Raw genomic sequence first — 70438 nt, 5'->3', positions numbered from 1 at the left:
TATTCATTTCAACACCCTACTTCCTAACGTCTTATACCTATGAAGATATTACTCCTAAAAGTAATATGAATAATATCTTATATTCTCTCTCCCTATTCCCTAGTGTCCCTTACACCATCCACTACTACTCATTATGACATATTACCTTAAACTCCTCTCTTCTTTAAATCACAAATGTGATCCATGCACAGGTCATTCGTTTCTTGATTTTGTTGATGCCATTGCAATTCTGTTGGTGTCTTCCGCAGCATGGAATCATCATGTTCATCCATACCAAGGCATTTAGAACCCAACAATGATCCCTTGAACACCATCTTCAAATATCATAAAGGTTAAGCCATTGAGTCTAATTAGATCAGTCCATGACAAGCCAAGAATCAGAATCAGGTGACCAATCAATCTTTCTGGCCATGTTGCTCCAATAAACCCATGAAGCCCAATTGTTTTTATCATTGCCCATTTTTCTACTAAGACGAACAGCACATTAAGCGAAAATGTAAACTACAAACTATACTACACTGACTTGGGCGAGGGGAGAAGATAAAAGAGAAAAATGAAGAAGGCGCTGCGAGCATACGCGGGAGTGCTGAGGCTGGTGCGGCGTTTGCCGGCGGAAGCTCGGCCATACTACGCCAAATACGCGCGAGAAAACTTCGTTAATTATCGCGAAATCGACGCCGGCGACGCCGATCAGCTCGACGAGCTTCTCCGCCGAGCATATACCCACTCTCTTTGGGTCCTCGCCAAGGTAAACTATCTCAAATCTTCTCCCCCCTTCATTTTCCAGGCATTCCGAAGCAATCTCCGTCTCATTCTCGCCTTGTCCAGTACTCCGTCGACGCGTCCGCGGCAGCCGATCTGAAGGGGATCTGCTCTGAATGATTCATGCCCCGCCGGTGCTCGTGAAATTGCCTAATAGATTTGATTTTTTTTTGTTTTTAGGGTTCTAGACGGTTCAATATAAATAGTTCAATTGAATATCAGATAAGTAGGGGTATGATCGGATCAGGACAGGACCCGATCGGAAATTGGTCGTTATCGGAGATTGATCTGATCATGATATATGTACCCGATCCGACCACGAGGACCGTTGATGATCCGATCTGCGGTTCGAATGGATCTGCCGAATCCTGTTGGTCGCACTGCCCTCTCAATAAAACGTATTATTAATTGTAATTTGTTGGGTTCGACCTCAAATATAGTTCTGGATCGTCCAGGACGTGGACGATGGATGGGACAAGACAAAGATCATCCTGACGGCCGGAATCAGTGCAGGGACGCGGACAGGATGGTTTTTTCGTTTAAGACCTCTGGACGGGACGGTTTTTTCGTCCGAGTGGATGAAAACCATCCCATCCGGAGATCTCGGGACGAATTTCCGTCCCGATTTTTGTCCCACCTTGCGGACAGGACAATTTTTTCGTCCTGAGACAAAAAAACCATCCCGTCCATGTCCCTGCACTCTCTGATTCCGGATCGTTTGGGACGTGGACGATAGATGGGATAGGATGAAAATCGTTCCATCCAACGTCCGGAATCAGTACAGGGATGCAGAAGGGACGGTTTTTTCATCTGAGTGGACAAAAACCGTACCGTCCGGAGATCTCGGGACGAATTTCCGTCCCAATTTTTGTCCAACCTTGCGGACGGGATGATTTTTTCATCTTGGGACGAAAAAACCGTCTCGTCCCCGTCCCTGCACTATAATCTCAAATGCCATCAAGCTACTTCCAAATATTTATAATAATCTAAAATTTGTAATCCATAAAAAAACATTCAAATGTCAAAAAATGCCCCACCTGCTCCCCCACCCTCGAAAATGGTGCTGGAGGTTCGAGCAGGCGTGAGGAGGTAGTCATTTTTTTATCATGTTTAAGGATGGATGGTCTCAGTCTCGGTTTTTGGCAAAGACCTAAACCTATTATAAAGATCGTTCTGCTCTCGGCCTGGTCTACTCTTAGTCTGGCTGTGAGGGGCAAGCTTGCGAGGCGCCTTGGCGAGTCTGGATAGTTGATCATAGTCCTCTACCTATAACAATTTTTACTTTTTTAACCTTGAAACTTTCATATTGATGTTTACATCCCTCCAGCATTTGACCTTCGAAACTTATTGACTCTAGGATCCAATTAATGGACAGCGTATCCAAGACTATCATGTATAAATAAGACCTTTTGCCTGGCCTATTCTCCTGGTTTGAAGACTTACTTAGCTCTCTTATTCCCTCAAATTATATGAATAATTATAGTACTAATATGTCCGGTCATTCGGTCCTGCTCGGCTGTCGAACCAAAACCCGAAAAGAAGTTCAGAACCTCTTATAAGTAAAGTTCCGAATTGTCCCGGACGTGGATGATGGACGGGACGGGATAAATTTCATCCCGTTCAACGTCCAGAGTAAGTTCAGGGACGAAGGACGGGACAATTTTTCATCCAACAATAAAAAAACCATCCCGTCCAATCATAACGGGATGATTTTTCGTCCCGTCCAGTCTTCTCTTTGTCCCGAAATTAGTCCCGGACAAAAAAAACCCATTATATATTTTTAATATGTTAATATAGATATTTCTAAGTTTTTTAAGGGAAATATGGAAGAGAGAGAATGCAAATGGACATGTACAATTAATTCTGAGCGGCATCAGTTTGCACGCACGAAAAAATGCAGGGACCTTGATGCAAAACTTTTTCTTCAAAAAAAAACAAAAATCTTGATGCAAATTGTCATAGAGAGGCCACGTGGCGAGATCTCAACCGTCGGATATGAATCTGGCGGTTTTTCGTCCACATTCGTCCATCCATCGTTCGAGACCTCTGGACGTACAGTTTTTTCATCCCACAGGATGAAAACCGTCCTCTCCGGTGGTCCCTAGAACAAATTTTCGTCCCGAAATTCTTCCCTATCCTCGGACGGGACGACTTGTTATATCCGCAGGAGGCTTGCATCGATTCTAAAGGATGATGAAGATCGTACATGAATGTAAGTCAATGTAAAACATACCTCGATCCATCGCGTCTTCTTTAGTTGAATCGAACAAGCTTGAGGGGAGGCCTTTTGGATTAATACCGGATGACTTCCTGAAGTCTCTCTGAGTAATGGGGTGCTCAAGAGAAAAGTCAATTACCTTATGACCCAAGGACATGGCCCCTATTTATAGGTAGAGTAGATTCTTAAGCCTATCTTAATTAATCACATCATTATAATTAAGACAGACTTAGCCTCTACACAATTAATTACCACACTTATTGTTATAAATGTCTTAATCCCGTCATTAAGTAAATCACATATAAATTGGGATTTATAACTGATAGCTTAAGAATATGCTATTATATACATACATATATATAATTAAGAAATTAATCTAAAAATCTCCCACTTGGACAATATATATATATTAATAAAATATTGCATATCATCACTTTAGGAGCTCAAATTCATGCTATCATTATTAAGACATTTTAACCAATCTCATCCATCATAAACTGGCATAAAACCATGGGACTTTTGTCACAATAATTTTGACTAAACCCAAACAATGATCACATACACCAATATAATGAATGACATAGATCAAGTATGGATGTGTAGCATGGAGATCAAACTTCAGTTGATCTCCATTCAGAATCCGGAGGACTAAGTTGGAAATGTACACGTATGGAGATAAAAATCGTCCCATCCGCGTCCCTGAACTATACTTATAAGGCCAACCGATGGTCTCAACTTAGTCTGATCTGACTGAACTGAACTTCTGTCAGACCGTGACATACCCTAATCATGCTTAACAGCCAATTATACTAGAAACTGGATCAGATAAAAATGAAAATTGCTTAAGAATTATGATTATATTCATTTAATAGAAAATTCGGGCCCGATCCGACGGTTTGGGTTTTGTTTTCGACTCGGCCCATTGCACAGTAGAACGCTTTCAAATTCTAACGGTTCATGAGAATAAACCCTAGTTCTGAGTAAAGGGAGAATCCATGGCGGAGGAGAGGGAAGAGGGGAACGGAGAAGAGATTGGGGATGAGGAGAGAGAGATCAGAGATCTTGAAGATGAGGTGAGCGAGATGGCTGAGATGATCCAGAACTCGAGAAGATCGCTTGCTGCCAGGCTCGGGGAGGCATTGTCCAAGCAGCTCGCGGCCCAGCGACCTCGCGTGACCGTCGACGGCGATTTAGATTCGCAAGATTGCGTTTCCCTAACCGAGAGTGAGTGTTCTTGCTTTCATTGCGCTTCTTTGGAATTTTCGTAGAATTTCCCTTTGAATATTTCCTGTTCTTCGTTTTTTTGTGGGTTGTTTATCTCGGAATTAAAACTCTCGGAATCCTCCTCACGCTCGATTTTCTTTTGCTTTTTGTGCCTGATCAATCAGCTTTCATCGAATGATTCTTGAATTTTCTGTTTCTAAGTCATTTGTTTGAATCGTAATAGTACCCTAGTTATTCGGGAGGGAAAAAAGTTGACCCTCACTCGATTTTAATTCCTGATTTTCGAGAAATTATCTCACCTGTGGCTACCGTTATGTTACATATGATAGAAATTTCGATAAATTCTTTCACCATAACCTGCAAAATTTTCTGGGTTTTGCCCAAATGAGCGTCAATTTTGATTAATGAATAAGGTTTTTGGATTTTTCCAGGGGAGGGCGAGTCGGACAGCATGGAATCTTTTCCCGAGATTGATGAAGAAATGCGTCAGAAAATTGAAACTCTAAAGACAAAGATTCGCAGCAACATGGAGGCCATGCCTGAAATTCTGAATAGAATTAAGGGTTGCATCGAGAGGGTCAACAGATTAAATCACAGTGGCGGTGGAATCAATCCCGTTTTTAAGAAAAGAAGAAAGAACTGGACTTCTGCTTGATCGGCCTTTATCCTTTCCTGTAAAACTTGCAGTTGATCATGAATTGATGATGTTAACATTGTCTCATTGTTGTTTATATGGTTATGTAATTGATGATATATTACTTATCACGTCGTTCATTGGATTAGTTTCCGATCAATTTCCGACTAGTAAGGTGCACGAATGGTTGGGTGGGGATATTTATTTAGTAATTGAGAGTGCAAGAGAGAGAGAACAAGAAATATATCTATAAATAGAAAGAGAGAATAGGTGTGAGAGAGAGAGAGAGAGATAGAAAGATAGACAGGGTGAGAGAGCAAGAGCACAAGATAGAGAGAGGGAGACATTCAGAAAGAGAGACAGGGTGAGAGAGCAAGAGCACAAAGAGATAGAGGGAGAGAGAGCAAGAGCACAAAGAAAGAGAGAGGGAGAGAGATATAGAAAGAGAGATAGGGTGAGAGAGCAAGAGCACAAAGAAAGAGAGAGGGAGAGAGATATGGAAAGAGAGATAGGGTGAGAGAGCAAGAGCACAAAGAAAGAGAGAGGGAGAGAGATATAGAAAGAGAGGTAGGGTGAAAGAGCAAGAGCACAAAGAAAGAGAGTGGGAGAGAGATAGGGTGAGAGAGCAACAGCATAAAGAAAGAGAAAGGGGTGAGATATGGAAAGGGAGACAGGGTGAGAGAACAAGAGCACAAGAGAGAGAGAGGAAGAGAGATATAGAAAAAGAGACAGGGCGGGAGAACAAGAGCACGAGAGAGAGAGAAAGAGAGGAAGAGAGATATTGAAAAAGAGACAGGGTGAGAGAACAAGAGCACAAGAGGGACAGAGAGAGAGGAAGAGAGATATTGAAAAAGAGACAGGGTGAGAGAACAAGAGCACAAGAGAGACAGAGAGAGAGGAAGAGAGATATCGAAAAAGAGACAGGGTGAGAGATAAAGGGTGAGCGAGCAAGAGCACAAGAGAGAGAGAGAGGAGAGAGATAGAAGAAGACACTATGAGACAGATGTAGAAAGAGATTATGGGTGAGAGATCAGGAGCACAAGAGAGAGAGAGAGAGGAGAGAGATAGAAGAAGACACTATGAGAGAGATATAGAAAGAGATTACGGGTGAGACAGCAGGAGCACAAGAGAGAGAAAGAGAAGAGAGATAGAAGAAGACACTATGAGAGAGATATAGAAAGAGATTAAGGGTGAGACAGCAGGAGCACAAGAGAGAGAGAGAGAGAGCAAGAGACACTGTGAAAGAGGTATAGAAAGAGAGATACAGTGACAGACCAAGATTACAAGAGAGAGAAAGAGAGTAAAGACAAGGTGAGAGAGAGAGAAACATAATGAGAGAGAGGGAGGGAGGGAGGAAGATAATGTTGATTATGTTGACTTATGGTTGTGTAGACTAACCAAGCCACCGCCTTAGGCGATGCATTACAGCAAGGAAAGCCTCACTTAAACAAGATCTTTAGTGTAATTTATAGTTTCAAATATAAAATTTTCAAATATAACAAAGATGCTGAGGATGGATAGGGTGACTAAGAGATAGCATTGGATTTGAATCAGTTTGAACATTGTCTTGTGGAGATGTTGCCCTTCTGACCATTGTTGTTAAGAGTTAAGTGAATTTAAATCTTTTTTAAATTTGTCTTGTTAACACAATTTGTTTGCGTTCCTCAGTCAGTTGACAGCTTCTTGTTGTAAATTAGTCGTTTATATCTGTGTATTTTTTAATTAACTGAAAGAGCTCTCATTTTTGTGTTTTATTCAAGTCCAAGAATGAGGAGTCATCAAGAGGAGTTTCCCATGTCCAAAAATAGTGGTACGAGAGTTGGTGTATTTTGAAAATGATAACCGATGACATTAATGTTCCCATCTCCATATTATGATCTCATCCCCATTCTTACAACACCAAGTGTGATTAGGCATCAAGAGGAGCTTCCATTTCTAAAAAAGTGACACTACATCTGGTGTAGTTGAAACATCATCACACCTTGAGTCCCCTGTGGCTACTTGGCACACCCTCTAGGCACCTCTCTTCAAGAATGGCTCATACGCATAATGACATGCATGGCTTTGATAGTATGATGGGACCTTTGATAGTAACTACAGCTCCCATCATCATCATATATTTCTTAACATTAAGGTTTATTGTATTTTGGTAAAATTGTCTAAGTATGCTTTTGATGAATGTGCAAAGTAGATAATATCAAGTCAACCCTCACTCAATGGATTTACACTAGTTCAGACATATTTATAGATATTCGGAATTATGAATATGAAGATAACCGACTTCGTATGGTTTAAATTATGCAGGTCACACAAGCATCGAATTACTACCTTGCCACATATAAAGTTGTGTTGTTTGATTGTCTGATCAATAGGATCAAATGATTATTCAGACACCCTTTGCCAGTGAAACTTGATAACCAACATGGACTTATCTGATTAACATAGATACTGATATATGAATTAAGGGATTATTTTATAATAGCTAAAATATAGATGCTTAAAATATCTCAAAGAATAGTATTTAAGATATCTAATTTAATTTTTTGAAGCTAAAGTTATGGATGAAATGTAATTATTAGTTTTACATTTTATGGCCTATAAAGTGAATGATAGGTTTGTACTTACACAAAATGAAAGGTGAAGCAGTGACTCTTATCTTGTTTCTATCTCTCACATTAAATACATTTCAATTTTAGCTCTCTAAAAATTATCTTATTTTGCCTTCATTGTCTTAATAATGTATAGGCAAATGTATTCCTAAAATCAAATTAGCTCTTCTCTCTTTGGGTGAAAATTCACGCTTCAAAGAGCAAGCATCACATCTAGCATTCCACCAAAGCTTAACAGCCTTTTTTAAAGAAAATTTTTAGGATGAAGTTTGTTGCTAACATAATCCCATAGAAATGTGAATCAGAATCATATTTTTGGTGCAAGTTTGAAGAACTCACATGGAGAGCAAGATTGTGCCCCAAAATTTGCAGCGTTAGTGTCCTTCGTCTCTAGATCATCCTTGGGAGATTTTTCTAATTTTGAAATATTTATTTGTAAATAATATTTTTTTTAATTAATGTACCAATATGTAGGCAATAAAATTATACCATTTATACATTATTTAATAAGTCTCAAGGAAAAAAATATTATGACTCAAGATTCATAGAGTCATCAACCTTGTCTTGAAGGCCAACCTTTGAAGATTTTTGTTAATTTTTTTTATTTTTTATTTAAAATAAGAGATATTTATAAATTCATAAAAATACATATCAATACGCCAGTCCCGGGGGCCTTCCTTCAACATTCTGGGATGCATAGGAAGAGCCAGCACGTGGAGGCACTCAACGGGATAGCATGCACGAGCTGCCTGAGGGAGTTCCTGTGATGACGCACGCCATCAAGAGTCATCATCGACGTCATCCGCGCCGTCCGCCCTCGACGTCGATGATCGGTTGAAAGGCGCTCGATTATCGTTTTGTTTTTATCGCTCTCCCTCGTGTATTTTGTCTTTTCTCATTCTTGCCGCTGTGTTTTGTTGTGTTCGCGACGTGTTCTCCGTCTGCCATTTTATCGTCAAAGGGAGGGACCTTCCGTTGACCCTTCCCCCTTGTCTCTCCCCATTCCCTCATCTCCCTTTTGTTTTGTGTGTCTTTCTTTGTTTGTAATGGGGGGAGCCCATTTATAAGGGCTCCCCTAATGGACTTCCCTTTATGGCCCATGTAAGGGCCCATCTCTTTCTCCTTTTTAAGGGAAGAGAGGGCACCCTAAGAAACTCAGACCAGGAAAATTTTGAAAGTGTTTGTTCAGCGAAGTTTTGATCTCCCTCCCTCGTTCAGAGAAGGGCACATAGGTGGGAGGAGAAGAGAAAAGTTGGGAAGGACAGTGAGAGGGATTTCTTACCTGCTCGCAGGTGTTCCCTGACTCCGTATCGAAGGTGCGCAGCGTGAGAGGAATCTGTTGGAGGAGCCCAAGCTCCCTGTTACTGTTAGACGACTACGAGTGCCATAAATTGTCACCAATTTGATGACCGAGGGAGGCCGCTGAAGTGGGAATAGCGGAGAAGGAGTCTTGGGGACACGGGTGTGCAGATCCCGTCTGATTCCCACCTCATTCCCCTTCTTCTCCCCGACGGTCACCGTCCATTTCACCATTCAGTGCGGAAGGCAATTAACGGCAACAGAAGTTCTGCGGTGACTCCGGCGGTCGGCCCCGCCGTGTCCACGCCAGGCAGGGAGATTTCCACCTGCGCAACTTGCCTGACTGGTCTGGAATCGACCAAGAATTCTCTGGCGTCGCTGGGTTCTAGATGAGAACTTTTCCCCTTGATCGAGAGCCTCTCCCCCGGCCGTTCGAGAAATTCAACTTGGACGAAACTGCTTCAGAATCCCACATAAGACTTCCTTGACCGTTCTGGATGAGCATCTTTCTTGGTCGGGACTCCATTCGGCCAAGAGCTCGACAATCTGAGAAATTCATCCATGTCGAGTTCCCCCATCGATCAGGAATTCAACCTGACCAAGGAATCGCCAGAATTGGGAAGTTACTCCACCGTGACTCAGGCGACGGGAGTTCTCCATTGGTTGGGACTTACTTGATTGGGGATGTGCTCGATTGTGGCTCTCTAGGTACTCCCGTGACGGTGGCCAACCACCTGATCTCCTGCTCCGCACCACCACGGAGTCCGAGTGGTCATCCGTACCACCTCCGATAGTCATCACGCCCACGTCGTCCTCTCGTCTCCAACCTTTACTTATCTCTCCAGCGTCTTCATCGCTTGTCGAGCTGCCGTGATCTCTTTGGCGCCTCCTCATCCAACCCACTCCGACCACAGACCATCGATGACACTACACCACGGTAGACGAGGTACGCCGTACTCCCTCGTTGCTCATTTATTTATATTTTGTAGTACATTTTTGTCTTGACTCCATAGCACTCGGGCTAGGTAGGTGAGAGGTTTTAAACTATAGATAACTACAATTGTGAGTGTTGTACCGGTACGGACGAGTACGTCCATTATGTGTGAGCCCAACGGATTGAGTATGTTCAGCCGTAGATGTCTTGGTCGCTCCGACGAGGTTTGAGAGGTCACCGTCGCCGCCGCTTGGCGACTCCTGTCCAAGCTTGGAGCTCGGCGCCTCCCTCAAGTCGGAGCCTACACTTACGACACGTAGGGTATTCATCACTCCGTAGTTACATACCTGTTAGGGTAACCGTCGGACGATGACCTTGCCGTAATCCGATACATTATCTCTTATCAACACTGAACAATCATATTCGGGTCGACCAGACGATGTCCTAGAAGACGTCCGGCATCAACACGATACAAAGATCCAACACGTGGAGGCACTCAACGCAATAGCATGCACGAGCTACTTGAGGGAGTTCCTGCCAATAGAGGAAAAGAGGGTAAGGATTTTGAGTGCATACCACATGGTCGACAAGGGCATCTGCTGTCTGGTTGCCCTCCAGCAGTTGGTAACAAACACTAGTTTGGCGAGGGCGGCACCGCATGATGTCCTGCCATACACGGTGCAGCCGCCACTGAGAGCATAAACCTTCATGAAGCATGTCAACTATTACATGCGAGTCTGATTCAACGATGATATTGTGAAGGTTTGGTTCCTCACAAAGCAGTAAACCATCCTGTATTGCCATCGCGTTGGTAGCGTATTAGTTTAAATGCTATAAAAATACAAAAAATTAAAGAGATTGCTCCCTTTATGGTCACGGAGAATACTGCCTCCTCCGGTTGGCCCTGGTTCCCTTTGACCGTACCATCCACATTCATCTTGAGGGTGTCGATTGATAGTGGATGCCAATGGACAAGCTGTAGCCGAATATGGGGGTGAGGGTTAGAGTGCCCCAAGTGTGAAGGAGGTCGCATGTGAGGGCTGAGATATGAGCGAGGGGCGGTATGATGGTGGGTACGTTTTATCCATAGCTTAACGCGGAGCAGGATATCGAGGGCTCGCATGGGGGTCCCTGCAAAATGAGAAGAATTTTGCCTTTTCCAAATCTCCCATAATAAGTAAGCTATGGTGACGTGAAGGAATGGGCTCCGCTTAGAGCGTGCTGGCGAGAGAAAATTCTTACCAAAACATGCTAGCGATATCACAGTAGTAGGGGTTCATACTAGTGGGCGCCAATGGTGTGTGATTTTGCCAGGAGTCTAGGGTGGTTTCACTATGGAAGAAAAGGTGTTCCACAGTCTTAGCCTAGGGGGAAGTCAGGCAGAAATGGCAACACTAACTGAGAGAGTGTCCTATACGGGTCACCTGATCATCAGTTGGTAGGCCACGATGCATAAGTCTCCAAACGAGGAAGGAGACGCTACGCAGGTGAGGATCGCCGGATGCAAGATGCGACAACCCCATGGCTTGGGGGGGGGGGGAGATCTCTATTAAAAATGCTCCCAAGAGGACTGGCAAGAGAAAGACCCATCGAGGGTGAGCGTCCAAATAGGTTGGTCATGAGAGGTCACTATGGTAGTACTCAAAGCGTGTGGTAAAATATATGAAGGCCATGCTGCTCCCAAAGGTGGTGTGTGTTGGCCGCGAACAATTGTGCCACGGTCAATCGCAGTCGATGAGGGGATAAGTGGGGGTGACCGGCTAAAGGCTCATCATAAAGCCATGCATCATACCACACGTTAATCACGCCCTGGCCGACAGGCCAATGATTGACATCGACTATCTCTAGCCATTGTCGCTGCCAAATCTGCCATCTACTATGGCCTCGGATGTCTGACTCTCGATAGGCCCACTCGTTGTATTTTGCTGAGATGAAACTCTTCAATGGGGAGTATGTAGTATGCATACACCACACGAGCTTCTTTTGAAGTATGTCTTGGATGTCTTGAGGGTGTCTGATTCCTAGACCCCCCCCTTGTCTATTAGCCGACAAGCTTTCTCCCGAGAAGCCCAATGGTGGCGATAAGCTGCCTCGAGGTGATCGAACCATAAGAAACATGTCCACAATCGCTCCATAGAGCGGAGAACTATAAGCAATAATGAGTGGTCTGTTAGGGTATGCAACGGTATGCTCATGAGGACATGCCAAATAAGCTGGATGCCTCCACAAGGGGATAGAAAATGAACTTTCCATCCAAATAGTTTCTTTCTCAGCTTAGCCAGCAAGGCATCAAAATAAAGATGTCGAATGGGTCCGAGAAAGATTTGTCATTCGAGATAATTGAAAGGGAGGTAGCCTCGTGAGTATCGAGTATAGTGTTGGATTATCTTAGAGCACTTTGTGTTGGTAGATGGACCAACCATAAAGCTACTCGTTGAGGCATTAACGAGCTGACCAGAAACCTGCTCGTACGCAGTTAGTACACCCATAAGTTCCTCAATGGATTTTTTAGATCCATTGAGGAAAGGGATGACATCATCAGTGAATAGAGAATGCGAGAGGATCGGACACCCCATTTTTGTAAAATAGGGTTGGATGAGGCTGCAAGCGATCGCTCGTGTGAATGATCGGCTGAGGACCTCCTCCATAAAAATAAAAAGAGTGGATGAGATAGGATCACCCTGCGTAGTCATCGCGTGGCAGTAAAGAAGCATGTGGAGTTTCCGTCCACCAAGAGAGAGAAATGATTCTCTCTAATGGAGGCATCCACAAGAGCGAAGAATGCATCGGTGAACCTAAAGTAACGTAACACTTTGGTAAGGAAACTCCACTCGACTCGATCAATAGCCTTCTACATATCCATTTTGATGATGACATTTGAGCCCCGAATATGAGTGTCTAGTGTCTAGGCTAACTTATGAATGAGCATTATTGTCTTGGATCTATCGACCCTTGACAAAACCCCACTTTTCAGGCAAGATAATTCTATCAAGGCAGGTCCCTTGTCGATTGGTAATGATCTTGGATGCAATTTTATATCACACATTACAAAGACTAATCGGTCAAAAGTCTCTAAATGAAGCTGGATTGTCCACTTTTGGGATAAGAGCCAAGAAAGTGGATTTCCAACTTCTAGGTAGGACTTTACATGTAAAGATCTCCTTGATAGCAAGCACCAAGTCTGTGCCTATGATATCCCAACATGCTTTAAAGAACTCCGTAGGAAACCCATCCGGTCCTAGGCCCTTGTTCCGACAAAAGGAAAATATCACCTCCTTGATATCTGCTCATGAAGGAAGGGTCATAAGAAGGGCATTTTCCTGGTGGGTCACCTAGTGGGGGATAGAATCAAATAGATCATCGTTCTCAATAGTCGGTTGTGAAGCAAGGAGTGAACTATAGTGTGCGACACCAACGGTCGCTAGCTGGGGGGTCTTGATTATGCAACCCTAATAGGGTTGCATAATTAGAACGAGCTTTGTGTTGGATTGAGGTGTGAAAGAAACGTGTGTTTCTGTCACCCTCTTGCAACTTTTGAATTACGTGATTTTTGGAGATAGAAAATCTGACGTAGGACAACTGGGGAAAAGGTGACTGAGGGGATGGATGGATGATGACGGGTAAATGGTGATAGACGGGTTTATAGGGAGGGATAAAACAGCCACAAAAATACACGAGGTCAGATTCAGACTTTAAAATCGATGAAAAATTAGTGGTGCAGCTCCGACCCTTGTCGAGGGCGGGAGTACTGTCTTCACCCACAGCGACGGTGCCTAAGCACCGAAATCAATATCCAAATTCGCGTCGCGAAGAAATACTCGAGAAAGAGAGAGAACAAGTGGAAATCCAAAACAGATCTAATTCAGACGGCGGTAGAAATTTCTCGAGAAAACACTAGACGGAGAACACTTTCGACACCAAAGAGTTCAGGCGTACCTCGGCATCGTAGTGCGTGAAGAGGATGTGGGAAATTCCGATCATGATGAGGTTGGGCGAATCCAGGCGTTGAGCAGCTCACTGGACGAGGAAGATTCTGGTCGTTCCAGGCGTTGAACGGCCCTGGTAGTGAGTAGATGTCGTTGTCGCAGAGTCAGGCTTAAGCGAATACCCGCGCACGAAGCACGCGCAGGGTGTGTGGAGCGCACGGAGCGCGCAGAGTAGCACGCGCGGGCGCTGAGCGCATGGAGCACGTGGAACGCCGGCGCGCGCGCTGAGTGCGCAGAGGGCGTGCAGCGCACCTGGAGCGCATGTAGCGCCCGCGGCTCGAAGCGTCAGACGACAATGACGACGACCGGCGTTGGTGGCACAAGCGTGCGCGGCACAGACTAGCAGCCTGGGGCACTCTGGGCGACGGCCTGGGGATGGCCTTAGGCAGCCCTTGAAGGGCAGCCTTGGGCGGCCCTGCGTGGGCAGTCTGAGGCGGCCCTGGACGGCCTTGATGAGCGGCCATGGGCGGCCTGAGACTACCTTGGGCAGGCCTTGATGGGCAGCTCTGGGCGGCCTTGGGCAGCCCTGTGTGGGCGGCCTTGGGCAGCCCTGTGTGGGCGGCCTGAGGCAACCCTGGGCGGGCCTTGATGGGCGGCTCTAGGCGGCCTTGGGCAGCCTTGCGAGGGGCGGCCTGAGGCAACCTTGGGCGGGCCTTGATGGGCGGCTCTAGGCGGCCTGAGGTGACCCTAGGCGGACCTTGATGGGCGACCTTGGACGTTCTAGGGCAACCTAGGAGGGCGAAGGAGAGAGAGAAAGAGAGAGGGAGAGAGCGAAGGGACGAAGGAGGTGGAGGCGACGATTGGATGGATGGCCGGCGACGACGATGAAGGCGGCGGCGGCGGCGGCACTAGGGTAAGAAGAAGGATAGGGGAGGTTGGGCAGTCCTCCAAGAAGAGTTAAACAAAAACTCGATTTTTGAATTATGACTGCCTAAGTGTTTCTTGAAAACAATGGCCTATATATAGGCCTTGGAGGAAAGAGAAAATGACTAGAAATTAAAGACGTGCGTCGTGCCACGCCAAAGGGCAGTTGTGGATCTGCCTCTGGCGTCGTGTCATGACGCGCGTAGGGACGTGCGCGGGTGGAGACGTGCTTGTCGACGGTTGCGGTGTGTTGACTTTGGTGTTGACTTCAGTTGACTATGGCGGGTTGACTTCGGTTGAATTCGCCGTTGGGTTCATAGCAGGCGTGTTGACTCTGGTTGAATGTGGCGACGCGTTCGACGGTGATGTGTTGGCGTCCTCACCATCAAAATCTCTTGCCTTCACGTGGCAATCTCAAGCTGCTCCCTAAGTTGAAGCTGGCGCTCCCCCACTTTGTTTGTCCAAGCATCCTATAGATGTGTCTCTATAGCTGCCAACTCCGCTTTGAGATGTTCGACTGGTGCGTGCACGTCTGCCAAAGACATGTCTATTTCGACCATTTCAGGTGGAACTTGAGGTTCCTCAATTTGTAATTGAAGTTCTCCATAGGTGATGCAGATCGTTCCATGCTAGTAGTTGTGCATAAAATTATGAAAGGCTTCATGCTCTATCCACATAACTTGATATCAGCATGGGGGGCGAAGAACACGAGTACTCGAGTCTAGAAGTAGAATCAATGAGTGGTCCGAGTAGAAACGTAGTAAGATATCGATATTAATGGTGCATTGCGTCAGTGTAGTGCTATTGATGAAACATCGGTCAAGTTTTTCATATATAAGGGCATCTGCATGGCACTCATCGCACCACGTCCATCGCTCGCCTATAGTAGGGGGCTCCACTAGCGAAGCCTGGTGTATAAAGTCATTGAACGCTTTCATGGATCCCAGCGTGGGCAGCCGACTTCCTTTGTGTTCATTGATTGCTCGTATGCAGTTGAAATATCTTGCTATATACCAGGGGAGATCAACAAATCGTGGGTGGGTTTGGATGTGCTGGACAAGTGCCCCCATAAGTCCTCTCGCTCGAGGTATCTATGTGATGCATAGACTACTGCGATCGTGTAGGGCATTGGGAGAGCTGTATGGCGAAGGTGACATACTGGATTCCTTTGTCAAGAAGCTCCAAAGAATATTTCGTGTCCAAAGTAGCCAGAGCTTATTTGAGGAGTGATAGTAGACATGATCCATTATGAGTTTCCTCATATTGGAGTGTGTGTTATCCGAGGTAGTCATCGGCTCAATAAGCCCAACTATTCCTAATTTGTGCTTATTGAAGAGTGAGAGGAGATGAAACTGGGTTAGAGGGTTGCCTATCCCTCGACAATTCCAAATGAGACTTGGAATCATAGAACTATTGGCTCGCGTGGCGCACCCTCGATCGGGTGTTATATATGCATCGAGGGTGAGTTGTATATGAGGTATGACTGGGTGGTGGGATGTTCGTATCCGAGCCCTCAAATATGGAGGCGTCGTCATCATCCTCTCTCGTGGAAGCAAGTCCACTAGTATCCCCACATATGTCATCATTAGGAAGAGAGGCTTGACGGATAGTCAAGCATTCTTTCATAGTAAGTGGTGTATGAGAAGTGGAATGTTCGGATGAGTGGGGGAGGGGCACGATGGGTATGTTAGGGGGATGGGGAAGTGGATCTATGAGTGGGCGTGAGTGGGGATATGGGTGGTAGAAATGGTGAGAGTTGTGGGAGGTCAAGTGACAAGAGGAAGGCATTGGCTGGCTGGGAGATGGTTGATAAGGGGTACATGTGGTGATGGATGGGTGGGCGCATCGGGCAAAGGCTGGACAAGGTGGGGAAGGTGTAGGAAGGGAATGGCTGTCAATAACGGGAGGTGAAGGGGGATGGATGATGAGAAGGGAGTGATGTGGAGGGTCAAGAGGATATAGGCCGAGAGGAGCTAAGGGGAGGGGAAGTCGGAGAAACATGTGGGTTACTAATGTGACTTACCTCAACCTCAGTGTGACCTTGGGTGTCAGATTCCTCAACTACCTCTAAAGGGGCAAATGCATTCGAGATTGGTGTAGGGGACCGAACCTCTTTCCCTTTGCCCGATAAGTGGCTAGTAGATGGGGCATCTTTGGCCCTAGGGGGGGTTTTAGGGCGCTTATCAACACCCTTCTTCACCCATTGTGCATTTGTAGGTGTAGGCCTTACCAAAGTAGGTTTGGCTGACATGGGTCCCCAAGCTAAGGGAGGCGGCACACTCGACAAACCTTATGCTGCGGGCGTGGGTCATGCAATAGGAGGCGATCTTTGGTTAGAGTGATGCCCTTGGGTAATGGATGTTGCCTCTACTATGTAATCATCATAGGACAATGGGGGAAGGAACTCCATCGGAGGGGCTGAGATGGTCTGCATCGCTTTTTGGCGACATGTGTGGATAATGTGTCCCAAAAGAGTGCACTGTGTACAGAATTGTGGGAGATTCTCATACACAATGGGCTGGTGTATATCGTCCCCATTCCTAAAAAGTATCATGCGATGAATAGGGGTTATAGATTGATCTCCACACAAACCCATGCATATCCAGGGTGGTTGAATAGATGTACGTCTTTGCCAAGACGTATAAATGTACCAATAGCATTGGCTAATGACTCCAAGGCAGTGTGTGTGAAGAGATGGGGTTGTAGTTTTGGGAAGCCTATCCACACTAGGTCAAAGTGAGGGGAATGATCACGTGAGGTGCTCGTCTCCTCTCCCATCCATTAGTACGTATGCATAGTGGAGCCACTAATATTCCAGGTGGTACGACTCCAAGCCTTCCTGAAGTTAGCTTCTAGTTGGAAGCAGATATAGACACTCCTATGGTTGTATACTCCGATGACCACTTGTCTGAGGAAGTTCCCTGGTGCTAAATATATGAGTGTGATGTCATCAATAAGAGGACTCTTGGAAGCAGACCTCCCTATCAGGGTGTAAGCGAATGGTGCTGCCATTCTCGTGATCTCCTCTTTGGAAAATGCAACAAGTCGCACTCCCTCAGATTTGGCATAACCTCGCGTCGGGGTCCTGCCATCATAAAGAGGGGGAAGTATAGATTTCGGGAGGGGTTGGGTAGTAGCAGTATGTGTAGGTCCAGCGACCATCACCGCCCTTGTCATCGATGGTATCGATCTAGCTTTCTACACATCTCTCTCTATCTTGGTTCCTCTAGGTCTAGTCTGTGCAGCATGTTAAGTCATAGTCTGATTGGATTTACTCGTCTGGTCAGTCGAATCAATTGAGGTAACAACTGAGTCAATCACAGCTGATTACACCCCCCCGGTCGCGGTCGAGCTTGGCATGGCTGGATCAAGTCGTTGAGATGCTAGTTTAAGCCGGTCAGACTCAATCAAGCCATCTTGTCGCAACACGGTCAAGTCAATAAAGTCTCTCGTAGTGGCCAAAATGGCCAGGTCTACTCGGATAGAGTCGGCTGAGTCGACCAAGTCAGCCCCGTTAGATTTTGCCGAGTCAACTCAGCCTAAGTTGACTCGGCTTAAGTCAGTCGAGTCGACTTGACCAGCCTTGGCTGAGTCACCTCATGGGCCATACTGAGCTGGCTCAGGGTTGAGCCTCTTGGAGTTGTTCGGTCGGTGCTCCCCTGGTGCATCCAACAACGTGGATAGCTTGGAAAACTCAACTAGAGTAGGCGGCACTTTAGACAATGCAAACGACAATGCATTTAGTGCATTGTCAGCATTTGGAATATCGAGATCAGCGGTGGCTAATGTGGTGCATCAAACGGCAGAGAAGGGATCGATCTAGCATTGAGATTGATTCTCTTTTGTCAGATCTGACGTGGTCAGATCGTCTCTCCCGTGGTAAAAAGGCAAAGTTATCGAGTCGTCAGCATTTACTACCAAATGGCTCAATTTTTTGAACATAGGGGTGAGGTCCAAGGGTCCAGCACCCGGACTGTCAAGATTGTGACACGTGGGCATCGTGACGGTCCAGATGTGCTTGTTGATCGCGTTCCTAACAACATATTTTTATTTTTTCATTTTTTTTTGTTTTTGCTTTAGGTGAGCTGTCAGATGCGTCTATGTTGTCGGATTCGATGCCCTAGGCGCATCTGGCTGCTGACGTGGAAGAAATGAGGTCCATTGAAGCATCATGGGCCCTTGTTTCTCCGCCAACTAGGCTGCCAGAGTTGGCGACCCCATCGACGTGGCAGCCACATCATGCAAGCGGCCTTGGGCCCCTTGAGATTCAGCAGTCTGCATTGGATTGTGGGCTGCGGTTTTTTTGAGGCAAGAGAGCTTAAAAATCAATAAAAACAACTTAAATTGTTAGATTCATAAGAAGAAATATAGACGGATAGATTATTCTCTTCAAGACGAGCAATGCAAGTATTAATTTAACAAATTTATCTCTTCTGGATTGAAAGATATAAAATTCAGTTAGGAAACTTACCTCAAAGATTCAATTGCCTCAAATTCGAGCTATAGGGCTCCGTTTGTGGCTTTTTGGGTTTTATTCCTATAGCTTGAGACCTTCTGAATCCAATGGGACATTTTCAGTTTGATGAGAGGTCTGTAGCAGAAGTTACGAGCAGATCGCCAATTTCAGAGAAGTACTATTTGATACAACCAAGTTAAGAAAGTGGATTGAAGAGGTTACCACAAGAACTTGAGAAACATTAAAACCACATCAAAATACAACAAGACAGAGAAAAATAATGAAAGAAAAGAATTAGGAGATAGGTTAAAGTGAAGTATATTGAACCATCTTGATACATTTGACTGAATATTCAAAGTATTTTCTGTTTTTAATATATTTAGTGATGATTAATTATTTATTACCCCTTAAAAAATGATTCGGTTGAAATTATGTACAAAAATGATAGTATTTTGATTATCTAAGTAAGTATATATACTTTAAGTGGATCCTTGTAGACATTGGGGATAATTAGGTGAAGGCTTTGGGGGCTCAGAAAGAGAGAGCTTTGGGGTTCAAATCAAAGGAGGTCAGCATGGTCACTCCAAGGATGAATTTGGGCTTCAAGGATGCTAGAGCTTCACCAACATTTTTTTTATTTCTATCCTTGTTGTGCCCTTATTTCCAAGTATTTTTCTTGGGGGGGATTCACACAGACTTGGTTAGGGCTCAATCATCACCTCGGGCAGGATACCCATGCACATAATTATAGATTAGCCTATGTTCTATAAGAAAAACTAAGTCCACTCTACCCTATATCTCATTTCCAAGATAGGCAGGCAATATTTCACAAACTTAATTGGATTCAAGTGAATAAAATTTATGGAAACTAATTCCCGTTCCCACCCTTATGTCATTATTTGTTAAATGCAGGACACATACTCTCTCTTTCAACTATCCATATAAACATGTATAGATTATTCCTGTTACGGTTTGTAGGACTCTCTCTTCCTATTCCCACTCCATAAAATCTCCTACTTTTCCTCCCTCAACTCATATTCAGATATGTGTTCCACAAGAGCAGGAGTGGGATCAAAAGTTAAAGCAAATGTCCTGCTATGTGCAGTTGTGGAAGGGGAAAAAAGAGGCACAATACAATGGGTAGGAAAGATTTTGCACAATAATCTAGAGGTTGCTGAAATATGAGGTAAGAAAAGGTTTCCTAATTAGAGTGCATAGATGTCACTAGAGTGCCCAATAAATGATGGTGAGAGAAAGGTTAGAGAGCTATGGAGCCTGATGTAAAGGGTTATGTGTCCTATTGAGGTGAGACTCAGAGCAATTGTTAGGGGACTCAGAGCTAAAGAGGGAGAAAAGAAAGCACAAGAAAAATTAGAATCCATGTGGTAACATATCAGAACAAAAACCAACCTTTATGTTAGGGAGATCAATAAATCTGAGAAGGTTACGCTGTTGATTAAAAAAAATGAAAGGTGAGTTTTTTATTTGGTCAAAAATGGTAGAGAAGCACTAATAAATTTTCTATCTTTATTGAAACTCTTTTTAATGGACAAAATAATTTATGTGGAGTGGTAAGATGAGATCTTTACTTGGAAGTAAATATTTTTGGGATCCAAATCATTTTAGAGACCTGAACAGAAAAGGCGAAAAGACATTCTTTATTACTCAATATTGCGTCATATAAAAGGTGTTTTCAAATATGTCAAAATTAAATAAAACACATAGGCTTGGTCTATTTTTGAAGAAGGGTTTCTGCAAAGGTCATAAGTTCAAATTTAGGGCATCGAGTTCTTTATTATTAGCCAATATTATTTTAAATGGCCTTGAATGTGTAAAATAAAGCTAGATAGTGATCGGGATTAGGGGATGAAAAGAGATATCATATAATATAGTGGATAGATATAGTGATAGAGAGATGTAATAATTATAATAAAATAAGGCGGTAATTAATATTTATAGATAGATAACACAGGGAATTAAATTTGGTATGGAAAAACTATGGGGGAGAGAGAACTATGGGAGGCATGTAGACATGGACCAGAAAACTATGGGAGAGAGAAATGAAGAAGAGGGTGGAGGTATGAGAATATGAATAGAGACATAAGGATATGTAGATTTATATCAAAGTATATAAAATGGATCTCTTGATTTTGTCATGTTGGATGGTGTCAGAAAGTGGATGACGTGATTTAAGGTTTTTGGATGGTAAGAATGGATGATCTAGCGAAATTGATGTTGAGAAGAGGATTATAATTTATAAAAAATAAACTCACTTTAGATCCTTATATTCCATTTGGATCAGGGTGGTTGTTTCTAGAAGATAAGTGTTTCATCCTCTACATTGTCTCAAGTTTCGAGCAAAAAATTATACCAAGAAATTCGATGGATCTCAAACTCACTTTATTTCTTAAGGCCTACAAATGTAGGAGCAAATTCAAAATCAACAGGTAAAAATATTTTGAAAAGACTCCTTACAGATTTTAGTAAAGCTGGTTAGAGTATAGAAAGACAAAACTACCTTCCAATTTCACCGTGATTGGTTTTCTGAGTCATCAAATATGAAGCCTGTAAGTTGGCCAATTCCGAATCATTGATTTATTTCTCCCAATCAGTGTTACTTTTCATGATTCCGGGGTTTTGTATTCTGGATTATCCAAAACACCTTCTTATGATTGGAAATTATTTTATGTGTTTGTCAAGGATTCATTTTTCATGCTCTGACATGTGTCCCCACAACTGAGATCTAAAATTCCAAGTTGAGAATTTAAATTATTATATGTGCTTACAGGGCATTATGAAACACATCACCGTGTTAACTCATTTCTCCTATCAGAAAATGATGCCTCACTACAGATGCTGAAAAATGATGAAATTTAGATGTCAAATAAAGCCTTCAAATAATTTCAAAAAATATTTCTGACTTATAAATTGATGTACCATAAATCATGCTTGCAAATTAACAGTTTTTAAAGGTTTATGAATCCATATAATGAAATTAATGTGCATTTTTATGTTAAATTCCATTTTTATGCAATTATTCATTCATTGTGTAAAATGTCCTATTTTTAATGAGTTTTTGCATTACTAAAAAAAATACTATGAAACTCGTTGATAAGGTTGAAATAAAATAAAAAAATGAAAAAAAAACAATATAATTGTCCCAGCTAAAGTGCCGACCAGGCACATCAGCGCCCAAGCCAGCCACACGCAAGCGAGAGAGTGAGCACTCAAGCTCGCCCGCAGCCCGCAAAGGAGCGGTGCCTGGTAGGCAAAGCCCAACCGACCATAACGATGATTAGCCCATATAGGCCCAAAAAAATGTCCGAGCACGCGGTTCATAAGGGAGGTATTACATTTTCAATTCAATTAAGATTTGTCAGCATTTAAATAGTGTCGCATTTCTTTAAAGTTTTCAGTATGGGATGTGAATCACCTCTTGTTCCTAATCGCAGCGGGTCGGGCCATAGATGGACAAGAATGTGATCACGGCCCAACGCGCCAGCATCTAAAGAAATAAACAGTATTTTGAGACCGGAGTTCGAGCAAATCCAGCCCAAAGCCTGTATCTTTACGGGCTTTTCTTAAAGACGGAAGATATAATCTTGAACGTCGATCTTCTTTTTGAAGATTGAACGGTCAAGATCGGCCTTTAATTTTCATTCTTTTTTGTTTTCCTATTATTTCCAGGCAACAGCTCAGCAAAGTGTCGTCGTGGATGAATCAGACGCAGAAACGTGGACGATCGGAGCTGATGTGGCGCAGCTGACTATGCAGGGTCCACCAGAAATAAAAAGGGTCAATGGCTACAATTTAGTAGAAGCCATTGAATCACCAAGACATGATCTAACAACCCAGGGGCAGTTCTGACCTTCTCTTCTTCTCGCCACCATCTCCGTCGCCGGAGCCATTATTTCAGCTACGAGAAAACCTATTTTTGTCGCTTCATCGCCAAAGATGGTGGTTGGAATGTCCCATACCTGTCAAGAAGATCTTTGGACTGTTCCTGACCTATTAAATGAGCTGTCGATCACTGAAAAAATGATCTTCGTCATTGCATTTGAAATTGAACGATTGAAATAAAATTTTGGGTGAAGATCCTTGTCTTCTTCCCCTTTTCTCGTGATTCTCTCGGCAAACGTGTGTGACAAGCTCGTGACCTGAAGGGAGAAATCAGTGAGAGAGTGGCAGAAGAATAGAAAATTCAAGAAGAATGATCAAATACTTACCTCAAAGAAGACACCGCCGGATGAGGAATTCTGGTAAGTGATCACATTTTCAATATATTTAATTGAGATACAATAGAACATCAAAGAAATATTTAGGAATCATCTCCTTAATCCACCTCCTCGAATTCAAATTAACTCAATTTTGAGCAAAAGATAGAGTTGAAAAAATATATCTGTTTTTGGCATTTCTTCAAACACTTGATGTGCTTGTCTTCTAAAAAAATTTTACACAACCATTTTAAATATTTTTTAACCAATTAAAAATCTATAAAAGTATACGATAAAATCTAGGAAGTTACACTTCCTAGATAAAAATAACTAAAAAATTGATTTCCTTTCTTATAAAAATACCTCATAAATCCATTTCTTCTCCTAGGCATTCTATCAAACACCTTTCATTCACGAATCGACTCCCAAAATTTTCCTATCAATTGCTACTAAAAATTCTGCAGTAATTTCATAAAATCGCTAATCTACCTCCACTACCTATCTATAAAATCTGAGGTCTAAATAAAATCACCAAAGGAGTTTCCTCTGTAAAATCACTTATAAATTCTTTCTTTTTCTCTCCTCAAAATTACAACAAACACCTAGCGGTGTTTGTATCTCACTATTGTGGACAGTTCCTTCAACCTATATTACATCTAAACTTAATCTTCTTCTAAAAATTCATAAACAATTTCCTTTATAGTATTCAAATATCAATGATCATATACAATTCCCTATTAGTATTATCATTGTAAAAATCCCTTCTCTCTATATCCCCCAACTCATTAGTTAATTCTAGCTCTAAGAGGCAATCCCTGTGGAGACGACCTTACTCTCACTTACACATCTATGAGTAAGTTTACAAATTAAAAAATTTGTTTGATTGAAGTGAAAATAATAACAACAACAAATTAACACCCCATTTTTGCTCTGTCAGAAATTAATCTATATACCTGATATCAAAATTTCAAATAAATACCCAAAAATCAATTAAATCATAATATCCTTATAAAACTAATTCAAATTATTTTAAGGAAAATCAAGATGTCAAACAAAATTTAATAGAGGATGATGAAAATCCAGAAGGAAGAAGGCTTAAGTGTTATTAGTGCAATAGATATTGTTATATTGAAGCATACTTCTATGGTACATATAGTAACCAAGGAAATTGTGTGGAAGCTCAAGAATTATTGATTTAGAATAATTTCATTTTCTTCTAAGTTTTAATTAATGCAGTTTATTGATTCAGTCTGCACTAACCATTTGGTCCTCAATAGTTGAATGTTTTTTGAATTTGATGAGTCACCAAGAGGTGATGTTAAGTTGGGTGATGGAAGAAGTTCGAGATTGAAGGGAAAGGTCTGATTGAAGTTCAGAATCCAAAAAAAAGTAACACACTTGAATTTTAGGATAACATATTTAAAATATTGGTAAGCGGATGTTTCTTTTGACAATGAGAGACTTTATTCATCAAGGACTGATTTCAGAAATGCTGAATGATACATGGCTATGTCATGAACTCAAAGATCTTGACTGTGCAGCTAATGTTGGTATCGTTTGCAGACATGATCTCCAAGAGTGGTTTATCTGCAAAAGTAGCTACAAAATGGAAGAAAAGATGTTATGACACACCCACATTCAGATGGATCAGTCTGTTTGAGTCTAAGATGCATAATTTTGAGTAGCCATGGTAAGTGACTGCTCAATTAGATGATTCTAGAGGCTGTGGGCTGTGAGATACACTTCAAAACTCAAAGCCTTTGAGCTGTAGTGTTGGCCATTCTGAAGAAGATAAACACAAGAAAGAGTGGACACGTGCAACAGAATGGGATATCAACTTTACTGAGAAAAATGGCATGTGGGAGGTTGTGGAACTACCATCTTCAATAAAGATAATCTGTGATGTAGGGCACAATAAGTAGCAAAACGTTGTGCACAAAATTAGGGATTTGTGTACTTTGAGGCATTTTCACTTATTGCAAGACTCGAAACAAAAATAATTTTGATAGACATTGCATCTCAAAAGCCATGGAAGGTAAAACAGTTTAATTTAAAATCTTATTTATTGATTTTTTTTTGAAGGAATAAGTTTACGTTCTGCAATCTTGAATATTTGAGGTTAAATACAAGTTGAATAAATCTTTATGTGGCTTGAAAGAAGAAACAATATTATGATATAAAAAAGATCATTAGTTTTGGTAGAACATGACTTTTAAAAAACTGAAACAAACACACATTTTCAGCCAATAAAATGTGGTATTATGACTATGATCATTTATGTTGATGATGTGATTTAAATAGGATCTTCTTATTCTCTCATTGCAGAATTCAAGAGCTTGATGATTTAAATTTGAGATGACAGACCTTGGTTTGCTTCATCCTTTTTGTGGTATTTGAGTATTTTAAAATGGAAAATATTTTTTATTTCTAAATAAAGGTGTGGAACATAAATTTTGAATACAATTAATACGATATTATGCGAGCTATGAATAAATCCTATGAAAAAAAATCAAAAGTTTGCTTTGAATGATGGTATAACTTTTGGGATCTAGGTGTTAATTGATCATTATAAAATATAAATTTAAGCACTAAAAGCTAAAATTAAGTCATAGTTTATGTATTAAACTATATATGATATCATCACGTTGTGTGGAATTGGCTCCACTCTTACTTTGCTCCGTGGAAGTTTTTCTTTGATCCATTCACATACCCAACCTTAACAAATATTCATGTGATTGATGAAACAATATATATCATCTTCAACTTCTTCAATCATATTTTTGATATTTAGTAGATCTTCTCGCCATCCATTCTCACAAGAAGGGAGAGAAATTTCATAAGGGGTGAAAATAGGAGAGGCTCCTATATCTGTCTATCATACACATCTAATATTGATGCCCCTCCATTTATACTTAATTTAGAAGTTTTCAAAAAAGACCTTGTAATTTTAGTATATCGCCTGACATTTATAGATATTATGAGTGTGACTCTCTAGGCTTATGAATTTTAGTCTCTTTTATGACTTTAATAACTTATATTATTTGATTGGTATGGCTTATAAAGTATCTATACCTTATATTATTTATTGACATACCTTATAAATTAACTCTACTTTTATATAGATTAGTTAATAAAATACTGATTTAACTCAATCGATAGATTAAGTTTTCACCATGTGGGGAGTGAAGCTACTCCTAATGCCCTAGAACATATAAATTAGCAAGTAAACTCTTTCATGGAAAACCTATCATCATCATACACTGTCTGCCCATAATCTTTCATCCGTGCAAGATTCCCAAATGACCCAAGGTATGGTTAACCATCAAACCCTAATCCATCATTCCAAGTAGTACTATGAGTAATAAAGATGATTACAGAACATTTTCTCTAATATGCCCACTATAATGATGTGACTATATTATTTAATCCATCTTCTTCCTGATAACACCCTAAATTTAATTTTTAATTCAAGTAATTAGCAAAAAACTATCCATTTAAAGAGTTTAAAATAGGGTTGTTATTACATATTTACATGTTAATGACTTTTCCAAGTGAATTCTAATTTTACCCTAATTTTTTGTTAATTTATGAATTTTACGGAACTTATTTAAGCTTGTAATAACTCTATTTAAATGGAAATGGAAGGTTTAAAAATTAAATGTAATGTTATTTAATATGGGGATGAATTACTGAATTTTCTAGATTTTTCTAGCATTTTATTGAATTTTTTGGGAATTTATTCGTGGAAGAAATTAATTTTTAATAGAAAAAGAATAAGTAAAATAGGAGTTTAAAGTAATTTCTTAGGTCCGAGGGACTCTTTTAAATTATGGTTGCAAATAAACCCTTAAAACAGCTCTTGGTTGTGCATTGCAGGCGTAAAGATCCAATTAAAAATAATCTTAGTTTTATTGAATTAATATTGATTTTTCTATGTTTTTTAGGGAAATATGGAGGAGAGAGAAGCGGAGGGGCATATGTCCAATTACTTTTGGGTGGCATCAGTTTGCGCGTGGGAATAAAAGCAGGGGCTTTTGTGAAAAAAGTCACGAAACTGAGTAAGCAGAGACACGTGGCGAAATCTGGCTGTCGGAAGGGACTCCAACGGCTTAAATGTGATTGGTCGAGGCTTCTCTTAAGGGCGATAAGTGCACTGCCCGTGCTGCGCATACAAAGTCGCACGCACGGGAGATGATGTGGCAATGCCTGGTTGGTTGCCGTTGGTAAAAACACACATGTAAGTGCAAATTGATTTATTTTTTATTTTCTCTTATTTCCAGCCTGGGGTACATGACTTGACGAGAGAGATTGCATATATTGATCCAGCCAATCAAAACTCGACACGACATTGCATATAAATCAAAATTCAATTAAAAATGATATATTGATCCAACGGCTAGGATTGGTCAATATTCATTATTAATTACTCTTAATACTGAAGTTAGATTGAGCTCAAAATTTATGGGTTTGCTCGTCTCAGCCCCCTCTTTCTATCTGTACATGGATCATTCAGATCAAGCCTATATCGATGGGAAAAAATAATTAACTAATTATTGAGGGGTAAAATGGTAATTTTAGCATTTAACCTAAGTACAAAAACAGAATTTTGAGTCGAGGAGGTCATTCTGGAAGAGGCTCTTTCACAGCTTCAAGACAGAGAGGAGCTACTGCATGGATCAACCCTATTTGGTACTTTTTTACTTCATTGTATTTGAACTTGAATTTTAGTGTATTTGGGAGTATTTGTTAGTGAAACTTGTGGTTGTTCTTCTTGATCTTAGTTTGAATCACTTGGTTTGAGCAGGCTGTACAAGCCCTTACTAGGATTAACGAGAGTGATTATCGAATTGAGTTAGTTGTTCCATTTTCACACTAAAAAAATAACAAAAGAAAAAGAGATTAATATCTCTGTATGTATGGATTAAGTTTTTTTTAAAAAGTAGTGAGTTATTTTGGATAGCAGTTCCACCAAAATAAAATAAATTATCGTTAAATATTCTCTTGACCCCTCTACTTGATTCCTTTGATCGTTTTAACTGGATTAAAGAAGTCAATTTGGGGATCCTTATTTCTTCTATCCTTTCCATCTCCTCTACCCTCCTTTCTAAATTCTTCATCTAATTAGGGTGATTTTATCTTCATTGAAGGTTAAATTAACCCTAATTAGGGTAAAATTATTCAAGTAAACCATTGATTGAATTACCTTAGTAGCTTCCCTGGATGATACCTATACTTATCATTGTACATATTAAGTTAGGGTTTTATAAATTTTATTGTGTAAGCTAAAAATAACAACGATAAGGGATTTTAATTGGATAATTTGGCTTATCACTTCCTAAAATCACTCTCCTCTTATATTGAGGGTATATGATCTCTTCTTTATTGTTCAGTCCCGTAGTTATATTTCTATATCCAAGCTAAGACTAGTTTGAATTTTGTGATTAAGGACTCATCTACCATAGTCAAAATTATGTTTTCCATCCCCAAGATATTTTTGGTGTCTCAGATCTAATGGCCACTTACAAAACTCTGGCATGAATCAATCTGTTCAATGCTTCGGTACATAACCATATAATATTCAATATTCATATTGTTCAATTCAATGATCTCTTTTCCTAAAGCTCACCCAACAGGCTTCCAAAGCATCTCTACACTAATGGCCATGGGATCAACCATACTTATCATATAGTTATGACCATATAATATTATTATTTCAACATAGTTTGATTTTAGTCTGTATTATCCTTAGAATAGGAATATTTAGACCACATGTTTATATACTAGTGATCATTTTATTATGATCTCATCATAATTCACTATATTAGTTCACATTGTCAAGGACATCAATATAAACATCACACAATATTAATAATGAATAAAGATTAATTTTTAAAAACTATAATATGATGTGGAAGTGTGATTTACTTGACATCCACATAATAACCATCATTACAGTGTTAAATGAGCGATTATATAAAAGCACAGTGTGAAGCGTACTGTATTTGATAAATACGAGACTATATATTATATCATGGTTATATAATAATGAGTATGGTTCCAATATTTCTAGTGTATCCTTATACTCATTATTTTGGAGAAGTCAAAAGAATTATGAGATATCTATGTGTAACCAAACAACAACGTTGTTATATGATAGGTCATCTACTCTTCAATTATCGACAGAAATTGGATAGGAGACAGGGATGAACAAAATTAAACAAATGGATATGTTTCTATCGTTAGATTGATTTATGTTTTACGGGGCTCAAAGAAGAAGGATAATATTTCCTTATCTTCTTCATAAGCTGAGCATGTGTCAATAGCAGATGGAAGTCCATAGAGATTATTCATAACATGGTAAATATGCTTAGAATTTCATTATTTTATATGAATTTAATTATGAAAAATTTAATTTATCATGTTATTAATTATATTGTTGAAATATTTTGAGTACCATATAAGCATCACTTAATGGACATTTATACTAAACCTCCTTGACTTATTTCTGATGAATAGTTTCAAGTCCCATATTTTCATAAGTATATAAGAATCAAATGGTATAATAATCAATGGGCTGGATAATTCCGTGTGATTTTTTGAGCTATTATACCAATAGTGTAATTTCGTTTCCTGGCTTCAAAGGAGCAGTTAGAAGGGTGTGGGCCGCACCCTAGATACCTTCGCAATTCCCTTTTAACTTTTCTTTAAAATAGGAACATGAAATTCAAATGAAGGATATTGAGAAATTCAATTTATTAAATGAGAAAAAAGGAAGGAATGTCAATCAGAGAATTAAATAAAAAATTGGTCATTTTAGATCACACGCTATGTATAAATATTATATTCATCTCCCTCTTCTGCTCATACTAGATGTGCTCTAGCGGTGTCTAACCGACACACAATACTATCTAGGATCCTGGTTGTTTCAACCTAGTTGAATTTTTATAATTGTTCATCCTTTTTTTGCAAAGAAAAAACATTCAAGTTTGTGAAGCGTCATTGGGGCTCAAAATAAGAGCATGAAAACTTTAAGAACCTAAACCTAAAGTTTCATAATCATTCACATCTATTTCCTTCATTTTACTTCACTTTCTGTCTATCTGCCCATTTTGTACCACTTTTTCTCCCTAAAAGCCATTTTTTCCTCTCTCCAAGCCTTGCATACTATCTTTAATTTCTACACCTACAATTTCATAAAAAGTTCATCCATTTGACCTTCCTACTTCTCATCCCATTCTCTTTATTCAAATTTTGTTAAAAACTGTCCAGTTTGATTTTTGAGCAAAGACATCTTGGCCATCATCCGCCAGAAAGGTAATTTATGTATTTTTAGCATTTAAAACTTAACGAAAAATATAAAAAAACAATTGCGGAAACGGAACGGAACCCAATCCCGTCAGACAGAACCCTTCCCGAGAGCGGAATAAAACCCACTACCCATCCCGTTCTGCCGACACCCTGTCCGTTCCGTCCAAACCCCGGCAATTGAATAGACGGCTGAACGGGAGGCCCGTTTGTCCCAAACGTGAGGGTCTTTACTCTTTACTCAAAAGGAAAGACAATAAAGCAAAATAAAAAAATCTGAGGTCCTCTTTATAACGAACCGCCTGATATAAAGAAAGAGAGAGATATCAGAGAGATATCCATCTTCCAAGAAAAAACGTTTGCATTGACCTCCCTCCTCTTTCTATCGTCTCCGACTCGTCGGCGAGATTCATCGTTTCTTCGGAGAAATCTGCATTTTCGGACATGGCGGTCGTCAGTGGTCAATCATCTCCAAGCTCGTTGCAGATTCGTCGGGGATTTTACCGTAGTAAGCCTTCTTCTACCAAGTTCTTGATACGATTGCCGGCGTTTCGCGTCAGGAAGCGGCAAGTGCGGCTTGTTGTCGCCTGTTCTCCCGGTTCTGAGGGCGGTGATGATACGGTTTCTCGGTCGGAAGCTGTCGAGTCCTCCGCCGATCCCTTCTCTGGGTGGTCTGGCGAGGATTCCGATGAAGGTTCGTCGCCGAAAGGGAAATTCGAAGGTACATGGCATGTCCTTTCCGTGATTGAAATCCGTACTTTGTGGCGTCTTGTCCGAGTTTTGAAAATCCATGAATGACTTGTCCTAATTATCATTCGTCCAATTGCGTTTGTCTAAATTTTATCAAAGCTTCTAAAAGGTTTCCATATTTAATTTGAAGTTTAATGTATTTTTATTCATCTGATAAATTTGGTGATTTTGGGATTCAGTGGTAACCACCTCATTTGGTCCTTCCTGTTTACCAGTTGAGACATTTTTTGCCTGATACAGTGGCGAAACTCATATTCTATTTGTCGTAGTTTCCCACGATCTCACGACTAGATTTTTTTTGGAAATCTAATGAATTTTTCATCTTAGTCGACTCTCAGGATTTGTGGGAGTGGGGCTTGCTGGACTGCTGTTCACCGTGGGTATTTCCTTTGCTGCCCTTTCCTTTGGGCGCAAAAATGCAGGTAGGCACCTTACTTTTTGGCTCAGAATGAATCGATTTTGAACTCATAGTTGATTATCTCTTTTCTTTATTTAGTTTACTAATATAAACAAGGTATGAACATTCAATTTTTATTCGAGATATTCTATGGTTATTTTTGGTGTTTCAGGTGTACCAAAAGAATTAAACCCTCCGACTGTTCAAGAGGAGAAATTATTAGACACTGACGAGCAGAACCCAAGCACTGATTTGACTGAAACAGAGGGCTCTGAAGCTGACGATATCAAAGGAAGTATCAAAGGAAGCACACATGATTTAGAAGACAAGGGCACAGAAGACTCACAGGCCTCTCCTACGGTTACTGAAGAGCCCTCTGATCTCGAGCTGGTTGCAGAGCCTGCAAGCGCAGAAAATTCCACTTCTAGAGATGATGATGTAGACGATCAGAGCAGCATCCTGACTTCTAATTTTTCAGATTCCTCTGCTGAACTTACTGATCACGTTGAAAGCGGCACAGATTTGGGGAGAATGGGCACTGATTTTCAAGGAGGCATAGTTTCAGAGGACTTGGGTAATTCCAAAGATCCTCAGGTTTCTGATTCATCTGGTGGTACAGCTTCCGAAGAATCTTCAAACTTTGAGATTCCTGTGGATATAAGGGTGAATTTGTCGGTATCAGACGATAAATCCTCAAAAAATAAGGACCTGGTTCCTATAGAAACCGATTCTTCTACCATTATATCTCAATCAGAGCTCGACACAACCACGCCCAATGAATTAGTTTCTGACAAACATCTGGACAAATTAGATGGTCAACTTACCAGTGATGTCATTGAGACAAGAACAGCTGAACCACTGACAAGTCTTCCTCCGAAGTATTTTTCCTCTGCTGGTATTCCGGCTCCATCTCGAGCTTCATCTACCCTGGTTTCACCCGGAAAGATTATTGTACCGGCGGCAGTGGATCAAGTTCAGGGGCAAGCTTTGGCAGCCCTACAAGTTTTGAAGGTAGTTTTGTTGAATTCAACGTCAAATAGCTTTAGTTGATCTTCGTTTCCAAATCTCGCAACTATCTGATTTAACCTCGTCTTCCAAATTTCCATTTGTTCGTAAGATCCCTTGAAGGAAGTTGGCTACTGTAAATTGAGTCCTCTAATTTCATAATAATGATGATTTTATTTCACATCTACTTCTAAGAAAATAGTGGAAGTTGCATTCGCTTCATTTCTCAATTTGCTCGAATGTTTCAGGTTATTGAACCCAACGTGGAACCTGGTGACATATGCAGCCGCAGGGAGTACGCCCGCTGGTTGGTCGTGGCCAGTAGTGTTCTCTCAAGGTTAGTATAATTATTTATTCGTTTTCCATAATTTTTTGCTCTTTTTTTCAGAAAAAAACGTTTGAAATTATTATTTTTTGGACAGGAACACAGCTTCGAAGGTTTATCCAGCCATGTACATAGAGAACATCACTGAGCTTGCGTTCGACGACGTCACCCCAGAAGATCCTGATTTCCCATTCATTCAAGGTAAAAGAGAGATAAAAATGATCATATATTTCCATAATTCACGACTATAATAGGATCTCTAAATGTAACTATTACAGGATTGGCCGAGGCGGGACTGATCTCCAGCAAACTCTCCAGCTCTGATTCATCTCTGTTCTCTCCCGCAAGGTAAGCCTACCACTTCAGCAGCTCCCACGAGTCAAATTGGTTGACCTTTTTCGAAGCTTTTCTTCTGCAGCCCTGTTTCTCGTCAGGATCTTGTAAGCTGGAAGATGGCTCTAGAGAAGAGGCAGCTCCCTGAAGTTGACCGAAAGGTGAAACATTCCTACTAATTCTGATGCCTGGTTTGTTTTCTCACAATCTTATGCTTCTTTTTTATCAGATCTTACTTCAGTTCACGGGATACATTGATGTTGATCGGATCAGCCCAGATGCGTGGGCGGCAATCGTGGCCGATCTTTCTTCTAGAGAGCATGGGATCATACCGCTTTCCTTCGGTAAGCTTCGGCTTTAGTGTCTTCTTGGGCTGGACTCTGTATTTTGCTGCTGTAAATAGTTTATTCTTGGGCTACCTCTGTAAGGGAGGGACATGTCGTCGTCATCCCTTCATTGGTCCTCAGTTGGATGGCAATGGCGAAATCATCAGTGTCAGGGTCTCTCGTCCTTGCCGGGATGACAATGCCGAATTTGCCCCATCATCACCTCTGTAAGTTGGGCATGTCTGGATGATGATGATGACATGAAGGGTAGCATCATTGTCACACAACCAGCAATTTGAAAATCATCCTTGACATCAACCGATGATAATGACCCATCTGAGTCTCTGGCAATGTTCATCATCCAAAACTCGTCAACATTGTCCTTATAGTCTCTGCGGCTTGATGACATTGAAATGATGGTGTTACAGTCGTTCATTTTAAACAAACCTCAATGTAGATGACAGTTGACGATGACAGGCAGTTGACCGCAACTGTGAACAGCGTTGTCACTGTCAATGAGGGTTGATGATCTTGCTGGAGACAGTTGATGTGTGCCGAACCTCTAGTCCTCTCATCATGAGCCCTTGGTGACCTCGCTCAGATGACGAGAGGTGCTGAATAAAAGATCTGGGTGTTTCGAATGATGATGATGACGATGATACGGGCAGTTTTTGGATGTGACAATGATGGGTTCTGGATGAGGATGACGAATTTCGTTGATGCAGGTTATACGAGGCTGTTCCAGCCAGAGAAGCCGGTGACGAAGGCGCAGGCTGCCATTGCGCTGACCACGGGGGAAGCAGCAGAGGTGGTGGGCGAAGAGCTTGCCCGGATCGAGGCCGAGTCAATGGCGGATGCGGCGGTGGCGGCGCATTCCGCCCTCGTGGCAGAGGTGGAGCAGGATCTGAATGCGAGCTTTGAGAGGGAGCTCGCCCTGGAGAAGCAGAAGGCAGACGCGGTAGAGAAGCTGGCGCAGGAGACGAAGCAGGAGCTGGAGAGACTGAGGCTGGAGCGTGAAGAGGAGAACAACAAGCTGATCAGAGGCCGCGCTGCCGTGGAATCAGAGATGGAGGTGCTCTCCAAGCTGAGGAACGAGCTGGAGCAGCAGTTGCAGAGTGTGCTGAGCAACAAGACGGAGACGGCCTTCGAGCGGGAGCGCATACTGACGCTCCGCAGAGAGACCGAGAAGGAGACTGAGGCCATTGCACAGCTGCAGTACGAGCTTGAGGTGGAGAGAAAAGCTCTCTCCATGGCCAGGTTCTTGCCTTCTCTCTCTTCCTTCTGGTTTTCCCATCGGAACCATCATTGTCGTCATCACGGTCAACTCATCCACTTGATGTTGACTGTTCAAACGAGACAAGCAACCATCAAACACTGGTTGCTGTTGTCGATGGATGATGTTGAAAATGTCGATGATCAATCGTCATTCTCGTTGATATTTCATGACCTCCATCTGTCCCGTTCGTCCCAAACCAGTTGTCGGCCTCGCCAAGTCATAAACTGACACCGCCGCCCCGTATCCGTTCAGTCCATATCCCTGTTCCGTCCGTCTCAAACCAGTCGTTTGCCTCGTCGAGTCGTAAACGAACTCCGTCTGCCCCGTCATCCCTTCCGTCCATATCCCCGTTCAGTCCGTCCCAAACCAACTGCCTGTCTCGTCGAGATGTAATCGAACTAGGGATCGGCAATCGTCATCCGCCACGTCACGCGTCACTGTGATGGTCACATGACGGATGACGTGACGGTGACGAATCAGAGGGCCCGGGATGGTGACGGTTACGGATCGCCTGTGACGGTGACGGGGTGGTCCGGACAAGTGACGTGACGAATAATCTGTCACGGATGACGTCCCTGACGGAATTTTCATAAGTCTCTCTCTCTCTCTTTCGTTCTCTCTTTTGTTCTCTCTCGCTCTCTCTCTTTCGTTCTCTCTTTTGTTCTCTCTCTCTCTCTCTCTCTCTCTCTCTTTCGTTCTCTCTTTTGTTCTCTCTCTCTCTCTCTCTTTCGTTCTCTCTTTTGTTCTCTCTCGCTCTCTCTCTTTCGTTCTCTCTTTTGTTCTCTCTCTCTCTCTCTCTTTCGTTCTCTCTTTTGTTCTCTCTCGCTCTCTCTCTTTCGTTCTCTCTTTTGTTCTCTCTCTCTCTCTCTCTTTCGTTCTCTCTTTTGTTCTCTCTCTCATTCTCTCCCTCTCTCGTTCTCTCTCTCTCTCTCTCTTTCGTTCTCTCTCTCTCTCTCTCTCTCTCTCTTTCGCTCTCTCTTTTGTTCTCTCTCTCTCTCTCTTTCGTTCTCTCCCTCTCTCGTTCTCTCTTTCTCTCTCTCTCTTTCTTTCTCTCCCTCTCTCGTTCTCACTTTCTCTCTCGCTCTCTCTCTTTCGTTCTCTCTCTCTCTCTCTCGCTCTCTCTTTCGTTCTCTCTCTCTCTCTCTCTCTCTCTCTCTTTCGTTCTCTCTCTCTCTCTCTCTTTCTCTCTTTCGTTCTCTCCCTCTCTCGTTCTCTCTTTCTCTCTCGCTCTCTCTCTTTCGTTCTCTCTTTTGTTCTCTCCCTCTCTCGTTCTCTCTTTCTCTCTCGCTCTCTCTCTCTTTCGTTCTCTCTTTTGTTCTCTCTCTCTCCCTCTCTCTCTCTCTCTCTCTCTCTCTCTCTCTCTCTCTCTCTCTCTCGCTCTCTCTTTTGTTCTCTCTCTCTCCCTCTCTCTCTCTCTCGCTCTCTCTCTTTCTCTCTCTCTCTCTCTTTCGTTCTCTCTTTTGTTCTCTCTCTCTCCCTCTCTCTCTCTCTCTCTCTCTCTCTCTCTCTCTCTCTCTCTCTCTCTCTTTCGTTCTCTCTTTTGTTCTCTCTCTCTCTCCCTCTCTCTCTCTCTCTCGCTCTCTCTCTCTCTCTCTCTCTCTCTCGCTCTCTCTCTCTCTCTCTCTCTCTCTCTCTCTCTCTCTCTCTCTCTCTCGCTCTCTCTCTTTCTCTCTCTCTCTCTCACGCTCTCTCTCTCAGTCCCTCTCAATCCCCTCTCTCTATCTCTATTACGGGAATTTTCCGTCACTGTGACGGTGATGTGACGAAACGAGAAGGGGAGGACGAGTGACGTGACGGTGACGTGACGAACATTTCGTTAAGTCACCGTTCGTCACAACCCGTCACCGTCCCGTCACGTCCCGGACGTGCCGTTCCCTATTTTTATTAAGCGAAGTCCGTCCGTCCCGTCATCCATCTGCCATCCTAAACCGGTCTTCTGACCAATCGAGACGTACACGAACTCCGTCCCGTTCGTATAAACCTAATCGTCTGCCTAGTCGGGACGTACACGAACTCCGTTCGTACCGTTGTCCGTTACGCATACGTCATCCTCTCCTTCCGTCCGTAACCGTTTTCCGTCGTCCGTCTACGGAGCTTAACGGTGATTGGTCGTCGCAGGAGTTGGGCGGAGGAGGAAGCGAAGAGAGCGAGCGAGCAGGCGAAGGCTCTAGAAGAAGCTCGGGAACGATGGGAGCGCCACGGCCTGAAGATCGTCGTCGAAGGCGACCTCCGCGACGAAGAGCTCGCGGGAAGCGCGTGGCGCGGCGCGGGAAGCCGATCGCCGCTGCAGGAGACGATCGAGCGAGGCGAAAGCGTGCTGGAGAAGATCACGGCGATGTCCGCCGGAATCAAGGGCAGATCGAAGGCCGCGCTCGATCGAACGGTCCAGATCGTCTCCTCCGCCATCGCCTCCCTGAAGCGGACGATCGCTGACTTCTCCGCCGTCTTCGCCGCCAGAGCCGGCGACGCCGCGGCGGAGCTCCGCCGCAGCGCCGCCGGTTTCTTCTCCGGCGCGGCGGAGGGCGCCAAGCGAGCGGTCGAGGAAGGCGTCGCGAAGATGTCTCACAAATTCAAAACCTCTTGAAGTCGCATGCCGCTTTTAATAAATTAACTCTCTTAACAATGATTACGAGCGTTAATTGGGTTATTTAACTGACCTGTTCTTATAGGATCGAGAGAAGAGGGGGAGGAGGGGAGTAGGGCGAGATGGCCATGGCGGCGAAGCTGGTGTCGCCGGAGACGCACTCGGCGTCGGGGAAGGGAGCGGAGAAGATGAGTCTTCCGTCTTTGCAATCGAAGATGAAGTGCGATCCCGAGGGATACGAGGCGGAGCTCAATCTCTTGTACCGCCATTTCGATTCTTCTCTGCATCTTTTCCGTCAACAATCCGAGCTAAGCGCGTCTGCGGATCCCGTCGTCGCAAAGGATCTCGCCGATATGTCCATGTTCCTCGCTCACGTCGCGCCGTGCTACCCTGAGCGGCTCGCGGACTTCCCGGGAAAGCTCGCTGAACTTCTATCCGAGAACGGCCGCTCGCTGCTTCCGTCCTTGCGTAGCCATCTCACGCAAGCCCTAATTCTCCTCGTCAATCGGAAGGTTTTGCGTTTTTTTCTCGTTTTTTTTTTTGTTCAAGTTTGTATTAATGAGGGATTTCTGTGGTTTTTACGCAGATTGTTGGGCTTGAGGAGACGTTGAAGCTGTTTATGGAGCTTCAGACCTTCGGCGATAGGAATTTGAGGAAGTTGGCGTTCTCTCACGTTGTTCAGAGCGTTAGGCGGATAAACCAGAAGCACAAAGATGAAGCTAAGAACCGAAAGCTGCAGAGTATACTTTTCTCGATGTTGCAGGTTTGTTGCCATGCGCGCCTTCTCTTTCCCGTTGAAGTTGAACGGTGTTAATTGTTGGATTTGAATTTCTGTCGCAGGAAGAAGATGAAGCGAAAGCTCGGAGGGCTTTGGTGGTTCTTTGCGACCTCCATCGTCGGAAGGTTTGGTTTGATGACAGGACGGCCAATGCCATTTGCACCGGTTGTTTTCATTCTTCCTCAAAGTGAGGGTTTTTTGCTCGTCCTGATGAATACCTGGGATTTTCTAATTCTACCCGATTCATAGTTTCATTTTATTTTAAAAAAATTTTCTTCTGATTACAGGGTTTTGATCTCGACCCTCTCATTTTTGCTCGGGTTCGAGCAAGTGCAAGAAGGAGATGACAGTGACGGGTCCAGCAGTGAGGATGATGCTTCAACACCGCAGCCTATTGTTACTCTTCGCAGAGAGGATGTGTACAAGGTATATCTCCTTTTTTTTAGCCTTAGACTTCCGAATACTAAGTCTTTTTTCTCATTTCTAATACGAGATACGAGTGTTAAGTTAATGCATTCAGATTACAATGTCAAACACTATTTTTTAATTGTCAAAGTTGATGCGTTTGAAACTGTTAACTGGTACTAAGATAAAATTTTATCGTGCTTCTATCATTATTCTTTTTATTACCACTCACATTGTGAGGTCATTACGTGGGAAGATGATCTTCTGTGAAGCCTGCCCTCATTTCTGTCTATCCGTAATCTTTTCTACAGCAGTTTGTTTTTTGTATTTTCGAAGGCCATGGTAATCCTTTTTCTATGGATATGTAGGCAAATCAGAAGGGAACATCGGCCAGCAAGAAGAAGAAAAAGGCAAAGCTTCAGCGTGTTATTCGCAGCATGAAGCGCCAACAAAAAAAGGCTTCCGGAACGGGTGATTTAGGCTCATATACACCTCTTACTCATCTCAAAGATGCGCAGGTATGTTAACTTTTAAAGTATTCATAATCACCTACGTATTAACTTTTAACCTTTTTGAGCTATTCTTCAAATCTGATTTACGGCGTCTCTTAGGGGTTTGCTGAGAAACTATTTTCTCGCCTTCAGAAATGCAACGAACGGTTTGAGGTATTATGTGGTTTTTCATAATCCAATATCTTTATTGGAGAAATTTCTCCCTGATGTCTTATTATTTTGGCATATGATTCGTAAAGAGGGCTTTTTCTGGCTCATGAGGTTTCATTCTTTTAATTCAGGTGAGAATGATGATGCTCAAGATAATCGCACGGACTGTTGGGCTCCATAGATTAATATTGCTGAATTTATATCCTTTTCTTATGCGATATGCCCAGGTATTTCTTACTATTCACTCGTATTTCTCTCAAAGATGAATTACTGGATCTCTAGAATCGCTTACGAATATCATATTTTTGAATTATCATGTGGTTGTTTGACAGCCCCATCAACGCGATGTGACAAGTTTGCTTGCTGCCGGGCTTCAGGCATGCCATGACATGGTCTGTTCATGTCAATTTTACAGTTTATATTCTGTTCGTCTCATTTTTTGACATAGATATATATATAATATTCTTCTTCAGGTGCCACCGGACGCTGTTGAACCGTTATTTAGGCAAGTTGTAAACCAGTTTGTGCATGATCGTTCCCGCCCAGAGGTGCTTTCTGTGAGCTTCCCTATTTCAAAAAAAATGATTTTCTGTTGACAAAGCTTTTCTTCATTTACTTGTAGGCCATTGCTGTTGGATTAAATGTCGTCCGTGAGATGTGTATCCGTATTCCTTTGGTAAACAACTTCTTTGTTATTTTTTTCAGTTCCTGGTTTAGTTTTTTTCCATGATTTATAGAAGATTAGCGCACCTTTTTTCTTTGAATAGATATTATAAGTGGTAAGGAGCTCCTAATCGAGGATCATAAATTGTTATTTAATTTGTTTCGTCAAAAATTTATATGTTTATTTCTGTTGTAATTTTTCTTTCTCTGACTAGATATTCAGTCTTCAGAAGTGTTGGAGACTGATCTTTGTAGTCATGCCCATACAAATACCATATATGCTCTAAAAGTAAGGCCTCTACAAATACCATATAGCCGCAAGAGGCTTCGAATGGACCCCTTTCTACAATGTTGTTTAACCTAATCCTTTTGACGCACTATTTTTACAGAGATGAAAGGAACGTTAGGTACGGATCCATTGATTTAAATTCGGATTATATTTCTGTGTCCTGTCGGTAATGGCCTGTGTAAAAATGAGACGATATCATCAATCCCATTAATATGTTTTTTCTTGATGATATCATAGTTAATGACAGAAGATTTGCTCCAAGATCTCGTATTATACAAAAAATCTCACGAGAAAGCGGTCTCAACGGCAGCTCGTTCCTTGATCACCTTATTTAGGGAGGTTAGTCTTGATTCTGACATTCTGCTCACTTAATTTCAATTTCCTTCTCCGCTTCAAACATATCAATTTTGATTTCTGTGTGGTTTTATTCCAGTTATGCCCTTCCTTCCTCGTTAAGAAGGATCGTGGACGGCCCACTGACCCAAAAGCGAAGCCCAAAGAATTCGGCGAAGTTACCGTTGTCAGCAATGTCCCCGGGGCAGAACTTCTTGAGAATGACGAAGAATTCAATTCCGATGATAACTCCAACCCCTCTGACGTGGACAAATCGGCGGGGGAAGAAGCCAGCGATTCAGAGGAAGATGATCTAGAATCCGATCTTGAGGGAGTAGATGATGGCGCATCAGATGCTGAGAATGATATTCTGAGCGATGGTTGTGACCCATTAATAAGCGATCAAGGCGATGGCACGGATGATGAGGATGAGGATGAGGATGAGGATGAGGATGATGATAATGATGATGAAGGGGATGATACCAATGCTTTAAATTCGGGAAAAGCAAAGGGACAGAAGCGCAAATTTACGGATATCGATGCTGTGGATCAGAGTCTTCGCTCTCTAAAAAGGTTGGCAAGTTCAAAGGCGTCGGTCGAATCATCGGATCTTAACGATGGAATTCTTTCCAACGAGGACTTCTCTCGGATTAAGGAATTGAATGTGAGTAATCATCACTGCCCAGCATGCAAAAAAAATCTAATTTGGATCCCAAAATGTGTGTTCTAATTTTTTTAATTTTTTTTCTCCAAATTATCAGGAGAAGCGACAGGCGAGGTTAGCTTTGACCCAGCAAGGTCTCTTGAGGGACGGCCAAGATTCCAAAACATCCACTTTCAAGATCCCATCCTCTGAGTCGCTTAGCATGAAGCGTGTTGACCCAGCTAAGCTCGAGGTGAAGGGAGATGCCAAGAACCCTAAATTTATTTATAAATATGTAGAAATGGTTTGATGTTAGATTAATCTGATATTGGCCTAACCAACTTGCAGATCAACATAAGAAGGCGGATGAGCAAAGAGGAGAGGTTGGCGATGGTGAAAGCCGGAAGGGAGGATAGGGGCAAATACCAGGCCCGCGCTGCTGTGAAACAGAAGAAGGTACAATACCCTTTTTTCTATTTCTTTCATTTAAGTGCCCAGTAAAAGCAGTAATTTCTAACTTTTAAACATAGTTGTTTAATCGGCTTTTTTTTTTTTCCCATCCACTATATAATGGAACATTCGTCTCTTTCTCCTATAAGCCTTATGTAACTTACACTATATAATGGGACATTCGAGTTTAATCTTTTCGTCTTTCCCGTTGGATCCCATCGTTTCTGAAATCTTGGCGTCTACACTAACTGATATTTCCAGCTGTTATTTATGAGAAAAAATATTCTTCCTTCTTTTTTTATCAGAGGGGAATGCCTTCTTCTATTTCATTTTTTTTAAGTGCCCAATACAAGCTGTAATTTATGACCGATAATTTCCTGCTGTTATTAATGAGAATTAATACTCTTCTTTCTTTCTTTGTTTGACGGGAACATCGATATTTTCCTGCTTTAATTGGTGAAGAATATTGCCTTTTTTCTTTTTTTGTTAGACTGTATACTTCTTTATTTCATTTTTTAATTGGTTCTATAAAAGCTGTAATTTCAAACTGATAATCTCATGCTGTTATTAATGAGAAGTAATACTTTTCTTTCTTTTTTTTACGGTAATATTTTCTTCTATTTCGTTTTTTATCTACCTAATAAAATGCAACTAATGCAGTGATTTTAAATCGATATTTTCCTGCTGTAATTGATCAAGAATATTAGCTTTTCTTTCTCTTTTCTTAGACGGGAATGCCTTCTCCTATTTCATTTTTTATTTACCCAATAAAAGCTGAAATTTCTTACCGATAATTTCCTGCTGTAATTTCTTACCGGTGTATAAAGGGGATATCTTTTTCGATTTTGGTTTAATGATCAGCAACGCAGGCAATTTTATTATTATTATTATTTTTTCTTAGACGGGAGGCCTCAGTAACAGGCAGAAAGAGCACAAGAAGGCGATGCCATTGGCGGCGAAGAAAGCCAAGGTGGCCAGATCTCGCGACGAGAAGAAGAAACTCCAACGCCGGTCCGGTAAACAATTCAGAGGGAAGAAGGCGTGGAAATAAATATCTTCCACATTTCAATTTCCCTTTTTAATTTATCTCCCAAATTTTGTCCTTGTATTTCTTCAATTCGAAAGCGCTAAAACAATAATTCCCGTTCCTACGATCATGCCGCGTGCACGAGATGACTCTTGCTTGCTCGAGAAGGTTCTAGAAATCGATCGATTCTGTTTGACCAGTGGTTGCCGGTCCTCGTATATTACTCCAAGAGTGAGTCTTAATCTGCCTCAGATTTTTTACTTCTTGTTCGTAGTTGCAATCGATCGGAGTTTCGCGTTGATCGCGCTCCTCAGAATCTGGATCTGCCCTGGCTCGCGGTCGATCTCGCGATTGAATGTCGTCTTCCTCACAGATCTGTAATTATGTAAGTAGAATCATCGCGCGATCTCTGGTTTTGGATAGGACGTGCTCGCGGTGATACTTGTCGATGCTGCTCCGAGTTCAATCTCCAGCGAAGATCTTCGTTCTCCATGCCAAAGTCCGATGGATCTTCGATCGCAGCCATGACTGACTTCCAAATCGTTCCTAAATGTCTCTCGCCTGCTGCGTCCCGCTCGTGGAGTGCGTTTATTGCTTGGCTTGCACGCGCTGGATCTGCAATCGATGCCTGCACACAGCGGACGACGACAGCGAGACCTGGGCGAGGGCTTCCGCCGTGGAGTTCGAGCCGATCCCCCGCCTCTGCCGCATGATCCTGGCCGTGTACGAGGACGACATCGAGCATCCTCTCTGGGCTCCTCCGCGCGGCTACGGCATCGATCCTCGGACCTTGATCTTGAGGAAGACCTACGAGCAAACCGGAGGCCGGGCTCCTCCCTACCTTATCTACGTCGACCACGTCAATTCCGACATCGTCCTTGCCATCAGAGGATTGAATCTAGCCAAGGAGAGCGACTACGCCGTGCTACTTGATAATCGCCTCGGGGAGCAGAAATTCGACGGGGGTTATGTTCACAACGGATTGCTCAAGTCTGCGGCTTGGATTTTGGATGCGGAGTGCCAAGTTTTGAAGGTGTTGTTGGGTGAGCATCCTGATTACACTTTGACGGTGGCGGGTCACTCGTTGGGGGCCGGTGTCGCGGCCATGCTTGCTATGCTGTTGGTGCAGAACAGGCAGAGATTGAACGATGTGGAGAGGAAGAGGGTGAGGTGCTACGCGATGGCCCCCGCCAGATGCATGTCGCTCAATCTCGCTGTCAGATATGCAGATGTGATCAATTCAGTCGTCCTCCAGGTTTGCTCAGTGCATGATTATTGAATCTCTGCATCTTTATTTGTTCTATCTGGTCGTTTCACATCAATATGAAAGCGTCAAAACTTATCTGGTCCGCTTCAAAATCTCTCCTCTTTGAGACGAATCCAGTGTTAGAACTGGGATGAGTTCTAGCGTTTGATTTTCTCATTTTGTTGGTAAAATTCTTTCATTCAGTTCTGAATCATGATGACCATCTTTGTTGAGATTTTTTTCATTTTTTCTCCCTTTTGGACTGTGATCTGACTTCTTATACATCTTTTCTAAAGTTCCATCAGATGTCTTACTGTCTGCAGTAAAAGTTCTGATCTTCTCTCCGATTCCCAGGATGACTTCCTCCCAAGGACTGCCACTCCACTGGAAAACGTTTTCAAGTCTCTCTTCTGGTAAGAAACATGCTACTTCAGTCATTCATTCCCCTCGTTCTTAACACTTTATTCCACCATGGTCCATTCCAACTTCGGTTATCAAGTGTCATCGTTAAGAAAAAACAAGAAATTCCTTTTCTCCGCCAGGAATGAAAATTGAAAACTGTAATTCTTTTCTATCTGGGTCGCGTTTTGACAGTCTCCCTTGCGTACAATTCCTAAGATGCTTGATGGACGCTTGCGTACCGGAAGTGAACATGTTCATGGACCCGAGACGGCTCTACGCTCCGGGCCGTCTCTACCACATTGTCAACCGCAAACCCTTTCAGTATGTCCGCCCAACTCTCACACACGCCACCAGCAACCTCCTTAACTAAACCCCGACCGCAGATGCGGTAGAATCACACCAGAGGTCCGGACCGCTGTCCCTGTGGACGGCAGATTTGAGCACGTCGTCCTCTCCTGCAATGCCACATCAGACCATGCTATCATCTGGATCGAGAGGGAGTCCCAGAGGGCCCTTGACGTAAGTCAACCCTAAACCCTTAACCCTAAACCATCTCTCAACCCATTTCCTTGAAGAGAGACATGACATGAACATGATTGCATCAGCATATGTGGGAGGGGGTCCCGGAGACGCAGCGGATGGAGCGGAGGGAGGTAGTGACAAGGGGGCATGTGGAGGAGCATCGGACGGCACTCCGCCGCGCTGTCATGCTCGCCGTGCCCCATGCCGTCTCTCCCACTGCTTACGGCACCTTCGAAGAACTTCCTGCCACCACCGCTGCCGGCAGCGATGAAAGCTGGAAAGAGCTCATCCAGCGTCTCTTCGATGTCGACCCCGGCGGCCATACAACACGGTAATTATACTCCATTTTCACTATACATGTCGCTTATTGCTTTCAAAGGAGTTACATTTATCTTAGAATGAATACATGTTTCCTAGAACTCGGCCACCCCCTCACCTGCAAACAAATGTACAAAGAATTAGTGTTAGAAAACAAGAAGGGAAGTTTAGTTGGGCCGAGTACCGTGCATGCGCTTGACGAAGCGCTGGAACTCGGCAAAGTTGCGGGGCTCCATGAGCGCCGGGCCAAGCCTGAGATAGGTGAACGCCGCCAAGTGCCGCCCGTCAGGGTCGTCGCCCGGCTTGGCGTTCTCCAGAATCTTATTATAACCCTCCCGGTCGTGGCACGGCAGGGCGTTCTCGCTGGCCACCCGGATCTCGGCGTCCCACGCTGCATTCAGCACCTGCCAGACGAGCCCCTCCGGATCGGCCAGCGCCTCGGGGAAGTCCTCGTGCTGGTCAATTGTTCGCAGCTCGACGCAGGTGAAGTTAAGCGCCGTGTCCTGCTTCTTCAGGGTAGCAGCAATCGACGCGTACCCGTCTCTGTTGCAGGGGTTGTAGAACCCTGCCGTCAGTTCAGCCGCATGGCTGGCCGTCTTGTACCACCAATGGATTCCTGATACCTGAAACAAATGTATGCCCATTGGAGCTCAATTTCCATTTTTCAATTATAAAAGAAGCAGATTCAGTATTATATAGAACAGGTTCGATCAACTGATCCATCAATTGATCCCTTTGAATACCTTTGCAGCGATGCAAGTGCCTTCGAAAGCCAGCTTAGCTAGAGAAAGCACACGGTCGGCATGGTCAGTTAGAACGCTGGAGTACCAGCTTAGGAAGAATCTCCCGTAGTAGCTGTCGTAGTCCCCTCCGTCTCGAAAAAAACCGGTCACATGAGGTTGAGAATTGTAAGAACCGGCGTTTTCTGGGCCTTTTGCCCAGAAGACATGGCCTCTGGCTTCTGCCGCCTTCCTCAGACTCTTCATCATGTACCTGTCGTAGCACTGGAATTCAAGTAGGAAAAAAAAAGCCCAATGCTGTTAAAGGGTAATTAGAGAAAAAGACACACTTGCAAATCACTGAAAGGAAACACGCACTTGGAATTCTCCGATTCCGGGGTATCGCCAACCATGCCTCGCAGGATAGGATGGGTAACGTAGCTCTCCACAGGGGCCTAACCCCACCTGAATTTCTGAAATCACCCCGTCTTCGAAGAATTCGTCAAACTGGACCCGGAAGCCTCTCATGAAATCGAAATACACCTGCAAAGTCAATAATGATCCTCTGAAACTGATCCTCAAATCCCTTCGCAAAAAAAAGTATGATTCTTTCAGCCCGTTGAAATACAAACCTCGACTGCTGTTCGTCCTTTTAATACCCTCTCCTTATCGATTCCCCAGGAGAGACACTCTGTATTACGTCTCCCTTCTCTGTCGGTGAAAAAAATGTCCGGATTACTTTGGCCAATTTCACATATCCACTGAGGAAGAGGAATATGCACATCATCCCCAACATTGCCCCCGCATTCGTGAAATGACATCACAACCTGGCAAGGAATACCGCAAAGCTTGAATGAAATCTACCGACCAGATTCAGCCAAGTATTTGAGCTCACCTGAATCTTAAGCTTGAGATCACGAACAATTTGGAAAAGCTTTTTGTAACCCTGCCAGTTATATTTCTGAGGAGCGTGCGCTTCAACGATCCCCCACCAGCAATCAACCATAACTCCATCGACATTGGCCGACTTCAAAACTCTCAGTTGTTTCGTCAAGACGTCCGGTTCCACGAGTTCGCATTTCATGTCGACAACCCCCAACTATACCCACATCAAGAAAACCCTTCAAATCCTTTCTTTTTCCTGCGCAAACAGGAAAAGAAAAAAACACTCACCGGAAGCATCACGTAGACGGGAACGTAAGGCGTGCCCGCAAAATCCCGTTCTCGGATCCTGGAAGGCGCATCCAACGGCTGCGAGATCATCAGGCGTAGATCATCAACGAGAATTTGATCGCAACACACCTCTTTGTCGTCAACGACGCCATCGATACAGCCGGCAGGGAGGGCGAAATCCTCCATCAACCTCTCTCCTTCTTCCCCCACCGAAGCTCGGACGACGGATGACGCTCCCTTCATCTGGCAAGAAGCGTACACCGTCGATCTTTGCCCGGGAGCGAACGACAGCCGTTGGATCGCTTGCCGCGGAGACGACATCGGCGCCGCCGCCGCCGCCGGCGGCCTTCCCAAGAGCTGCGCAGAGAAGAACCCCATCAAGCGAAGAAGACGAAGAACCCGAGAAGGAGACAGGCAAAAAAAGAGGAGGAGAAGAAGAGCTGTCAGCCGTCCATTCCGTGTACCCCCGATAAATCCAACGGCTGGCGGCAGATCATGCGGCGAATAAAAGGCCGTCTATCTATATTTTGTACCTGTGAATTTCCCCTGGCGGGGAAGGTGGTGCCGTCGGGGAGAACAGTCCAGCCCGCTTCTCGCCCAAGCGCGGCGATAACCTCGTTGATATCCGCTCTGACGCGCAAGTTATAATTTCCATGGCGGCGGAGACCGGCCAAAATCCTCGCCGTGATCGCCCTTCGGTGCCTCTCCCGAAGCTTCGTCCTCTCCTTCTCCTCCTTTGGCCGAGACCTCCTCGCCGCCGTCCGATCCCGATCGGACCCGCAGATCTGATCCTCCTCGTCCTCCTCCTTCACGTCCATGTCCGCGTCCTCCTCGTCGTCGTCGCTCGTCTCCCCCAATTTCTCCATCTCCGTCGCCATTTCGCCTTCCTCTGCTCAGAAGGAAGGCCCGCGCGTCATCCGTCATCCATCTGGAGTCCTCCGGACGGCGGCGGTTGGCGGAGCTCCGGCGAGGCCACCGGCGATGTGTGGTCGTGCGAGAGGACGTTGGAGGGGTGGGAGGTTAGGGTTTCGCTCGTGTGCCGCCGCGTGCTGGGCTTTTTGTCTAGCACGATCGGCGATTTCCTGCGGGAGTGGGTGGGCCCATCCGACGGCTGGCGATTTGACACGTCGTCGCCTGTTCTCACCGCGCGTGCGCGACTCGGCCGATTCCAAATAAAGCGGGACTCGGTTGGGCCCCCAGTAATGTGGTGTGATTAGGTGCCGTAGACCTAATTCACTTAGAGATTTCGCTCACTGGAAACTACGGAACGGAACATCTGGGACGTGACGGGACGGATGATGATGATAACGGATGAAACCGTGACTTATAGTTCATCACTGCACTCACAACAAAATCTGGGCTTCTTCTTCTTCTTCTCTGATCTCACATCCCTATCGGTCTCCCTTTCTCTCATCTCTCTCTCAGTGTGTCTCTATCTCCCTCTTCTTTTCTCTCTCTCATCTCTTTTGGTCTCTCTCCCTCTCGCCTCTCTCTCTCAGTCTCTCTAGTGCCCTCTTTTTCTTCTCTCTCTTCTCTCTCTCCTCACTCTTTCATTCATCATTAAAAATCCATCATACCAACAACTGTGGCGGCCATCCCTTCATGTCACCCGTCTGAGACCCTCCATCATGTCACCCGTCACCAATATCTCATCACATCATCTGTCATTGCCACAAGGCTCTAAAATATCATCCATCACTATCACGCCGTCGTCGCCATGAAGGATGATGTTCGACGCTCCCTACTGCAAACTCTTGCTATATAGCATAAATCCCTTGCCAAGAATCATTTGATTTGATTACTCCTGTAATCAGCTGGTATTGTATTTGTCTGTGCTAGTCACATATTTATGTACACAAGAAAGGTGATTACAAGTTTAATGCTTGTAAAACTACTGTATAACATAAATTCATGTAATGCTTGCATTTGGGGTTCTAATTGTTACTCTATTAATGAATCGACAACCTGGCTTGAGTTCATTTTAATTGAATTTTAGTCAATGTATTTTTATAAAAAAATTGATGTGTGAAAAAATTTAAGAGATAGTTGGCATCATTTACTGTGCGTAGTCTGTTGAGTTTTTGTGTAAAAATTGAGAGGATAAGATTGTGAATGCATTAAGAGAATGTGAATGCTTGGTTACTGAATGAATTGGCCAACTGCCCACCAAAGACTTTTAACTCTTCAGCAACCACATCCTTGAGGGAGATTAGTCCTTCAGACCAGCAAATGCAAAATTGTCGACGTCCTCTCTTAATCTTTAAAATTGTACCTTTCCTTAAGTTTCAAATTTTTTATCCCTCGTAGTGTTAATATTTTCCACGAACATATTCTTCTACCCCAAGGCAACATTAAATTATTTATCAGATCTCAGGTGTATAAAAAATTTATGCCTATAACCCAGGTGATATCCCCATAGAATATTTGTCTAGAATACCTGAAAACTCTTTGAACCTCCCCTTTCTAACATTTATTGGTCGACATTCTTGGTTTCAGGCCTGTATTCCCCTCAACTTAAACCATAAACTAAGACCAACCCAAGCCCAGGCCCTTGCTCAATTTCGAAACCTAAACATGTCCTTTGGTCTTTTTGATATGATTTTTTCTTGAATTAATAATCTAATCATTATATTTATCTATGCTTTGTTTCTTGAAAGAACTGAATCTCTGCCAATTCAAACTATATTTATCTAACATGAATAATATTGACTGATCAATTTTCAAAATAGTAAATCTTAACTTATGACAAGAATAATCCGAAACAAAGTTGTCAAATAACTATATCAGAGTGTGTTGAGTTTATTGCAGTCTCATGGCAATAATCTCAAGTGAGCCAAGCGTGATGAATTTAACTTAATGCATCATGGTTGATCAAATTAAGATTCAAAGAGGGTTTAATCAATCAGAGAGAGTGGAAAATACATTCTTTATCATGAAGAAATTTTTAAAAATGAAGCCATTTGTGAAGTACGCATATCTTAAACCAATAGACTTATTCAAGCCCCAGTTAATTAATTTTAGTTATATTTATTTAAATTTTTTATACCAATTCAATCATGTCTCTCAGGATTCAAGAAAACTGTCCATTTTCTTTTTAATGAAACAGATTATGATACACATTAATGATATGATTCAAATACCAAATAAAGAATATTATTTATTTATATATAATTTCAATGTTTATAAGTATTCAGTTCAAACTCAATTCAATTATATATTTTTGGTTTTTAAAAGGAGTCCATCACAACTTAAATTGACATATTCAACCTTTAATATAATTCTAAAATCTAAAAACAGGAAAACGGCATGAGGGAGGAGAGGAGAGAGAGAGGTAGAGAGAGATAGAGAAGGGGGAAGATAAGAGAGAAATATACAAATAGGAGAGAAAGAGGAAGAACAGGGAGGGAGAAAAAGATAGAGAGAACATCAAGGAGAGGAGGGAAATATGAAAATGGAAGAATTAGAGGAGAGACAAGCAAAGAGGGAGAGGGAGAAGGAGAGAGGGGGGAGAATAAGAGAAAGGGATAAGGGTGGGGAGGGAGATATAGAGGAGAGATAAACTGGGGAATAGTGGGGAGGTGGAAAAAACATAGGGAAACAGGTGGAGTGAAGGTTCACTAATTATTCCGTATATTTTTATTATTTTATGTCACTCTTATCCACAGTTAACATAATTCATGAGTATTTATGTAATTTCACAAATTAATTAGTTTTCAGCCGTAGTGATCTACTTGATGAAAGTCATGTGACTTTTTTAGGGTAAAAATTAAACAGCTTTACTAATCATGCATCTGATGACATGTATCTTGAAGATGCATCCTAAGTATTCCTATGAATATGATGAAGAAGGTTGATCCCATAACCATCTATGTGTAGACACAAAGGACATATAGCTGGTTCTTTTTAAGGAAAAAGTTCACTAAATTGATCCATATGAATTAATCATCACTTATCTAGATAGTCTTATACCTAACCATCAATCAGGTCAGTTCATGTCAGGGTTGTGTAGGTTGCTCTTAGAGATGAGATACCAAGGACATCTTTAGATAATTAGTTGTACTTAAAATACGATCTACACATACCTAATCGCAATACCATTTTAAATGTCTTTTCTTGGTTATAGGATACTATCTACTTGATCATAAGTGGTTTTTCTAGAGCAAGGATTGAATCTACAAGTAGAAAGTATTGAATAAATGAACTTTAAGAAAAATTTTATTTTTAAGAAAATAATTTTCTTAACTAATCTAATTTATTCAAAATTATAAATAAATTTGGATTTAATATAGAGAGATATTGGACATCAAATTTTGACTATGATTGATGGTCAAGATACACTCACATGCTTGTCCCATTAACGAGTTACATATGTATAATTCAGATGCCCTAGATGAAGACACATGTGATATGAGATGTCACATAGTGCTCCTTGTGATAGCTGAGACCAAACATAAAACCCCTCAAATTAAACTTTGAGCCGTAGCACGAGAGTGACGAACTCAGGTGTGGTCCTCCTTCATTATAGTCTTAGGATCCAAATTCCTTTAAGTTAGGTTGGTGGAGTCAACTCCATGCTCACTTATCAGGAGGCGGGACTAAGTACTAGTGTATGACAGAAGGTCGGGGTAGAGGAACCATGTAGTGTGGTGGGAGTATACTCCAGAATTACATGCAAATCTATTTCCGTCAAGTAATGAAGGTATTTCTTAGACCAAACTCAGTGGTTGGTAGGGGTATACTCCAGGCCGCATGAGCATTGGGGACCAAACTACGATCGGATATTGCAATTGGTTGCAAGTCCCATGAGATGGGTGCTCAATGATATGTATTACGATTGGTGGGGGTATAGTCCAGGTCATAGTATATGTTTTGAGATTTTGATCCCCACTAAGAGAATGTCGGTTTCTCCACTTCCGTACAAGTGAGGCTTGTATGGTTCGATAAATTTTAGTGGGAGACCTTATTGATGAATAGAACATCTGCTAAAACTTTATAGGTCTGTCATACCTAATCTTCTATAAACGCTCGTTGTCAAGTAGCCCATTAGATTGCATGTTTGATGCAACTCATTGACAAGTCGATAATTTATGATGTGCTCATGGACTTGATGAGAGTCTTCAAGTCTAAAAGATTAGTTTATGTCCTTACGAACGATGCTGATGTCGGTGATGGGATACAAGTGAAAGGTTGAAGTGAAGAGTTCACTATGACGTGGTTCAATGTTAACGCACCATCAATGAGTTTTTAGCTATTGAGGTAGCAAAAAGACAAAGAACCTAAGATCATGTAACACTATATGATAGTTATTTGGATGTGCAATCCAAGAGTTTATTCAAGGCTCACGTGGTCAAGGGATCTTCTGCATGTGAGGATATGTTGAAGATGATTGAAATGACAAGAGAGTGATATCTACTGGGAGAATGGTTCTCCGTTCAGTTTATTGTTAATCTTGTTATTCAATTTGTTCATGACTCAACTTAATTTGCTTAAGAATGTCAAAGGTAAACCTTTAGAAGGTAACATCCTAAGACACCTTATTTGGTACGACCAATGGGAAGGTGTTTCGTGACCTTGAGAAGGAAAAAGGAACAAAGCAAGTTAAGGTGTCCCAATCACACAAGGATATAAGTAGCAACAAATATTTATACTATGGTCTGAAAGGTCACTAGAAGAGGAACTATGCATAGTAACTCGTTAAGATTGCTCAGAGCAAGCTGAAACATATTGATGTTTTAATTGCTTAACATGTGGAAGAAAGTTGAGGAAAAGGAAACATGAAGTTGAGGCTAGGAAGTATTGTAAAGGTTACGATGATCACAATTTGGATAGTGAACCTCAATTTTAACTTTGGAGATATGGTATCTTTGGAAGATAATCATGTTCCTATCATGAAGAAGAACATCACATCTATTATGAACATATTTACATATTCCTTAACTATTGAGAACAATAATTGTTCCATTTATTTGAGAACTAATTTGATTGTTTTCGCATCTAGAAAGGGAATAATTTTAGTGGATGATTCTTACCATTATCTCAAAGTGATATTGCTCCTATCAAGAGCAAGAACTATGTGAAGAAAGCTCATCTTTATGAGCATACCTAGTATTTGCAAAAAGGTAGAGAATCTTAGATGCATGGGATGCATAGTTAGCGCATTTGATTTTGCATCATATGCTAGATGCTAGTCGTACCTTTTGGTTAGAATAGCCATGCCTCCAAACTTATGAAGTGGAGAACATATCAATGATTTATTGTAGTTGATACATGGGGATGTATGTTTGTACATACCTGAAAGAGTATGAAAACTTTTCGATGCGATCGAAGATAATAATACTTGAATCTGGAGTTCACATAGTTCATGCATGAAATGTTACCTATCTCAACTTAGTCATCCACTTATGAGATGAATGGTTCATCAAAGATATAGATTCACACTGTGTTGGACATAGTGGAGTCCATGAAGAGCGAGAAGGGGAAGAAGGGGAATAAGGAGAAGAGGATGAAGATGAGGAAGAAGATGAAGAATAAGAAAAAGAAGAAGAGAACTAGCGTAAGAAGAAGAAGAAAAAGAAGAGAGAATTACAGGGAGTAAAAGAAGAAGAAAGGGAAGAATGGGAAGAAGGGGAATAGGGTGAAGAACGGAAAGAAGAAGAAGATGAAGAGGATAAAGAACAAGGAAGAGGAGAAGAAGCAGAAGATAACGAAGAAGAAGAGAACAAGAAGATACCTAACCACTGGTCATGCTGTTTGCCGATGCCACCGTCACCACCATGCTGCCACTCACCGTCCGCTGTCCGCTGTCCGCTGTCCCCGATGCAGCACCGTCCACCATCCGCCAAGGAGCCAACAGATTAAAAAACCCTCAACTGAAAATTAGGTAATTAGGTTATAGATGTTGGATATCAAAATTTAACATTGAAAACCGATATCCTCATTCTCCCCCTGAGACGGAGGCAGATGATGACATCAAGACGGATATCTATGTTGGATATTGTTACTGTAGCAACCGATATCCGATATTGATATCCAATATCCAAATATCAAAAAAATGGATACCAAAAATTTTCTTTCCAGTATCCGGTACAACTTCCAGCTACCGATATCAAGACGGGCGATCCCTAGTAGGCAATATAAAATCCATCGATTTATTTTGTTAAATTATCAAAAAAATTAAAAAAATAGGTTGCATCACATCACTGGTATAAAATTAAATATGCATTGATGTGGCACCTCACAAAATGGGACTCAAAGTCAACATATTAAATGTGATAATCGTTGGCACCTAGTTGAATGTGGAAAAATATGTGGTCACATGTCATTTGGGAGAGTAAACAAAATGTGTTATGTAGTGTGCAATGAATGGTCACCACCTCACACATTTATATAATTTTATTTCATTTGTTTTCCTTTTAGGACGCAAGGAGCTTTTGGAGAAATCAATCAAGGACAATGTATAAAATCATGGCCTTGCAAAGAAATTTTGGAACAATTAACGTAAAAAAACTAAGAATGATGTGGCAATAGTGGTGGTGAGGAGAGTTCAAAGCTCAAACATTGATACCTGAAAGTTCAAATCATTTGACACCAACTTTGTATTTCTCCCTGTTTCCATCCATTGTCTCATATATAAAATGACAAGACAATCAATGAAAAAATTGTACTTAAACTTACTTTCGACATTTTAGAGTGATAGCAAGTGAGTTTGGAGATACATCAAGACTTTTCTTGGTGTCTTGGGTGATTAAGGAGAAGAAACAGAGATTCCCAGATTTTACATGCATCCACAAATTATCGTTGTCTTACAAGTGATGGAAAAATATGTGGTCGGAAAGCCAATCACACATTCCACATCTCACTCCATGTTCATTAATAGAACATATTCATTATAGTGCACATGTGATGCTTATAGTGAAGTCCATGTTTACATTATCAGACTTTAATGAATTATGATGAGATCGTAATACTGGGATCACTAGTCTTTAAGCAGGTGTTCTAAACATTTCTATTCAAAAGATACGTGAGAATGATATCAAAGTATCCTGAGAGAATAACACTATCTAGCCTCACTCATATAATGAGTATGGCCGGTCCCCTAGCCATTAGTGTGGAGACACTAAGGATAGATAGTGTGATGTCGGACGTCGTCTAGGACGTCATCCGGTCGACACCGAATATGATGGTTCGACGCCAATAAATGATGAAGTATCGGATAACGGCAGTGTCGTCGTCTGACGGTTAACCCTAATGGGTTATGTAACTACGAGATGATGAATGCCCTACGTGTCGTACGTGCAGTCTCCGACTCGAGGGAGGCACCGAGCTCCAAGCTGGGATAGGAGTCGCCGGGTGATGGCGACGGGGGCCTCTCGAACCTCGTCGGAGTGACGAGAGCGTCTACGGCAGAACGGACTCGATCCGTTGGGCTCGCACGTAACGAACGTGCTCGTCCGTACTGATAATATACTCGAAGATGTAGTTTTCTCTCGTTAGCCTCTCTCACCTACCTAGCCCGAGCGCGGTGGAGAGGGGACGAAATAATACTACAAGGAATAATTGAACGAGCAATGGAAGAGGACAGTGTACCTCGTCGACGGTGGCTCGTTGTGCAGGACTTTGTCTTTGTCGATGGCTTGTCAGAGCGAGTGGAGTGGAGAGACGTTGGAGGAGACACGACAGCTCGACGTGCAGCAGACGTTGCCGGAGCTTTACTCAAAGGTAGGTTGCGAGGAATGTCGGGCCAGATCCCGTCGAGCACTCGCTTGTCCTGGGGGACGGGCCTAAGATTGGCAAGCTCGGGCCGATGCTCGTATAGGAACTGCGTAGGGTAGCAGTGACCTTGGGCGGCGCCACGCACCACTGCCTACAAGGTCTGCTGTAATTCCCGGTTTGGTCAAAGGGTCGAGTTGTGGGAATCCCACGTCCAAGTCCCCTTCTGACTGGTCCCACCTGGTCTACCACCATGATCCGATCGTAAGGGAGCACTTCAACAGGCCTAGAGTCTCTTTCTCACTTGGGTCAATCCGTCATCAACGCTCTTTTCCTTCCCGAGCCGCCACAATAGCGTCAACAGGGGGGTTGGCGACTGCGGGCAGCAGATTTCCCGCGTCAATGTTTGGTAGCCAAAAATTTGGCTTGCCGAAGACCTAACGGCGACGAGAATCAACTCCCAGAGATGGGGACGGCGCCGTATTCAACTCCTAGCCCAGATTTCCCCCATATGCTCAGTCCCAATCGTGTCGGGGGTGTTTTCGCCCAGAATTCAAACACCGGGCGTTGCTGTAGCAGGAATTTGCAAACGGCGGAAATACATTCTTGGCGGAGGTTGGGCATCACGGCGGCGATTAGAAGATTTGTGGGAGGGGGGAGAAAGGCATTCTCACGCAGTGCCCTTCTCACTTTCCCTGGCTTCCTCCTTCTCCCGATTCTTCTCCTCCCTTTTTTTTGTCAACCCCTTCCTCTTCGATCCATTCTTTCTTCCACGGTGAGAACAGATACTACGAAGGAAAACTTCACAAAAGATAATTACCTGGTCTGAGGAATTAGGGCGCCCACCCTTTCCCTTATAGTGGGGGGAAGGATGGACCCCTAATGGCCCAAAAGGGGTCCTTTGGGGATCCCTTATAAATGGGCTCCCCAAAGGGGAAATAGGAGAGAAAAGGAGAAGCAAGGGAGGGACATGTTAGAGAAAGGCCCATCCTCCTCGACGAAGAAACGACAGTCGGACGAACATTGCAAGCGCGATAAAACAAGATGAAAATGAGACAGACGAGAACGTGAAAAGAGACAAAACACAATAGAGAGAGAAACGGAAAAATGGAAAGATAACTGGAGCATTTTCACCCGGTCTTCCGCGTCGAGGGCGCGCGGCGCGGATGACGTCGATGCGACTCTTGATGGTGTGCGCCATCATAGTGGGTGCTCTTTAGTGGAAAAAGTTCACTTAATTTATCCGTACGAATATCTGAATGGTATTATACCAAACTATCAATCAGGTTTATTCACGTCAAGGTTGCGGCAGTGGTCCTTAGACCTGAGACACCAAAGACATCTTGTGGAGGGACGGTTATACTTTGACTATGGCCAACAAGTCTCTAATCATCGAATTCTAAATGGCTTTATTTTGGGTACATCAAGAAGTTCACGAAGATGATTGAGTAGTCAAAATGGGATCATTCACCCTCAATATGAGAAGTGACAGCTCAGAGAAGGTGATGTGATGAAGTCCTTGGCCACGGTAGTGAAATATTGGAGAAGAGTTTTTTGATGATTTCTGAATGTATCAGTACTAACTCGGATGACCGATTATGGTTTGAAAGTTAACAATCCCCTAAGTCGTCCAAGGAGTGTCCAGTGGATGAGGGATTATATGTACACAGTAACTGATGAAGAATAGGTTCCATGAGTGAGTCGATACATACTCCTTTGTATCTTCTAGAACACGAGGTGTAGCTTGGCACCCCACGTGTTGGAGACTCGACCTATTGATTGGGTTAAATCGATCCGACATTAATTAATCTATATGATGATAAAGTTAATTAATTTGGAAGGCCAATAAAGACGTTGACTAGACTGATACATGGGCCTAGAGGGTCACACACAAATGGTCTTTTGGACGTTGGAAGATAGACTTAAGTTTTGGGGGTTTTTATGAAAAATACCCACTTAGTATAAATAGGGAAAGGCCGTGAACAAAATTTACCCAGGCCAAAAATTTTCAAGGGCCTTTCCCCTTCTTCTCCCTTCTCCCCACACCCTCTCTTCATCCCCCATGCGATCAGGACAACGTAATGACGATGATGGAGAAAGAACGGGGCTCGTGAATGAGAAGGAGGAGATTCGACCTGCCGAGGATTCCGTGGATATGTCTAGAGATGCACACTTGAGCAGCTCGACTCATCTCACTCTAGGATCCAATAAATCACAAATGCGATTCATGCAAAGGTACATCGTTACATGGTTTTAATGATGTCATTTTGATTCCATTCAAGGCTTCCGTTGCTGAATGGTTTGATTTGTTCATCCATGTCAAGGCCTCTAGAACACAGCACAGGGTAGTATGGATATTGGAGAAGGAATTATCCATTAGTATCTGTTACACATTAGTACTAATCGAATGACAGATTAGGGTTTGACAATCAACCATACGGTAAGTTATTTTAGATTCTCGTGCACATGAAGGGTTATACATATACGATAGCCTCTACTTGGTAGCTTCTAGAGCACGAGATATAGCTTGGCACAGGCTGATTAATCCATGTGTTGGGTTAATTATTTAGGTTAATTAATCTATATGTTGATATAGTTCATTAACAAGGTTGGTTAATAATTGGTATTGGGCCACTAAAGTTTTTAACAATAATGATATATAGGCCTAGAGGGTCAAACACATAAAATCTTAGAGGCATTGGTAAATATATTCTACTTAATGGATTTATTTTAAAAAATCCATTAAGTATAATATATTTATGTCTCTACCTTGATCTCTATCGGTATCTCTATATATATCTTCATCTCTATCTCTATCTTTATCTATATCTCTATCTCTATCTCTATCTATATCTATATCTCTATCTCTACCTCTATCTCTATCTCTATCTTCATCTTTAGCTCTATCTCTATCTCTACTGCTATCTCTATCTTTATCTCTAGCTCTAGCTCTATCTCTATCTATATCTTTATCTCTAGCTCTAGCTCTAGCTCTATCTATATCTTTATCTCTAGTTCTAGCTCTATCTCTATCTATATCTTTATCTCTAGCTCTATCTCTATCTTTATCTCTACCTTTATCTCTATCTTTATATTTATCTTTAGCTCTATTGCTATCTCTATCTATATATCTATCTCTATCTCTATCTCTATCATTATTGTTATCTCTATCTTTATCTCTAGCTTTATTTCTATCTCTATCTCTATCTTTATCTCTACCTTTATCTCTACCGCTATCTCTATCTTTATCTCTAGCTCTGACTCTATCTCCATCTCTATCTGTATTTATTTATCTATCTCTACCTTTTTACTATGTGTCTCTATCTCTATCTCCATCTCTATCTGTATCTCTATTTCTTTATCTATCTCTATCTTTTCTATCTCTATGAATCTATATTTTTATCTCTATGTCTATCTATTACCCTATCTATATCCTTCCTTATATCTATCTCTATCCCTATCTTTCTAGTTCTATCTCTATATCTTTCTCTATCTATATCTTGAAACATATATCTATCTCTATCACTAATTCATATATCTATCTCTATCTCCTTTTTATCTATAAAATATAAATAGGGGACGGGGCTCCCATTTTAGGCACCTAGGCCAGCCAGAGCTTGATGCCCCCCTTTCTCCCTTTTGTGATTTCTCCACTCATCAAAAAAAGTGAATCTTCATGGTGGGAAGGTCTACAAGGTTTTCAAAAAGAGTTTGAGAATAAGTGGAGATCCAAGATCAACTTGATCACGTGGATAATTCTAGAGGCTGGGCACATAAATGGCTTAAGAGAAATCTCAAATGGATAAAGTCAAGGGTGGAACAAGTTCCCCACAAGGTACTTGTGATCGATATGGAATCAATCAATCCTTGTGTCGCATAGAAAAGTGTCTCATATCATTCAATCAAGACACTAGAACCCACCAAATACATATGGTTGAATCTATAAAATGAGCCACCCATTTTTGAAAGAACCATCTTTAAATTCACTTCTTACTTGGGTAGGCTGATTGAAAGAGTAATATTTGAATCTATCAAGGGCTTTTAGGTGTCTTTAGGTATTTGGAGAGGGCCAACAAAGAAGAGGAGAGGCTTGATTGCATAGGCGAAACACCGATTTTATACTCATTTATGTTGACTTTATCATGTTACTACCTTAATTAACTGAAAATTCATACACCACTTATAATTATCATTTTCTGTGCATTATGGGAAATTTTAGCTAAATCTTCTTGACTTATTTGAAGTCAAGAAATTTATTACAGAGAATACTTTGTAGATCCATGAGTGTATAAATTTACAAGAATTAAATGGCACAATTATCATTGGGCTAGAGCACTTATTGGAGCTAGTTTATTGGGCCACATAGAGAGGTCAAACATCATTTTGGGCTTTTAAAGGCAAATGAAATGATTAGGGGCCATATTCTTTCAGTACACTAATTTAACCTAAAACCACGTATTAAAAAATGGCATAATAAATTATAAGGATAGATCCTCAACCAATGGAGAAAATGAGGCCAAAATTGCTAGAAAAGATAATATAGTATTTATACAATATGTATAAATACTATCTTTCCCACTCATTTCCCTCATTGTGGACATGCCCTGAAAATGGGTAGCTAGCAGGAGAAGGTGTTCTCCACGGTCCAGGTCTTTAAACCTGCCTAATGTAAGTTTGTTGAAGTTTTCATTCAATGTCTTCTCTTGTTTGCATTGGAAAATGCCTGATCCTGGAAACATATAAGGAACCTAACATCAAAGAAAGCATTCAGACTCAGGAGACGTGCATTAAGCTTGATAAAACTTGGATTTCTATTTCGATACCATTTTCTGTCTATTTTTTCCTACATTCTCCCACTTTTTTCACTCTAAACACCTGTTTTCCCTTCTTTCTCTCTCTTAACCTTCATCAATGTCTTTATTGTGTTTCCCTAAATTATCATAAAAAATCAAGCACTTTCAGCTTCAAATTATATTCCCAACACCTCATACATCATTTCTTCATTTTCTTTATGATCTCTTCATTTCCACCCTTTCTCTGTCCAGCCCCCACCTACATCTCTAGTTCATCTCTGTAAAACATCACAAAAAATGCATCTTTTAGTCATCACGTTCTAGGGTTTTCTGAACAAAACCGCTCATTAGGGCTTGAGTGGGCCTTAATTGCAGCAAGCCAACCACATGCGCCCATCCACCCACTAGTCTATAGGGGGAACAGTGTTGTGCCCACTAGGCCATAGGGGACTACCTCTTCTAGACTTAGCCAAGTTGCGGCTAAGTCCAGAAAAGAGTGAGGTACCACCTATCAGATGCGGCCATCCAAACCGGCCTAGATGGGGCCAGCCAAATGAAAGGCCATTCTCCCCACATCACCTATCGTCGCTAGTGTTTGTCCAACTGATATCTGTCCGATATTCGGTATCGAACAACTGATATCCGATATCCGGAAAAAACTGGGACAGTGTCTGATATCGGTTATCGGATATCAGACGATATCTGTCCTTTAGGTGTAGATGGATATCGAAGACGGATATCGGAGGGGTACAGACGATCCGGATATCGGAATTCAATATCTGCATATCAGAACCGGTATCTGGATATCGATATCCAGTATCGACAGAAAAAATAATATTAATCATCACATTCGATGATTTATGTACATCCAATGCCATATATTTTTGATATATTTTCAACCTCGGTTAATATATACAGTGCAAGATTTTTATATTCTTCCATATGGGATAACAGGATTCGGAGTTTACATTAAACTCCGAATCCTGTTATCCCATATGGAAGAAAGTAAAAATTGTGCACTATATATATTAAACAAGGTATAATATTTATTAAATGATATAGTAACATATTAATAAAAATTCAGTATATTTTAAGCCGGTTATATATGTAGTATATTTAAGATATTAATAACTCGTCCAATAAATAGAGCCCGCAAGTTCTATTTTCTTTTATATGGGATAAAGGATTCGGAGTTTGATGTGAAATTTGGCATCCTGTTGTTATTCCATATGGAAGGAAAAAAAGTTCAAGCTCTATATATTAATAAATAAAAAGCTCCCAATTACTCTCTTCTGCACTATGATTCGTCTATCTACTGCTTAATAATGATTAAATAATATTTTTATAAAACCCTTCTAAGTTGGATATCGGAATCCGATATCCAACACCAATATCTGATATCATCATCCTCCCCGTGAGACGGAGGCAGATGACGACATCAAGACGGATAACGTTATCGGATATCGGAAAAAAAATGGATACCAAAAATTTAATTTTTGGTATCCAGTACAGCATCCGTCCCGATACCGTAATCCAATACGGATATCGGGACGGACGAACACTAACCATCGCCCACCATCGTTGATCGTTAGAAATTGTAAAATAGTTTGATTTATAGGTTTAAAATTTTCAAAAATCAGAAAAAAATTTTATTATTAAAATATGGTCATTATAACCCCCAACTAAATTATATAAAAATTAACAAAGTGTTATATTTATCTTTTATGTCATCTCTGTTGAGAAATTAATTCTGAAAAATCTATAAAAATCCAAAAAAAGTATTCACACTTTTTTAAATTTCAAATAAATTCAGGAAAATTATCTAAATTTTCTTAATGAGTTATTTACATTTCCCCTTAAAAACATATCCTAAAAATATAATAAAAAATTCAGAAAATTCAACATAAATCCCATAATATGTTATATTACATTTGAATTGTTTTATGTTATTCCAAACGTCAAGATCATTCTGAATTTAAAGAGCTGGTTCTTTGTGGATCGACCCCTTGCTTGCCCTAAATATAGTATAGAGTGTTTAAGTGGATTTTGGTCTAAAGTATTTATTTTTAAGTCTAAATTGAAACAGTGACATAAACCCTTAAAAGTGGACTTATCATCTTCACAGAACTGTAGATTATCTTGTCTTCATCACCATTATTAGAATAGATCCACCTCTTTCTTTGTTCACATATTATTTTACCATAGTCATAACCTCTCACTTCATCATATGAACCTTGCCTCATCATTTTTTCATCACTTAAATCTTAAACACTAATTTAATTACCTCTTCACTTCCACCGATTTATTCACTTTATCTTCCCATCTTAACTTCTTCTCATTCGCATCCATCGTATTCTCCCATTCTTACTTTCTCTATTCATGTCATCACATCGGCTACTCTTATTAATATTCATCATTTCCTTGTTAATAGTGATTATCATATTCTGGCTCGTTATTTCCCTTGTCTCACAAACCTCATGTTATATGTATTTTCTTTCATCTATATTCTACTGAATCCTAAATAACCTAAAATCCTTAATCATTGTTCCCTATGGAATAATTCATAATCATCACTGAGACTTATTTGGATATAATTTCTTATAACGATTATAAGAAACTCAAATTTATTAAGTACATAAATATAACCCTAATATTTAGTTGATCATAGGTTTGCCACTCCTAGCACTCAAGGTGTAGCGCCTACTACATGCCCCTCTATGAAGTGATGGAAATATATGGGGTTCACAAGCCAATCACATATCTTATAATTCGTTCTACGTTCATAAATAAAATGTATTCATTATAATGCATATGTGATGCTTATAATGAAGTCTGTTAATTCATAATTTGATTTTATGCCTATGGTCTAAATGTTATTATTCTAATATCACTAGTTTTTATGCATGTGTGCTAAAAAATCATATTTGAAGGACACTCCACAAGGACATAAAAAAATCCAAACAGTGTAACACTATCTAGTCTCACTCATATGATGATAATGTTTGGTCTCATAGCTGTTAGGGTAGAGGCAATTATGATAGATGGCAGATGTTATTTAGCAAAAAGAATTCATTGAATGGATTTGTATGAATTTCTGAGCAGTATTATACCAAAGTTTCAATCAGGTTGATTTGCATCACATTTTTGTAAGTACTCCTTAGAAAGGAGACACCAACAACATCTTGTGGGCTTATAGTTGTACTTTGATTATGACCTACAAGTTCCTAATCATATAATTCTAAATAGTTTTAAATTGACTGTAGCAAGAAGTTGACTAAGATGATTGAGTGATCGGGATGAGATATTTCACCCTTAGTATTGTTGGGTCTGATGCCTTGTGATGGCGCAACACAGTCCGACACCGCAGGACCATCACTCATGGAGCCCGCATCGTCGTCGAGCCCGCCACCGATGCGCGTCCAACCGACGCGACAAGCCAAAGCAACGACGCGCACACCCGGGTTCAAATATTCAGTGTGACGACGTGCCATCTTTGACTCGCTTACCTTTCGCGCATCTATCTTTCATTTCCCGCATCTACGTTGTAGAGAGGGGAAGTTCCCGTATGAGGATATCTTCCCCTCCCGCTAATGGGCCCTAGCCCTTTTAGCCATTTTCCCTTTTATTTTTATTTTGTTTGTTTTGTTTTTGTTTCATGGGGCCCATCCACCTATTCCCTATAAGAGGAAGGGGTGGGCGCCCTCCTTAGACACTCTTGATTTTCTTTGAAAAAGTTATACGTTTTGAGAAGTCAAAGAGTCACCTTCGTGAGGAGAGGAAGAAGAAGAAGAAAGAAGAAGAAGAAGGAAGAAGAAGAAGGAAGAAGAGAAGGAGGAAGAAGAAAGAAGGAGAGGAGAGAAGCCGCTCGCCACTGCCATCCTGTCCCGCCGGTCGCCGCCGCCGCTTCCGCCAGGGAAGGTCGAGAACCCACCGATACCGCCGGATAAATCGAGAACCCGCCATTGTCGCCGCCGCCTCTGCCTCGAAGGCCGTCACCACGATCACCGACGTTCGTGGGTGGCCGTCTGCTCGACTCGTCCCTCCCTAGCACCGCCCGCCGCTCAAGCCCGCCGCCGCACCGCCGTCCGCGCGCGGAGATAGCTCGCCCGCGTGCGTCGAAGTCCGCCGGCGTCGTCTGTCGCCAGCACGCTACCTCTGCCGCCCGTGCGGCCTGATAGGTCCAAATTTAGGGGTTTTATGTCGTTGTTTTGATTCAGACTTAGCCAACAATATTTATGAAAATTTTCCACTTAAATACTCTATAATTAATATAAGGAAAGTAAGGGGTCTATCCACAGAGAGGCAGAAATTTAATTTCAGAATTCTTTCTCAAGCTTGGGATGAACAAAACGATTTTTAACGTGAAAAATACAATTTTTTTGGGATGTTTCTAGATTTTTAGGTAATTTTCATAATTCCCTATGATTTAAATTAAGCCAAAGTACCAGGAGAAACAAAAAAATCATATTTTGAAACTAATTTTTCTATTTTCTCTTAGCAAATTAATCAGAAATAAATATTTTTAGAATTTTCTGGAATTAATTTACATAAAAAAACAACTATAACTATTAAAAACGAGAAATAGAGATTTTTTTGAGATATTTTAGGTGTTAAAATGACTTTAAATAGATTATATGAATTTTCTAGATTTTTTCCAAATTTTTTTCAATGCAGAAATTATTTTTTTCAATTTTTCTGATTTTTTCTATTTTTAAAATAATTTTAAATACGAAAAATATGAAATTTACCTACTCGATCACGTCGCGAGCAGGCGGCGTTGGAGCGGCGCGGCAGCGAGCAGCAGCGGCAGCGGCGGCGGCGGAGCGGCAGCGGCGGCGGCGGCGGCAGCGTAGCGGCAGCGGCGGCGGCGGCGGCGGCGGCGGCGGCGGCGGCGGCGGCGGCGGCGGCAAGCCTAATGGGCCGGCGGGCCTGAGTTGGCCCGTAGAGGGCTGGCCGTAGTGGGTCAGCCCACTAAGGTGAGCCCAATTTGGCTAAGTCAAGACGTTGCCAAATTGGGCTTAAGCCTTATTGGGCTTAACCCAATGGCCGGACTTAGCCGATTTGGCTAAGTCCTACACAGGGTACCCTGTGCCCTGCGGTCCTGTGCGCTGGCTGCACGCGGACCGGCGGCCAAAGGGCTGCCTCTGATGCACAGGCACCGCACGGCACCGCACGGTGGCGGCTAGAAGACAGAACTTGTGCTTTGAAAAGATCAAAAATGATATTTTAATGCGATTTTTTTTGGGATTTGAAGTAGGTAGTGCTTGAGGATCTAGAGAGACACAGGAAGATATTTTAGAGTTAGAAAAAAATGTTTCTAGAGAGATAAAATGTCGAAATGAGAGGATAGAGAGAGAAAATGAGGAGATAGAGAGAGAAAATGAAGAGAGTAGAGAGAGTTTGAGAGGGAATTTGAAGGTGCAGATGAAGGATATTTTTTATGAAATTTTGAGGTGATGAACTTTGGATATGGATGGAGGTTTTGAGAGAGTAATAAAATATTCTAGAGAGAGAAAGGGCCGAAATGAGGAGATAGAGAGAGAAAATGAAGAGAGAGTGTGGAAGGAGTTTGAGATAGAATTTGGATGTGCAAATGAAGAAGATTTTTTATGAAATTTTTAGGGGAGGAACTATGGATATAGATGAAGGTATAGTGAGAGAAAAACCTATTTTAGAGAGAGAAAGTAGAGAAAATGTGTGTTTAGTGTGGGAAAGTGATGGATTTTAAGGGTAAATGGATGGGAAGTGATGGAGAAAGTAGAAATTTAAGATCCTAAAGCCTCAATGCAAGTTTACTGAGCCCTCAATGCTTCCTCTCAAGTATGGATCCTTATATTTTGCCAGGATCAGGCGTTTTTCAATGCAAATAAGAGACGAGATTAAGAGAAAACTTCAATAAACTCACATTAAGCATGTTGAACAACCTGGATTCTGAAAAATGCCTTGTCCTGCTGGCCAGCCACTTGCTAGAGCACGTCCAGAATGAGGGAAAATGAGGGAGAAAAAGTCTATTTATACATTGGGAGAATTACTAAAATACCCCTTTCGGCATTATCTATTCTCTTTTCTTGCCATTTTGCCTCTTTTTCTCCATGGGTTGAGAGCTTTGCCTTGTAATTTCCAGTTTTTTCCTTTTTTAATGTGTTTGCAGTCCCAATAGGTAGGTCAGGTAGTGGTCCAAGCCCCTCTAATCTCTCCTTTAAAAGCCCACAATATCGTTTCATCATTTGCAGCCCATTTTGATAATCACTAAGCTCCCAAAAATCCTCCAATTTTTCTCAGAATGATATCTTGTAATTCCTGTAAATTTCTGCACATTTGGAACTATAAAATGCTCATCATAAATCAAACTGATTGACTTCAAAGAAGTCAATGAAGTTAGTGAAAAATAATCATGTTGCGCAAAAGTTGGAATTATTAGCTAATGCATAAATATTTGGTTAACTCAAACAGTAACATGATAAATCATAAATTAATAATACTAAAAACATCTAAAATGTATACAAATATAGGTTGATTTAGCATGTTATCACGGCCCTGTTGCACGTCCGTGTGCAGCCGCCGACGTTCGTGGGTGACCGTCTGCCCGTCTCGTCCCTCCCTAGCGCCGTCCGCCGCCCGCCGCCCAAGCCCGCCGCCGCACTACCGTCTGCGTGCGGAGAAAGCTCGCCTGCGTGCGTCGACGACCTCTGGCGTCATCCGTCGCCAGCATGCTACCTCTGCCGCCCGCGTGGCTCTGTTGCCCATACGCGCGTTCGTCAGTGCGCCGCCTCCCGCGTGTTGATGAGCGACCGCCCTGCCCCTACGGCGTCTCTGACCGCCCGCCAACTGCGGCTGCCGCTTAGCGAGTCCAGGCCTGGCTTCTCGCCATCCTGTGGCCGCGCGCCCCGCCGGTTGTCGTTGCACGCTATCGTGCCGTGACCGCAAGCGCCCGTGCGCTGAGCGTCGGCGCTGGCCTGGCGTAACGAGCCTACCCCTTGCCGTTAGTCTGCCCGGACCGCCGTTTCGCCCGCGACCCACCCCCTTTTGATGCCCACGTCCGTGTTGTTGCTGCTCCTCCGACTCCAAGGTGCTGCGTGATATCCATCGCAGGAAGCGACGAAGGTACCCCCTCCTACTGCTCTTTACGTCTCTTATCTACTTCAGTATACTTTCGATTTGCCTCCTTCGCGCTTGGGTTAGACGTAGGTGAGAGTGAGACAGGTTGAGAAGACAACGATGAATTCTTTGATAGTCTTACCTGGCTGTTACGAGTCGGGCGAGCCCAACGAGTGTGAGCATCTAAGCGGGATATTCCCGTTCGGTGACATATTCGTCCTCGACCCTCTCGGGCGAGGTTCGGGTTCTGGTTGACCATACCCTAGGCGACCCCGTCGGATCTCTAGAATGGCACAACCGCACATTGGCACTCGCACATACTACACGTAAGATTTTCATTATTCTGTCAGTTATTTTACTTGTTCGTCGTTAGTATCGGACGACACTTCTCGTCGTTGTCCGATAGAGATCCTTATTCGACACCGAGCCACTACCCTCGGTGATGACTGAACGACGTCTTGACGACGTCCGGCATCACTTTGGTTTGTCCATGGAAAATATGTTTCCATGGATGCGGAAGTAGTCGGTTGATTCACAATCGATATTTTAAATAAAACGTCGAATGTACCTTTTGGGTAGCTTGTTCCACTCTTAACTTTGCTGCTCCGAGATCGTTCTGAAGCTGTTCACAGGTTCTTCCTCTAGAAGTATCCACACGATCACTTGGCGCTTAGATCTCCACGTATTCTTGTTCAATTCTTCTTAAAAATCTAGAAGATCTTCTCACCATGAAGACACTCTTTATATTTCACTTAGAGAGTGGAGAAACGGATGGGCTATCAAATCAGTCTTGCATGGGTGCTTAAAATGAGATCCCTTACCCTTTTTATATTTCACTTAAGATTTTTCTCAAAACCCTACAAAGTAAAATATATCCAGCAATTCCCTTATGACCTTGTGTGTGTGATCCTCTAGGCCCATATATCATTTGAGTTAATAACTTTAATGGCCTAATAATAATTATTGACCAACCTTATTAATTAACTATATCAACATATAGATTAATTAAATAAGGATCGATTTAACCCAATCGATAGGTTAAGTTTCTGGCCCTTGGGGTGCCAAGCTACACCTTATGCTCTAGAAGATAACAAGTAGTGTTAAACTCTCCCATAAAACCTTTAGTGTCACTGGTTATCGTATATTTATAATCCATCATTCATGTGAAACTCTCGAATGACTTAGGGTAAAATTTCTCGTCAAACCTTAATCCGTCATTCGATTAGTACTGATGTATAACGGGGATCATTGTAGAATGTCTTCTCCGATATCCTCACTACCCTGGCCAGGGATTTTATGCATCGTCTTTGTTGAGTCAATCTCCTCTTATATCAAGGGTGGATGATTCCGTCTTGACCACTCAATCATCTCTGTGATCTTCTTACTACATCCAAGCTATGACTTGTTTGAATCCCATGGTTAGAGGCACGTAAGTCCTAGTCAAAGTGTAGTCATCCATTCATGAGATGTCCTTGGTGTCTCAAGTCAGTGGATCACTTATACAACCATGACATGAATCAATCTGATTTACGTTTAGGTATAATATCATTCAGGGATTTGTACAGATCAATTCAGTGGAATCTTTCTCCAAAGATCACCCACTATATGTCCTTAGTGTCGCCACACTAATAATTATAGGATCAGCTATACTTCTCGTATAAGTAGGATCAGCTATAGGGATGGTCCAAACCGTGCGAGCGGTTAGCGCTCGTGCGGTTGTGCGGATGTGCTGTGAGGTTGTGCGATGAACCGCACACAATATTCACACGCCACACCGCACTCCGCGCAAGGGTCGGTGCGGTGCGGTTTTGTGCGGGTGTGCAGATTTTTTAATGTGTCCCACACACCTATCCCCCCCCCACCCCCCTTGTTGGGTTCTAGAGGCCTATATCTGGATGAACAAATCAAAATGATGCGCAGCGGAAGACTTTTGCGAATCAAACATCACTGACAAAAACCATTAAACGAAGTACTTTGCACTAATCTGATTCATTATTTCTTTGATCCTGGAGTGAGACGAGTTGAGCTGCTCAAGTATGCAGCCTCTAGATGTATCCACACGGTCATCGGCACGTCGGATCTCCTCCTTCTCGTAGACGAGCCCCGTTCTATCTCCGTCGGCGTCATTACATCGTCCCAATCACATCAGGGATGGAGAGGGGGTGTGGGGAGAGTGGAGAAGAAGGGGAAAGGCCCCTGAACAACTCTGGTCTGGGTGAATTTCGTTTAGGGCCTTCCCCTATTTATATTAAGTGGGTACTTTTCATAAAATCCCCCAAAACTTAAGTATACCTTCCAACTTCCAAAAGACCATTTGCGTGAGACCCTCTAGGCCCATGTATTAGTCTGGTTAACGACTCCAGTGGCCCAATAACCTTTATTGGACTTCCAAATTCATTAACTATATCATCATATAGATTAATTAACGTCGGATCGATTTAACCCAATCAATAGGTCGAGACTCCAACACGTGGGGTGCCAAGCTACACCTCGTGTCCTAGAAGATACAAAGGAGTGTGTATCGACTCACTCATGGAACATGTTCATCATCAGTTACCTTGTATGTATAATCCCTCATCCACTTGACGCTCCTTGGACGATTTAGGGTGTGGTCAAATGTCAAACCCTGATCGATCATCCGAGTTAGTACTGATGCATTCAGAAATCATTGGCGAAGTCTTCTCCGATATTTCACTACTTTGGCCAA

General features: G+C 42.2%; 6 protein-coding genes across 7 annotated transcripts; 5 read left to right on the top strand and 1 right to left on the bottom strand.

Moving 5' to 3' along the window:
• The first annotated feature begins 483 nt into the window (after positions 1-483).
• On the top strand, positions 484-1176 carry LOC144700023 (complex 1 protein, LYR family protein). The gene is made up of 2 exons (XM_078571392.1): positions 484-748; positions 829-1176. The coding sequence occupies exons 1-2, from the start codon at positions 554-556 to the stop codon at positions 880-882; spliced, it is 249 nt and encodes an 82-aa protein (XP_078427518.1). The 5' UTR covers positions 484-553; the 3' UTR covers positions 883-1176.
• Positions 1177-3940: 2764 nt separating this feature from the next.
• Positions 3941-4998, top strand: LOC144715533 (uncharacterized). The gene is made up of 2 exons (XM_078590462.1): positions 3941-4204; positions 4636-4998. Exons 1-2 carry the CDS (start codon positions 3976-3978, stop codon positions 4857-4859), a joined length of 453 nt encoding a protein of 150 aa, XP_078446588.1. The 5' UTR covers positions 3941-3975; the 3' UTR covers positions 4860-4998.
• A 25840-nt stretch (positions 4999-30838) lies between these two features.
• LOC144700019 (oxidoreductase/transition metal ion-binding protein) lies at positions 30839-37569 on the top strand. The gene is made up of 10 exons (XM_078571385.1): positions 30839-31226; positions 31594-31677; positions 31825-32663; positions 32906-32994; positions 33080-33183; positions 33261-33330; positions 33401-33476; positions 33545-33659; positions 34367-34898; positions 37036-37569. Exons 1-10 carry the CDS (start codon positions 30950-30952, stop codon positions 37499-37501), a joined length of 2652 nt encoding a protein of 883 aa, XP_078427511.1. The 5' UTR covers positions 30839-30949; the 3' UTR covers positions 37502-37569.
• On the top strand, positions 37559-42881 carry LOC144700020 (ARM repeat superfamily protein). The gene is made up of 15 exons (XM_078571387.1): positions 37559-38013; positions 38088-38264; positions 38342-38466; positions 38567-38705; positions 39053-39202; positions 39296-39349; positions 39478-39573; positions 39679-39738; positions 39820-39894; positions 39969-40022; positions 40536-40637; positions 40732-41295; positions 41393-41527; positions 41623-41730; positions 42626-42881. Exons 1-15 carry the CDS (start codon positions 37624-37626, stop codon positions 42773-42775), a joined length of 2379 nt encoding a protein of 792 aa, XP_078427513.1. The 5' UTR covers positions 37559-37623; the 3' UTR covers positions 42776-42881.
• A 138-nt stretch (positions 42882-43019) lies between these two features.
• On the top strand, positions 43020-45340 carry LOC144700022 (uncharacterized). Its single transcript, XM_078571390.1, has 5 exons — positions 43020-44006; positions 44352-44410; positions 44592-44720; positions 44783-44918; positions 45005-45340. The coding sequence occupies exons 1-5, from the start codon at positions 43302-43304 to the stop codon at positions 45254-45256; spliced, it is 1281 nt and encodes a 426-aa protein (XP_078427516.1). The 5' UTR covers positions 43020-43301; the 3' UTR covers positions 45257-45340.
• On the bottom strand, positions 45246-48009 carry LOC144700021 (beta-amylase 2, chloroplastic-like). Of its 2 annotated transcripts, XM_078571389.1 has the most exons (9): positions 47665-48009; positions 47261-47488; positions 47132-47209; positions 46854-47057; positions 46591-46785; positions 46337-46501; positions 45983-46243; positions 45424-45862; positions 45246-45357 (listed from the first exon to the last, which is right to left on the bottom strand). In XM_078571389.1, exons 1-9 carry the CDS (start codon positions 48007-48009, stop codon positions 45335-45337), a joined length of 1938 nt encoding a protein of 645 aa, XP_078427515.1. In that variant the 3' UTR covers positions 45246-45334. The 2 variants fall into 2 exon arrangements, with proteins under 2 accessions (XP_078427515.1, XP_078427514.1); XM_078571388.1 differs by having other exon boundaries at positions 47132-47488.
• Between the last annotated feature and the right edge of the window lie 22429 nt (positions 48010-70438).

The sequence above is a fragment of the Wolffia australiana genome, chromosome 2, assembly GCF_029677425.1.
Source record: "Wolffia australiana isolate 7733 chromosome 2, ASM2967742v1".
Lineage (NCBI taxonomy): Eukaryota > Viridiplantae > Streptophyta > Magnoliopsida > Alismatales > Araceae > Wolffia > Wolffia australiana.
The sequence above is the reverse complement of the archived record's forward strand: the minus strand, read 5'-3'. Positions and strand labels throughout refer to the sequence as shown.

Coding starts and splice junctions, on each gene's coding strand:
- LOC144700022 (XM_078571390.1), top strand. CDS start 43,302: ATGTCTCTCGCCTGCTGCGTCCCGCTCGTGGAGTGCGTTTATTGCTTG. Junction 44,007..44,351: donor TCAATTCAGTCGTCCTCCAG/GTTTGCTCAGTG, acceptor TCCGATTCCCAG/GATGACTTCCTCCCAAGGAC. Junction 44,721..44,782: donor GTCAACCGCAAACCCTTTCA/GTATGTCCGCCC, acceptor CCCCGACCGCAG/ATGCGGTAGAATCACACCAG.
- LOC144700020 (XM_078571387.1), top strand. CDS start 37,624: ATGGCCATGGCGGCGAAGCTGGTGTCGCCGGAGACGCACTCGGCGTCG. Junction 39,739..39,819: donor TTCAGGCATGCCATGACATG/GTCTGTTCATGT, acceptor ATTCTTCTTCAG/GTGCCACCGGACGCTGTTGA. Junction 40,023..40,535: donor TGTGTATCCGTATTCCTTTG/GTAAACAACTTC, acceptor ATGATATCATAG/TTAATGACAGAAGATTTGCT.
- LOC144700023 (XM_078571392.1), top strand. CDS start 554: ATGAAGAAGGCGCTGCGAGCATACGCGGGAGTGCTGAGGCTGGTGCGG. Junction 749..828: donor CTCTTTGGGTCCTCGCCAAG/GTAAACTATCTC, acceptor CGCCTTGTCCAG/TACTCCGTCGACGCGTCCGC.
- LOC144700019 (XM_078571385.1), top strand. CDS start 30,950: ATGGCGGTCGTCAGTGGTCAATCATCTCCAAGCTCGTTGCAGATTCGT. Junction 31,678..31,824: donor CTTTGGGCGCAAAAATGCAG/GTAGGCACCTTA, acceptor TTGGTGTTTCAG/GTGTACCAAAAGAATTAAAC. Junction 32,664..32,905: donor CAGCCCTACAAGTTTTGAAG/GTAGTTTTGTTG, acceptor CGAATGTTTCAG/GTTATTGAACCCAACGTGGA.
- LOC144715533 (XM_078590462.1), top strand. CDS start 3,976: ATGGCGGAGGAGAGGGAAGAGGGGAACGGAGAAGAGATTGGGGATGAG. Junction 4,205..4,635: donor TTGCGTTTCCCTAACCGAGA/GTGAGTGTTCTT, acceptor GGATTTTTCCAG/GGGAGGGCGAGTCGGACAGC.
- LOC144700021 (XM_078571388.1), bottom strand. CDS start 48,009: ATGGCGACGGAGATGGAGAAATTGGGGGAGACGAGCGACGACGACGAG. Junction 47,489..47,664: donor CCGCCAGGGGAAATTCACAG/GTACAAAATATA, acceptor TTCTCTGCGCAG/CTCTTGGGAAGGCCGCCGGC. Junction 46,786..46,853: donor ATCTCAAGCTTAAGATTCAG/GTGAGCTCAAAT, acceptor ATTCCTTGCCAG/GTTGTGATGTCATTTCACGA.